This window comes from Pistacia vera, unplaced genomic scaffold (genome assembly GCF_008641045.1).
Source record: "Pistacia vera cultivar Batoury unplaced genomic scaffold, PisVer_v2 Contig534, whole genome shotgun sequence".
NCBI classification, from domain to species: domain Eukaryota; kingdom Viridiplantae; phylum Streptophyta; class Magnoliopsida; order Sapindales; family Anacardiaceae; genus Pistacia; species Pistacia vera.
In genome coordinates, this window is record NW_022196373.1 from 504,633 (window position 1) to 576,721 (window position 72,089).

The 72,089-nt window shown below is 38.1% G+C and overlaps 1 protein-coding gene and 3 pseudogenes across 1 annotated transcript; all 4 read right to left on the reverse strand.

Moving 5' to 3' along the window:
- Positions 1 to 2,429, reverse strand: part of LOC116107372 — a 2,704-nt pseudogene extending 275 nt beyond the window's left edge.
- A 13,018-nt stretch (positions 2,430 to 15,447) lies between these two features.
- Positions 15,448 to 37,681, reverse strand: LOC116107373 (annotated as a pseudogene).
- Positions 37,682 to 60,816: 23,135 nt separating this feature from the next.
- Positions 60,817 to 63,208, reverse strand: LOC116107374 (annotated as a pseudogene).
- Positions 63,209 to 67,627: 4,419 nt separating this feature from the next.
- On the reverse strand, positions 67,628 to 69,339 carry LOC116107375 (cytochrome b561 domain-containing protein At4g18260-like). The gene is made up of 4 exons (XM_031393652.1): positions 69,196 to 69,339; positions 68,933 to 69,097; positions 68,253 to 68,401; positions 67,628 to 68,137 (listed from the first exon to the last, which is right to left on the reverse strand). The coding sequence occupies exons 1-4, from the start codon at positions 69,337 to 69,339 to the stop codon at positions 67,789 to 67,791; spliced, it is 807 nt and encodes a 268-aa protein (XP_031249512.1). The 3' UTR covers positions 67,628 to 67,788.
- Positions 69,340 to 72,089: the final 2,750 nt, after the last annotated feature.

The window sequence follows — 72,089 nt, forward strand, 5'->3', positions numbered from 1 at the left end:
GGGGTAGTGCTAACCTGTAGGCAACCTTCCCCACTCGTTGTAGAATCTCAAATGGACCAATGAATCTCGGCGCCAACTTCCCTTTGTTCCCGAAGCGCATCACTCACTTATAGGGGGAAACTCTCAGAAATACTTTATCACCCACTTGGAATTCGACCTCTTTTCTCTTCAAGTCAGNATGTGCTTAGTGCTATTAGGAACTTGATCAATTTCTGATAGAATTGTTTTGTGTGATTGAGACCGAGAGAAGATATCACATGAGTACTCTAGTAATATAGGCCATGGATTAATTGGATATAGAGATATATGATTTGATACATGCAATAGTCATAGGCAGGATTAACTTTTGCTGAAAGCTAGAGGATTTCACAAAGCTTAATGCTCATCTATTTCATTAAATCTATATAGAGATATCTAGGTTGTGAAATAGAAGTAGAATTAATATTGCTTGAGAAAGAATATTGGATAAACTAGAAAATCCCGTTGTCATATTAGTTAAATAAATTCATTGACCATAGTAAATTGAGCGGTGCAGAGAAGTTATAGATGACTCTGAAGTCTTAGCCGATTTCTCTCATTGAATTCTTAATTTTAGTTTTACTGCAATTCGTTTCTAATATTTTCTATTTTAAAGATCACCATTCTAAGTTTTGATTATCTAGATAAAGTTAAGACTAATTAATTTTTCAGTACTTGTTTACACAATCCCTTGGGTACGATAACCTATATTTTATTATACTATATTACTTGAGACTAGTGCACTTGCTAGTAGTTGTTGCAAACGACACAACAAGTTTGATAGGCAAGACAACAAAGAGAAAACGTCACTTGGCAAAATGTGTTAAACAACAGATGTTTGCACAAAAGAACGATGTGTGAACGTATTTGCTCAACAATTCATTGTCCACCATAACATAGATTTGACAAAAATATCAATAATATATATATATATTTATATATATATAACCACCAGCCTTTCGATAGCATCAGTAAAGTGCTCAAGTTCATCTAAGCTTCCATACACGTCATCGATGGTCGTAATTAAGGCATTGACCTTTGTAGACATCCTCCTACAATATCTAAACTCAGGTTCGAATATTACCTCCACAGTCCATAAGAAATTCTCCATCAATCTGTCGCTTGCAAAACTTAATTTCTCTCCAAGACCCATGTTCTTCCACCACCTTCATATATATGATGACAAGAAATCTTTTAGTAAGATAAGAAGTTCCCTGTTACTTTTAGTATATTAGGTAAAGTTAGATTTGTGGTGTTCAAATTAACTAGCCTCTTAGGCTCTTACTTCGATGAATATTTTAGATCATCTTGGTGTGTTGCTTGTACTATGTTGTAATCCAGTTTAGCAAGCTCAAGCAAGATATCGTTCATGTCAGGTCTTGTCTCATATACATCAATGAACCACCTTGCCTCCAATCTTAGCATCCTCCAATTCAATGGTAGCTCCAATGCATGGCTTACTAGTGTAGTCCTTCACATATGCCTTAAGGTATGAGGTCGTGAAACTTCTTACATCTTTGAAGTTCACATTCTCTCCTTGTTTAAAAAGAAATGCAGCTTCATACAAAGATAAAATTCCTTTGCAAACATCTTTCTGGAAGTTTCCTTTCTTATCCCTGAAATTGTCGAAAATTCCTGGAGAAAGGATGAAAGAACGAAAATGAGATTAAATATTATATTTTATATTTTTCAGAAAAAAAAGTGTATAATTGAATACAAATTGCAACGTTTCATGTATATATATTAAATAAATAAATAATTATATAATTATATATGTATATAAATATACCTTCAGGTATATCATAGCCATGTTGTCTTAAAAGTCTAAATTCAAGAGCTACGGCATATAAACTTTCTTGTTTTTGCTTATAATTGCTAGAATGATTGTGTATATCTTATTTAGGGTTTCTTTTTATTTCCTCGTCAAAGTGATAAGATACTCCAAGTCTTTGCAGGTCATCAATGAGCTCTAGTTGATGTAGAGGATCCACTGAATTACGAAGCATCAATCTCACTTCTTCCTTAAGCTTTTCAACTCATTTGGCAAATGGTTCTCCCTGCATACATCGTAAAACCTATTTTGTATTAGCTAATTAATTTTAATAACTTATAATTACATAAGGGAACCATGTTTCTATAACTATAAGCAACAAAATTTTAGAACAGAATTATACCTCATAGTTACTGGTAAGTGATTGAATATAATCATGGGGCCAAATGGAAGGTTGGTAATTGGTTGATCGCCTAACAATGATTTCATCAGATGTTTTGGTTGCAGCCATACATTTGAGTACTGATCTACCAGCTGGAGCAACAATGTTCCTAGATAATCCAACTAAGGAGCTGCTTATAGATGGCAATCTTTTGAATGTGAATGAAGGCAGTGAAGTAAGCTGACAATAAAGAGCCATTTAGACTTAGGAAGGTTTTTCAAGTCAATTGTTGGGTGAAATGCCTTCTGATTGTAGTTGTACTGCCAATACCTCTCTCTGTTTATATACACCATGTGTTACAGTTTGATTTCTAAATTTGAAACACGAGTATTAGATAATCATAATTAACGAATTAAATGCAGAATATGATTTTAATGATTCTCGTTTTTTGATAGCAAAGCTAACTAAGTCCAGTTACTTTCCTCAACCACCACCACCACCGCACTTTTTTGCCAGTTTCTGGCTATTTTGAGCGGTGACAACCCCAACCACCCCTACCGTTTGACTCCTTGCATCCCCCTTACAAAACCCCTAACCTTCCCGACCATAGCAATTCACCGTTTGCTGGCCACAATAGCTCCAAAAAACACAATGAACACAAACCTCTCAATCAGCAAACGTAGACTAAACAGTTGTTGGGAACATAGGGGTTTTGTAGAGTTCGAGACACTAGTTGCAGTGGTGGTGTCCAACTAGATTGTTGCCGTCAGAATCGACCAAAATTCGGCAAAGAACAGTGAAACTCTAAACCTAACGGTACTGGTGATCAGGAGGGCCAATGAGTTAGGGACTAGAGGGGTTTTGGACGATGGGCTATGGGGAAGTTTATGGAGGTGACCAAAAGGTACAACGTCGTCAAAAATAGCCAAAATCAGGCAAAAACCCATAGGGTGCGTAGTTGCCGATGGTATTATTGAAGTAATTTGAAAATAAGATGGTTAATTTGATAATTCTACTAATTTAGGGGTTAATAAGTAATTTATTAATTTATTTGTTAAGGGTATTATGGTAATAACACCCTTTTTAACCTAAAAATTGTTAATAATGTTACTTTAAGGGTGAGAATCTAGAATAAATAGAATTAAGGGTACCAACTTGGGATTTCGCCAAACTTCGGGTGGGAATATGTTGTTTACTCATTTAAAAAATGAATGTATTACCTGCCAAGATGAAAATGCTACACCCACAACTTCTTCTCACAAACTTTCTCTCACAACTCTGACGTGGCAACCCATAATAGGTTAGCTCGTAATGGGTCTCACCTAAGTTTTATCTAATAAATTGTGGCTGACCAATTGTGAGCTGCCACATCGAGATTGTGAGAGAAAGTTTATGAGAAGAGGTTATACGTGTAGCAATACTCTTATTGGGTATCATATATAATTGATCCAATTATTTTAAACTTGCAATAAATACTTCGATATATATACATATATATGTATATATACATATATATATTAGAGTTGTGGTCATATACTGCTGCATTTTCTTTTCATTCACAAATTAACAGTAAAGATGAATAATATGGCATTCGATCTGTCATCTTGGAGGTCCGATCGCAACAATGAGAAATGCAAGATTCTCACGGTAATCATCACTTGTTTTGTTGTTGTATTGGGGGTGATCTAGAATCTCAAGAAATTAAAGAAATTAGTTCTTGTACAGGCAAAAAATCGTCTTGGACCTGACAATGCCAATAACGAAATAAACATGTCATAGCCCAATTCTGGTTGGGCATATGCTTAAAGTCACCTTGTGATCTGCCCACTCAATGAGTTGGGCTATCCTACAAGTTAAGTTGAACTAGGTTCTGGCCCATTAGCCTACAACAGTCCATAAATAGGAAATTAGAATCATATTCTATTTCCTCTTCTGTTGAGATCTTATATCTTACTCAAACTATTGAACTTAATTTGACAAAGGCAATAAATCTTATTTCTTTTTTGATAGGGATTATCTCTCAAAATAGGGCTCAGTGTCTCACTAGGATTCCAATCCCTTGGGTTCACTATAAAAACAGAGGCTTGCCCTCTCATTATTCATGCAATCTCCAATAATCAATCTCGCCTACTCAAAATCACCTCTTCTTACTCCAAAATTCTAGCTCCCAAGAATTCTACACCTTCGCCGTGGCCCTGGCCTCCGACAAGGCTCTTGGTAATCCTTCATTCCCTTAATTCTTATTAAATAATCTCTTTCAGCCTTGCTGACTTGAGTGTCGGAGTGCCTATGGCAAACACCACTCTAGTGTTTTTCATAAGCTTCACGCTTGTCTTTTCATGTGTGTAGGTCTAGTGGATTGTCAATGGCCTCAACCTCATAGGATCAGACTATATTTCTGTAACGGTAGATTTTTTGCATCTATAGTTTGACGCCCACTGTGGGGACCTGACAATCGTCAGCCAACAACAACTTGCAACACCTCAAACCACTAACCAAATCTCAAAAGCAAGGAACTCACCTCCTTAGTCCTTCAAGATCGAGAACCAACGAGAAATCCACTAAAACCCACCAGAAGAAAGGAAGAAATCATAAGAAAACCCACCAAGACTCTTTCACTAAGATTCTTCTTCGCCTTCTCCTCCAAAAATACGAAAAACTCAATAGACTGAAACACATTCAGCCTCCTTCAAAAAACAAAGCCACCAAGCGTTTGTAAAACTACTCCACTACCGAACTTTGTCTTTCTCCAGAAGCTCACCCAATTCCAGCCCTCAGCACACTGCCTTCGATGCCAACCTTCGGTACTATCACCAACTCCAACTCCGGCATCAACACCATCAAAACCACCAGCTCCAAGCCACAACCATCAAAGCCGCCAACACCAGCACGGCACCAACACCTGAACTAGTAAAACTCAATCAGCTCCACCAGTGGCCCTACTAACAATGTCTTTGTTTCCAATTGGCAAGCATTAGAATGGAGAATCTCAATTTCGAAACGTCTCATTGAAGGTTGGGAATGGCGGCTTTCAATGCTGCGACGTCTTCCTCCACATTCAGAGTGCCAATAGAGTTGGAAGAAGGGATCAACTGTGCTACGAGTGGCCCCATCCAAGCTACAAAATCTATAAGTTTTGGCAAATTCTTTTTGGGAAAATTTTATGCATGGCAACAATCAGTTCTCGCTCGTGGTACATATGCAATCTGCTGGTGAGTTATAATCAATTATGATTTGTCAAGTAGTAACTTATAACCTTTTGGTGTTTTCTCCACTCTATTATAGTTTTTTATAAGCATGTGCCTTAGCAAAAATCTGCGAGAGCTTCATTAATAATTTCTTGTTTCTTTTAAAGAAAAAGAAATTTACTGTACAAGTGTGTATTTTTGTATCTTTTAAGTGTACCTCAGATCCACCATTGTCCTTATTTTACACAGTGGGGTCCATTATATATTTTTAATTTTGCTAGAAGCAATTGTACAAGAGAAAAGATATCCCTCGTAGTGCTACTCTACGTCAAAACGTCAACCAAAAGAACCTCCCAAGTGCCTTCACATTAACCATCATCTACAGTCACCACGTGGGCTTCATAATCTGGTTACCACCATTCCATCTTCTAGTGATTGCTTTTTTATTATTTTTAATACAGAAAGAGCCATACCCTCATGCAGTTTCACTTTCTTTTACTGTGCCACTCAGCTTCCTCAAATATTGCCTAAGCTTCTTCAAGTTCACGCTCCTCTATTCCCCTTAGAAATCTTTGATTTTTCCTTTGCTCGTACTCAACAGCAAGCCTCCTCTGCTCAGCCTCTTTTGTTATTTTCTGTTGTTTTAGCCTCCTTGACTCCTCCTCATGCTCCTTTCCACTAAGTTGACGTTCATATTCTTCCACCCTGTTCTCGTCCGGATCTTCCCCTTCATTCGGGTCCACCGCTTTCTCTTATTTAAACCCCAGTACTTTGTCCCCTCTTTCATTCTTACTCAACACCTCTTCCTCCACCGCAAGCATTACTTCCGCTCCTTGAGGATTTGTTTAAACTTTATCTAATACCAGTTCAACTCCTCCTCGTGTAACGTTTGAACACGTTCCTTTTCCTCGTATGGCGTAATGGCTGCTTGAATAAAGCTGCTCTTCTCTACCACTCATAATGCCCCCAACTAATGCATTCAGTTCCTCCAACCTGCCTCGAATAAACTGAAGAGAAGCCTGCTTGGTTTTTGAATGCTAGATTTCTAGCTTTGCTCCCACCGAATCTGACTATGTTTCTATGTGTTCAAAATTTAGAATTCTTCTACTCTAGCTCTTTTTTAAGTGAGGACAACTCCTGGATTGATTGTTGCAAAGAAGATTCTCTCCCTCTTTGACTCATCCTATAACTCTTTTACCGCTCTTTCTCCGTGAGAACCATCAAAGTCTGAGCTGAACCGGTCTCTCCTTTAAAACTCCACCAAATCCCACCCACATTCTCATCCACACGTTCTCTCTCTCAATCACCAAATCAACAACATCACGACATGACGTCCAGACTCACCTTCTTGTTGATTCTCTCCATTTACGCCATTAATCATGGTAATGCTACACATCACGCGACGGCCCCAGCACCAGCCATCGACTGCACGAGTTTGGTATAGGATACGACATATTCTCACTTGTTTCATCAGGAAGTACGGTGTCAAAACCGGCTGCGACATGCTGTTCTGGATATAAGACAACGTTGAGGACTAATGCAAAATGCCTTTAAGGACAGCGCCTCTTTTGGCTTCAACACCAAAGTTTCTTCTCCCGCCACAATCTCCAGCATAACCGCCAGGAAGCTCTGATTCATTATCTTTTAGTGCAACAGCTTCAATGCCATTGTTCCCTACAACTACCTCAAAACAACCCAGCAACTGAAAACCTAGTAGTATCGCATGGACGGGAGAGGGAAACAAGCCAACGAGTTACAGCCAGCGGCCAGGAGACACAGTACTCACCACAGCAGGAAAGCAGCAGTTCTTGGACTTTTGCAACACCACTTCCTTTAAGAATCAGTATCTTTGGTCTTCACAAAGACGGAACATGGAAAGCAGCAGATTCAAAAGGCAGTGGTAAACAATAAAGTCACAATATCCTCACTCTTGGCGACCGTAAAAATGTTTTCAGTTTCACCGACAGTCTCCAAATAGCTCATTCACTCCATACAGCTCGGACCTTCGAGATGTACTCAGAGATATTCGGCTTCATGCGCAAGTGGAGTACCTCACTCAGCTCAACTGACACTGTACCTTGGTTATAAGTAGACTATCAAAATACACCCGAGACTTCATCTATGGTATTTATGAATCCTCAGTTATCTGGCCTGGCTTAGAATGGACAGTTGGGTATGATGCAGAGCTCTTTGTCGCAGCAACAATGATCGAAAGCCGACAATGCCTAAAACTGCCTTACCTTCACTTCGTCTCCAACAACATGAGGCAGCTACAAGTCCTCTTACAATAACTATAACTCCAATCGGCACGGCTCAGCAAAAACTCTCAGAATCTAGGAGTAAGCCCCAACCAATGTAGCTTAAATAATACTCACAAGATTCAGATCGAGTACCCCAAAAAGAGGAGCCACTCGGCTTTGACCAGCCTCACACCTATCCACGCAAAGCATTGTTTCACCACTTAATCCCACTCGGAAATCACTATCCTCAAGCTCCAACTCGGCTTGCTGAAAGTCTCACAAGATCAAGTCACCCAGCACAATAAAACCTTGACTCGACAAGCAGACCAGGAGACTCAAAGAAGAGGCTAACACTTAGAGAACAGGTCCCAAGTCTTCAATCCCCATTCGGCTCAGTCTCCTAGCAAGAATACCACCTGGTGCCGTTGGCTAAACAAAGTTGAAGCAAGCCTTTGTTGCCACTCAGCTCACTCTGTCCCAAACTGTTTGAGACCACTTGGCCCGACGCGTAGCAGCTCCCCTCAAAGGACAATTCTCACTTCCCATTGGGCTCTGCTGACGAGACCAATTAGAGTCTGATGGAGTGCAAAACTCCATCCTCCGAGGCGTAAACTACATCCTACCCCTCCTAAACACCAACCCTTCCCCAAATGTCGACAAAAAGAAAACCACCAGCCATCAATATATTCTGGTTGCCTGCGCTGAGGCCCAATTACAAGCAACCACTCAGCCAAGTGACCCACCAAAGGAAGAAGGATGTGGCGCCAGTAGATCAAGATCGAGAAGACCCTTATCTGCTTTCCCTTTGCCACGTCGCGGAAGCGAGCTGGACCTACTTCCAACAAGGACGATGGCCTTGGCCGCCATAACAAACTTCTTCTTGGCCGTGCTCTTGACCACGATGTCCTTCAAGCCACCAGCATGTCTGACAATCTTTTTTCCCAAGCCTCCCTGATGCTTGGTAACTTTCTACTTTCCCGAGCCTCCTTGCTGCTTGGTCGGTTTTTTCTTGCCCGAGCCCTCCTACTGCTCAAACACTTTCTTCTTCATCGAGCCTACAGTTTGCTCAAATTTTTCTTCGGCATGCCCTTGGTAGGCTCCGACTGCCTTGGAGGAAGTCGAGGGCTTCTTTGCACTTGGACCTCCCCAAGTTCACCATCACTACGTTTGAGGACCAGCCGCGAGGTACCATGCCCGGCCGCGACGTACCTTACCCGACCACGACGTACCTTCTCGGCCACCCCGGTTGTATCCGCGGACTGCTATTTCGCCGAGATGATTGGCGGCTTCTTGGTAGCCCCACAGGCTGATACTTTCTTCTTCAAGCCTTTTGGCTTATTGGTCCACATATCTGCAAAGAAAGATAAGTTGTTAGCGACTTATCAAGATAAAGACATAAATAGCGAGCTACCAAGCACTTACTATTATAGTAGGTGCCCCCTAGAGCCAATCAATTATTGCAGAATTAACTCTTTGTAATAATGTTTAAAAAGGGCAATTTCTACTATATCATGTAAATTATAATTATATGTATTGAAATATTTCCTTAGGATGGTAGAACCGTGACGAGAGTATCAAGTGTTTCAAATCTTAATCGTAAGAGTCCTATGATCACATATGGTGGCCATTCTAGAAATGTATGTGGCCCCAGTATTAATCTGACAAAGGACACAGATAATACGGTAAGATTATCATAGTGTTGAACGACCTTGTCGAAAGATAGTGATTGATCTCACTTGTCAAGGTTGTTTGTCGATAACCTGGTGTGACACATGGGTGTTTGATGTAGGCAAGTTCACTCACAGACCCACCAGAGGATTCCATATGGATGGTAACCCTAATGTCTATGGAATAAATCCTCTAACGAATGGTGATGCATCTGATCCTTAGACTTGAGATCACCGGAGCACATTATGCATTGATTGGTGTAGTTTGACACTAGTCTAACGTAGTTCTATTCAAAGCTATCAATACGGTAGTGATTAGCTACATCGAGGAGTGTATCAAGACTATAGTGGATTGACAAAGGATTTATCACTCCCGGGTATGGGAAAAGTTATGTTACTACGCAATTCAGTAAATGGCAATGACACTAAATTTGTGACCACAATGGGATTGAGTTGTTGCTCAATCCAATTTATTATTCCGATCAATTGTTCAGTAACTGAATACAAAGATATCGAGGATAACTGAGGTTAAAACTATTTATGTACCTTAGCCTCGATAAGATAATGTATGATGAAAGGATTTGATTGCATGATAACCATATCATTGATAGGTAGCTATTTTGCTAAATCCAAATCTTCAGGTGGTCGTGATGCCTTATTAGGGGGTCAATCTTGGTCCGTGAGTACTGAGATGATTCATTAGTGTTAATCGCAATACTACTCACTGTCGATATGATAAGAAGCCTACTGGTTATACACTTAGAAGATAATTTAAGAATTAATCTTTTGAAATGGGTATTTTCGTCTTTTAAGACGAAAGGGGTATTTCGGTAATCAACAGTACAATTAAATTTACTGAGGTTGTTGCCTGTATTCAATTTTAATATTAAAATTAAAATTATTGAGATTATATTTAAATATATGTGCGCATATATTTAATGGATTATTATTGTTAATATATTTTTATATATTAATTGATTTTAATTATAATAATAATTAATTAAATTTAAAATACCATTAAAGGGGTGTTTGGTTGCAAGGGTGGATTAGGGTTGGAGCTCATGGCTATTCCTAAGTGGAATAGGGCTTTTAATTGTTGCACTAACTAAATGCAACTTAAAATTAAAAATACATAGCTTTTATTCATTAAAACAAAACCCTAGCCACCTACATCTCTCCCTATCACGTTCTTCTTCATTGAGTGGAGAAGAAAAAATCTTTTTTCAAAGACATTTGAATGAACCTCCAAATGTACGTAAGTATTCTATTCCTTGAATGGATTTTATTTTTATATAGATTTGTTCGTTTACATTGGTTTCGTTTTAACATGTAAAAACTTTATAATCCTTCCTGGATTTTTAGGTTTAGAGTAATGACAGATTTGGTTTTTAAAATTATTTTATTATGTTTTTCCACTACACTAATCTGATCATTTACTTACACTTTCCTTTTTCAAAAATGGTATAAAACTTTGCTAAGTCGTTACAGAAGCGGTACGCTATCAAATGAGAGAGCATGATGAGCTCAGTAACGTTACGCTCACTGCTAGGAAGACTGCTAAAACATTGAAGCTGTTTTAAGCTCACTTCAGAGACAAAGTTCTACTCGAAGTTTACTGCAAAACAAAGAAAATGTAAGGTTAGTATGTTTGGTCTTGACTCTTTTTCAGCCTATACAGGTGGACGAGCTCTTCCATTGATCGCTCGCCTAACTCAGCCATCATATACGCTATGTACATACTTACAATAATTATGTACGAATTCCTCATCAATTGGTGGGGAGCAATGTCAAACCTATTCAATACGTTGGAGATAAAATAATGACAGGGAATGGACATCCCACACCGCAAGAGGGTATTGAAATCACCACCTAACCTATGGGTGAATTTTTTCGGGAGATATCCCCGGACCCCTCAATGGAATTTGAGTCACATAAAAGTCTTTTATGCGCTCAAGATCATCGGCCCCAATAGAGGAACTTGGTTCCTTCCAAGGCCTAGGAACTAGAGATCTCCTTAGCGGGGGGGAGTCTCCAAAGAAGCATTGTTCGAGGAGCCTACAGCATCACTGTCCAAGCTCCTTACAACAAAGTCCTTAGAAGCTTCTGGGACTACTTCCCTGTGAATAGCGAAAGCATCAAGGAATTAAAAATCCGATCTATACTATGGCTGCTAGACAAAGACACGGTAGAAGTGCGCCTATGGATACCTAAAACAAAAGTGACCAAGTGTTAGAGCTCAAAATCTTCACAACCTATCCACTCTTTGCTTTCAGTTCAAGCATCTAGGATAGCTCGCATCGATCAAGAGATACAAGCAAGCTACCACGATTCCAACGGCCACCTTCTTAAACCCTCCTAAAACCCAAACCAATGGGTCTATTAAAAAAACCCTTAAAAAGCTAATGTGGCCACGGCAATGGCCACCCTCAACGGCAAAGAAAGCTTGAAATAAATAAGGGAGAAGACAAGAGCCTTATCGGAGTGTAAAACATGGTGGGAGTTCATCGAAAAGTTGTCGTAAATTCAAAAGAGCAACGATGGAATAAAAAGAAAGTGGCTATGAAGTATTGCAAGTGTGAATGTCTAACGAAGGATGCTCGTTTTTATAATGGTGAGCATGGGGGATGAAAAGGGATTCAACCGTACCTGTCGATCTACAGCAAATCTCACCCCTCCACTCGTCGAGCAATCCTGACTACTTGATGTGTCCAAGTGTTAACCATCCACAAAAAGCGATCAACTGTCAGAATTTTGCAATCATAACCATCGTTGCACGTTGCCTCAACTTCAGGTGTGGACAGCTATAGTCACCCACGCACAGTGAAAAGTAATTGCAAAAAGTTGGCTGCATTTAATGTGACACGACTGCATGGAAATTACTCACATGCCCCTCATATCAAATTCCAAGTTTGTCATGAATGTCACAGCAGAAAAAAGGCTAAGTCTTGTTTATGTCGATTGAGATTAAGTCCAACTCATGAAGCTTGGTCAAATCTACATTTAACATATAACTTGTAAAGTGCAAGCTTAATATCAAATCAAACAAATAGTCTTCGAAACTCGAAACGAGCACCGAACACTAAGGGGCAGATATTGTGTGTTATTTTTTCATTAAGCTCGGAGAAGTTAGAGTTCTGCAAGGTTATAGTTCGACTTAGAATCAGTTCGGCTCAACACCTGTCCCACCCAATATAAGCTCATCGAGATATATCTCAACCCAGCATAAGCTAGTCGCTACCAATCCTGACAATTATTCAAGCAGATCACAGATAAGCTCAAATCCCGAATATTTTAGAAGAGATCAGATTAACAGCAATGATAGTGTGATCTTAGCGCTCAATCATGAGAATATCGGAGTTGTACTTCCACCTTGTTTGTAATTCCTTTAATTTCGCTCTTTTCTTTGTAAGAAACTTATATATAAACCCCCTCTAACGATGGAAAAAGGGTTAGCAAATCATTCTAGGCATATTACTATTTTCTTGTAAGCTCGCTAAGCAAAAAGAAATATAGTGGACGTAGGCTCAAGATTACAACGTGTCGAACCACTGTAAAAATTGATTGTGCTCTTTACATTACTGTTCTGACTTTCATATTACTTTGTTGATTATCTTTAATCACTCACAGTTCGTTTTCGATTCCACCAAAGTTAATCGGATCACTCTAGTTGATATAATTCTTGCATCAACAATCTACACTCGTATTATTTTATCAAAATTGAGAAGCGATCCAACTAATACAATTCCACCCGTTTCTTGAATAAAGTGTGGCCAATTAAGTAATCAAGAAAACTGCTTTTAAAAAATATGGAAGTGTAGAGAAAAAGAAGAATGTATCTTTGTATGGTAACATTAAAGTAATTACAGATTCATTTAACAATTAAATATAATCAATCTACAAGAGAACTGCATAGCTTTTAAATTGAATGAATGAGAAGTATCCAAGTTCACATTGAAGAAATGATTCTTAAGAAATGAAGATTTATCACTACTCACTAATGATTAAACAGTTTGAAGGAAATCGCTATTCTTGATCTTGAAGTGGCCACTTTGGACTTTCAATTTCCTCGCTGGTAAACTAATATCAACACCTTTGTTTATCTCGTAGAACTCCTAAGTCAATTTGGTTTTCTTAAACCACTACCGCTTTCCTCTTCTTTCGCACTTTGTCTTCACTGTGGTCTCTGCGTCTTTTTTAGCTTTTTAATGAGTTCTGAGCTGTTTTAAAAAATTGGGCTTATTGATTTTGGTAGTGGGTTGGATTATTTGGCCCACAGCAGATATATATATATATATATATATATATATATATAGAGAGAGAGAGAGAGAGAGAGAGAGAGAGAGAGAGAGAGTAGAACTTTTTAATAATCATAATAGTAGGACTAACTAATTTTATTATTATAATGAGGTTATATAATTACAAAATTATTATTTTGTTTTCTTATTTTATAATTCGTGTTTTAGTAGTATATTAGGATTTCAATTTAGCACTTTAATTGCTTATTTTTGAAAATGATAGAAGTTTATTTCTTAGAACCAATAAACATTAGTGTCATTAATAGAATTGTAAATGCAAGTGTTGCATGGTCAATTGATGTGAAACCATAGACAATTGTAAATTGTTTTAAGCATTGCAAAATTAGGACCCTTGATATTGATAAATTACAAGTTACAAATGAAGTGGGTGAGAAGAATCAAAGAGTCATTGCAGAATTAAGTGATCAAACTTGACAACTTCACTATACTAATCGAATGGATGTTAATGTCTTCCTTAATCATCTAAATGAGCAACAAGTCATGTATGTTTTAATTAAAGAAGAAATCATTGCTACAATTAGACAATAAGAGAAAGGAAGTAATCTTGAGGATGATAGTATAGAAATACAAAATGTTTCATGCCAAGAAGCTTTAAACATACTTGAGAAGCTATAAATATTTTGGCTTCAACAAAAAAGTGTCCATGCTTGCGAGTTATTATGTACCTGCAAGTTTAAAGATGCGATAATAACTTTAAAGTATAAATCATTGTCTCAAACAACTTTAGATAAACATTTTATTTTATCTTAAACTTTTAATGTAACATAACATATATGTTTTTATAATATACAAATAATTATTACTATGTATAGGTAACTTTCTTAAGACGGGAATTAGAAAAATTATAATTTATTACAATCTTTTATGACTATATAAAAGTTATTCTTATATAGAATATTACTATAAAAAGTTATTCTTATATAGAATATTACTATAAAAAGTTTTATATATATAAAGAAAAAAAAAGTGGAGTTATTGACATTTCACTAATAGATTAAAGAAACCTTAAGATACCTCATTTCAAAATTTTAAAATTAATTTTTTGATACATGTTTTAACTCCAAAGTACATAGTCATGTTCTTCAATATTCTACATCATCAGCTAACAAGTAACAACTCGTAGAAACCATGCAGTAGCCAATGGCGACCCCATTTGGAGGCCTGCCGCAATTGGCATAACGGCCTCACTTTGGGCCAGATCTTAGCACCGTAAAAACTCGTGAAAATAAGCGTGGTGTTATTTTAGCCCCACCAATGTCTTTGTAAACATCGTTACTAATTAAATGTCTTTGTAAACTCCATAGAATCCCAATTCCCACAACAACAATTAAGTCAAAAGAAAAATAGACAAACAACAACGGAATCTAAAATCATTTGAAGCAAAAAATCTCAAAAAGCTAAAACCATGAAATTTCTTCACTTAAAAAGATATATTCTACAATTTAAAATTACCAAATTATCTTAAAACATGTAAATTTATATGAGAAAGTTTGTATATGAAGTATTATCCATATATATTATATCTAAACTATTAAAGCATGCTTAAACCCCACAAATACGCAACAAATCTAAGTTATTATTATTTCGATGTTCGTTCAAAACTCAACCAACAACACTGCCTTGCAAATTGCTAAAAACGAAACGACACACATAGAATATTTTAGAAATTTTAATTGTGTGTGATACGAATTTGTTTATTTGAATCAGACTGATATTTCAGAAATTTTTAGGAGGGGGGATTGAAGTACTTACTTTATTTCATAAACTTTTATTTATTACAATGAGATAAAAAAAAAAAAAAAAAGTGGGTGGTTTGTGCAACAAGCATATATATACTAATATACAATGATCTTTAATTCTTTATATCACTTGTGATATTCATATGTTAATGGAATGGGATTAACAAATAGTGATAAGATATGATCTTTAGTTTCATGATCTGGAATACCATGCCCATCTCCGTATTGGTACATGCATTGAGCCATCCTGGCGAGATTCATTGCATTTTCAATAAAAACAGTGTTCGACAAGTGAGGATTTTCTAGTCGATCTTTGTTCATCTTCATCCATGTTATAGTAATCATTTCTCGTATGTGTTCACGAGCATCCTTTTCAGATGCTCCAATTTCGTGCATGTAACATTGAATAGATTTAGCGACATCCCCTCTTTTTAACTCGTACTAAATAAGAGAAAACAGAAAAAATAAAAAGTTTATTAATTAAATCAAGAATAATTGAAAACTATAACTAAAATCAATTAGAGATTGTGGTCTTGCTTACAGATGATGTTCCCAAGTCATCTGCAAGTCGAAAAATCATTGATGACCAACGAATTATGTTGTTATATTCTTCCAAGCATTGCAACTCCTCCTTTATGATTGGATTTGTAATGAAAAAATAAGCATGTACTAAAATCACAGGAGCTGATATAGAAACCCATGCATTCTCAATGTATTCTGCAAGTGTTGGGATGTATCCGCTGTGGTACCATTTTGCCTCCAACAAATAGGATTTACATAAATCTGCCCACTGGTGTAATTTAATGTTAATATATTTAATTATAATGAATATCAAAACATGAAAATTTATGTAAATATTCTGTAAAAATTAATTAAATTACCGTTTTCTTTAGGTAAGGAATAATATCAACTCCGTGTGCTTTGAGAGCATATAAATTCATTTCGTTTATGGTAGTGTGGAGAACTAAAAAACAAATCTTCATATACTCCGGAAGTTGCTTCATGGCATTGACGTCCCATCTAAATTACAGTGCAAAATTTGAAATTAATTTCATGTTAGAAATAGCAGACTGCAGGGAGTTAAATATGTATTAAAACTATCCATCACCATCACGACCAACCTGTCAACAACATCTGTAAAGAGCTCAAGTTCATTCAAGGTACCTGTTATGCCTGGAAAGTATAGGACTGACGTAAGGAGTCACGTGAAGGAGAGGACAACCTGCTCCTGTCAGAACGATAGACGTGCACCAGACCAGCCAGAAACTGTGATGATCCCACACGTCAATTCCCTGCTCCAAATCGCGCAAATCACTCTGGAAGGTAGCCAATGTGACATAAAGAAGGATTTGTCTGACACTCCCACCAACTCACAGATTTAATGATCATTACTTTAATCCATCCCACTATAAAATGAGGGCTACTCTCTCATTTGGGGGATTCGACCATTTTTACTCTTGATTAGCTATTCTCTCTCTTGTACTTTCACTCAAGTCTTTTGTAAATCATTTGCAAGTCAGTCCGCTGTTGCGACCTAACCCCCAATATTAATACAAACATCAGTGGACGTAAGACTTGCTACCTTAGCATCCGAACCACTTTAAAAAGCTCTCTCTCCTTCTAATGCATTTACTACGACTTTTACCTATACCCACGTGTGTCTCCTAGGCCAATCAGCATTTCACATGTGCTTTTTGGTTGGTGCCAAAATCTCGCATCAACAGTTTGGCGCTAGAAGGAATGCCTGATTTAGTGTTCATCCTTCATCAGGAGAATCTCTAACTTATTGGTCCCACAGTAGCAAATGGCCTGCCAACCTGAACCTGAGCAAGCTAGCCGGGGTGCTGAGGGAATCCCCTTGGCCCAGGGGGATACCTCTTCCAAAGTACCTTCGATTCCATAAAATGCTGCAGTGGATATCCCATCAACTTCGCAGCTTGACCCCGCCATCAGAAGCTACCTGGAGAGGTTCGATAATACTCTCCAGACGATCAACCAGAGGAAGGACTGTTTGGACCAAGGCGTGCTATCCAAATCAGCTGGGGCGGTGCAACTACCAAAAACGCCTACAGGTCGCGCAAAAGCACGGCAAAGGGAAATAGCCCATGCCGCGAGCACTGCAGTGCGTAGACGAAAGGGTAAGCAAGTGACATAAGGCAAGCCTACGGGCTCCAAAGGGCCAGCAAACACAAACCGTGTCCCGAGCAGGATACCGGCAAAGTTGAGACTCGGTGAAAAATTGCATCCCGAGCTATCCCATGCCACGTCGCAGGTACACCCAAGCAAAAGTACTGGGCGAGGCGATTCTTATCACCACCAGCAGAACAATCCTGATCATTATCGTGCGGGTGGTTCCCATGCCTCGCGGGGTGGTTCGTACCACCGTGAGGGTCGTGAAAATACCTCGCATCATCCATCGCCATCACACGCCTCTAGCCAGCGTGTGTCGAGAGCGGTCGGAACCGCCGGCCAAGGCGAAGAGGAATCTAACCTCCGGACTTTCTTGAACCGTAATCGCGAAGGTCGAACTTGCATGGGTGAAAGCAATCCCCAACTGGCTCAATTACCACAAATTGAGGAGCTGCAGCGCTCTAGACCGACTACGAGCCCAGCAAAACGAGCAGGGGCAGGTCGCATCTGCGTCCCCCTTCTCTCCCGAAGTGTTAGCTGCTCCACTCCCGCCAGGGTTCAGGATGCCCGACATGCGGCCGTTTGATAGGAACTCTGACCCACAGGATCATTTGTATGAATTTAATGACCTGATGGAGCTTCACTAGGTCTCAGATCTTGCAAAATGCCGTTGTTTGGCCGTGACTTTAACCTCTCATGCCAAACGGTGGTTCAGGTCGCTCCCAGAGGGATCGATCAGTTTGTGGCCTCAGATGAGCACGACGTTCCTGAGGCATTTTCAAGCAAATCAAAAATTCTCTATGCCTTTGAGCTATCTCAGCAATATAAGGCAAGAAATGGATGAATCCCTACAGTCCTACATCGGCCGTTTCCATAGGGAACTCAACAAGGTGGCTCATGCTCCCGAAGAGTCCATTCGGACCCTCATAATAGCAGGAGTTCGTCTACAAACCAACCTGTGGAAGGAATTACAGGCTGAGGACGATGTTTCCCTCACCCGATTCTATAACCTTGCAGAGAAATACCTCCGAATAGAAAATTTGTTGGCAGCACTCCGCCGTAGCGACCACGGCACTCCAGGCAGTGTGTCTGGTCAGGGGCAAAGCAGAAGAGCTGACGCAGAGGGGCCGCTGACGATCAGCGAAAAGGAAAGAAACCTCGCTACGAGCCCAGAAAGTCTTATGCTCTTGTTCCTCGTCGCGATCGCGACAAGAACCAATATACTCCACTCAATACATCTGTATCGGCTATTCTTGATAAGTCCGAAGAGGCCACCCTGCTTGGAGAGCCCAAGCCCATCAAAACTCCCGCGATAGCTTGAAATAATAAAAGTACTGTCGCTATCACCGGGACAATGGGCACCATACCGATGAGTGCCAGGCTCTAAAGCAATCAATTGAGGAGCTCATAGAGAAGGGGCATTTCAAGGAATATATCGATGACTCTGTTCCCTCGCAAGAGAAAAATCAGGGGGAGCCAAGTAAGAAGCGTTGTGATCAGAAAGGGGTATGCAGTCTCAATTTGATTTTTGGGGGACCGCACTTCGCTAGAAACTCGCGAGGTGTCCAAGAAAGGTATGCTCGCGAAGCACATTACGACCCCATCAGAGTGATGAGTGCCTAACAGCGACCACAAAATGTCCGCAGGGAGGAGGAAATTTCCTTCTCCAAAAAGGATGCGGCCAGATTACATCATCCCCACGATGACGCTCTCATAATCACGCCCTTGATAGGACGTTATAATATCCACAGAATGTTAGTGGATAGCGGAAGTGCCGTGAACATCCTGTTCGCTTCCACTTTCGAAAGGATGAATTTGGACGAGGCCGACCTAAAGCCTGCCTCGTTCCCATTGTACGGTTTCACAGGAGACCACCTACTCCCTAGGGGGACGATCTCGCTCCTAGTTACACTAGGCGACTCTGACGAAGTGACCAAGGTAACTGAGTTCTTCGTAGTAGATTGCCCATTGGCCTTCAATGGAATCCTGGGGCGACCTCTACTAAGACACTTCAAGGCGGTCACTTCGATTTACCACCTAAAGATGAAGTTCCCCACCCCAACGGGGATCAGGGAAGTCAACGGGTCTCAACGCGTATCGCGCGACTGCTATGTGAAAGCGGTCCAGATGGCATGCAAGGGAAAGGGCACCTTGCGCAGCAACCACGGACAGGCAATGGCGATCAGTCGGATCGAACCTCGACCTGGCCCGACCGAGGACAGTATAGACCCCCGCATCCAAGACTGCCCTTCTAGTGGGCCAATTGAGGACCTGACTGAAGTACTGGTAGACCAGAACAAATCGAGCAGGGTGCTAAGGATCAGTAAAAATCTCAACCCCCAGCTCGCTACCGAACTGACCAGCTTCCTCAGGGAGAACATCGAGGTGTTCGCATGGTCGCACGTGGACATGGTCAAGATCAGCCCGGATGTTATATGCCATGCGTTAAACATCGACGGCGAAGCCAAGCTGGTTCGCCAGAAAAGAAGAGCAATAGATTCGGAGCGATATGCCGCCTTAAAGCTAGAGGTGGATAACCTCCTCCGAAACGAGTCCATCCAAGAGGCACTGTACCCGACCTGGGTTGCCAACCCGGTTCTGGTAAAGAAGCCTAATGGCAAGTGGCGAACCTATGTCGACTTCAGGGACCTCAACAAAGCTTGCCCTAAAGATAGCTTCTCCCTGCCAAGAATTGACTAGCTCGTGGATGCCACCTCGGGGCACAAACTGCTAAGTGTCATGGACGCATACTCGGGATATAATCAAATTTCAATGTATGCATCTGACAAAAAGCATACGTCTTTCATTACAGATCGGGGACTGTACTGCCAAAAAATCATGCCCTTTGGCCTCAAGAACGCTGGCACGACCTACCAGCGATTGGTTAACTGAATGTTCGCCGACCAGATCAGTAAGTCAATGGAGGTCTATGTAGATGACATGCTGGTCAAGTCCCATGTCGCTTCAGATCACGTGGCGCATCTCGCAGAGATGTTTGATATCCTCCAACTTTACAGAATGAAACTGAACCCTCTCAAATGTTCGTTCGGGGTATCCTCGGATAAATTCCTAGGGTACATGGTTAATCAGCAAGGAATAGAAATCAACCCCGAGAAAATCCAAGCTCTCTTCGATATGGAAAGCCCTACCAGCAAGAAACAGGTCATGAGTCTTAATGGGCGAATAGCGGCACTAAGTCGCTTCATATCGAGACTAACAGATCACTGCCTGCCGTTCTTCAAGGTCCTGAAGGCCAATAAGAAGTTCGAGTGGACTCCCGAGTGCGAACAGGCGTTCCAAAGTATAAAAGAACACCTCAGGAAGCCACCTCTCCTGTCCAAGCCTCTTCCACAAGAGATCCTGCCCCTGTATCTGTCCGTCTCCGAGTTCGCGGTCAGTGCAGCCCTTGTTCGTGAAGAGGAAAAAGTCCAATGGCCAGTGTACTATGCAAGCAAGCGCCTATCGGATGTCGAGATGCAGTATCCGAAAATGGAACGATTATCCTACGCCATGCTGATCGCTTCCAGAAAGCTGCGACCTTACTTCCACACCCATACGATCCATGTAATGACTAACTACCCCCTCTAGCAGGTCCTCCAGAAGCCAAAGGCCTCGGGTAAATTGCTCAAATGGGCCATGAAATTGAGTCAGTTCGATCTAAAGTACAAGCCAAGGTTGACTATTAAAGGGCAGGCTGTTGCTGACTTCATTTCAGAATTCTCCTATCTCCTGAACAAGTCGGACCAACAACCCAGCGAAGCCATCCAGGAAACAGCTCAGAATCTGTCGACCTGGAGCCTCTATGTGGATGGATCGTCGACCAGGAAGAGAGCGGGTGCAAGTCTCCTCCTTTTGGGCTCGCATTCACGGCATCCTCAGGTTCGGATTCAAGGCAACCAACAATGAGGCCGAGTATAAAGCTCTGCTTGCTAGATTACAGTTGGCCAGGGAAATGGGTTCAACCGCGATCAGCATCCACAGCAACTCCATGCTGGTCGTTAACCAAATTCTAGGAGAATACCAAGCCAAAGAAGAGAACATGATCTGTTATCTAAAAGAAGCTAAGGCCGCACTCGAGCCGTTCAAGCACTTCGCGATCAGCAACTCTATGGCAGACGCCCTGGCAATGATAGCCTCATCGTTGGAATCAGAGGCACCGGACAGCATTCCTGTTCGATTCGTCGAGGCCCCGAGCATAAACCTGACTGAATAGGCCGTGAATGTAATAAAATCAGATTCATGGATGACTCCCATTTCCCGGTACCTCAAGGACAGGATCTTGCCTGACGACAAGGTCGAGGCACGGATTCTACGAACAAGATCTGCTCGTTACTCTCTTATCGGAAACCAGCTGTACAGGCAAGGGTTCAGCGCCCTTCTCCTCCGATGCGTGACAAGCGAAGAAGCAGATTATATCATGAGGGAAATTCATGAAGGGATCTACGGTAATCACACCGCCGCACGATCTCTCAGGAACAAGGTTGTTCGTCAAGGGTATTATTGGCCCCGAATCCAAGAAGATACCTACAACTTTGTCAAACGGTGTGACAAGTGTCAGTGGTTCGTGAACATTCCACGAGCCCCCTCTCACGAACTGACAACGATGACTAGCCCCTGGCCATTTTCCATGTGGGGAATCGATCTTATCGATCCCATGCCAGTCGGTAAAGGGGGAGTCAAACATGTCATGGTCGCGGTAGATTACTTCACGAAATGGGTGGAAGCTGAACCACTAGCCGCAATCACGACTAGAAAGCTGAAAGACTTTGTTTTCAAGAATATAGTGTGCCACTACGGAATTCCTCACACCCTCATCTTGGATAACGGAAAGCAATTTGACAATGAGGAGTTCAAGCAGTTCTGCGACGAGCTGGGCATTCATAAAAAATTTGCCTCAGTCACAAGACCACAAGCGAATGGCCAAGTTGAAGCTATCAACAAAACCATCAAGCACACCCTAAAAGCCAAACTCGGGGCTGCCAAAGGGAATTGGGCCAATGACCTCCCCGAAGTCCATACAGGACAACTCCGAGAACCTCTACCTCGAAAACACCTTTTTCGCTAGCATACGGTTACGAAGCGATAATCCCTATGGAGGTAGGAACTGGTTCACTTCGGAGGGACTTGTACGATGAGGCCGACAACGAAGCACTTATGAGAGCGAGTCTAGATCTTGTTGAAGAACATCGCAGTAAGGCTTTGCTAAGGATAGCAGCCTACCAGCAACGCGCGAAGAAGTTCTTTGATTCGAAGGTCAAGCGAAGAGACTTCCAGGTCAGTGACCTTGTGCTAAAGGAAGTTCTCCTCAGTACCTGAGAACCGAGTGCGGGAGTACTAGGACCAAACTGGGAAGGTCCATACCGCATCGACAAAGTGATAAGACTGGGGACTTATCATCTCAAACGGTTGAATGGATCCAAAGTACATTGAGCTTAGAATGCTGAGCACCTTCAGCCATACTATCAGTAATCTCGAACTCAGTTTTCATTGTAAATTAGTTTTTTATTTTTGTTAAGTTTCCTTGTAAAGTGTTATTCTGTTCGCTTGTAACAGTCTTCGCATGTAATATTGTTCGTTTATGTAATCATAGACTTGAATTGTAGACTGCAAACTCATGTATAATAAAGCAAACAGCAAATGTAAAAGCAAAATGTATTTCATTCAAGTACAAATGGCGAATTGACAGGACTATTAACCCTATTCTCCTAGAAGGCCGACCTCATCACCCTAGGGCTGGTCAGCTAGGGGCTTCTCCGAGGCAAGACCTGAACCCCCTACTTGATCGGGTCCGCGGGCGGTCGCTGCTTTGTCATCTTGTCGCGCCATGGACAGCAGAGTTTCCTGCCAGTCCTCCGGGAGGTCAGACATATCAAGGTGTGGGTTCTTTGGTCGCAAAGCATAGATAGACCCGATCGCCCAGTCGGCAGCCTTCTCCTCGACCTCATCTGCCTGACCCCGCATCTCTTTGGTGAGGGAAGCAACTCTCTCCTGACTTGCCTGAAGTTCAGCCTCGAGAGCTTGCCTTTGCTTCTCAGAGGCATCATTTTCTTCTTCTGCTCGCAAGGCCCACATTGAGGTCCCTTGGAGCTCTTGGTCCTTCTCTCCGACCTCCTTGAAGAGTCTGGCTATAGTCCTTTGGAGCTCTTTTATTTGCTCTATGTGGCGCTCGAGCTCCGCTCTTTGGAACTCCACCGTGCGAACAACCTCATTCTTCTGGTTCAGGTACCTGTTCGCTGCATCAGAGGACAGGTCCTTTTCTACTTTGACGGCTTCCAGGGTTTGCTTGAGCACCACGTTCTCTTCTTGCAGATCGTCTCCCCCTTTTGCGGTTCCCAGCCGAACCTTCTCAAGGGACATTCGCATTGCGAGCAGAGCCTGCGAACAAGAAAGGAGTTAGATTATAAAAAATAATAATAAAAATAAATAAATAATAGCTAACTCCTCGCCGAGTACCGTTCGCTTACCTTGCTCAAATGTTGAACCGATGTGGTCATCAGGTCATCGCTGCTAGAATCTGTGAACTGCTCGAATGATTTCGAGAGTCTGCATTCCAATAGAGAGTAGACTACCGGCTGCAGGTAATCAAGCAAGTTCCCCAGCGAGTCCAGCACTGGGGTTTCCTTCTTAGCATCTTCTGCAGCGGCTGTCTCGTCCATTGGCTCCTTCCCCGACCTCCTCCCGGCACTTTGCTGCGACCTTGTTGGCTGGTCACCTTCGGATTCAGTTTCTGACTCTTCGACCTGAATCTGCCTTTTCTTCCTTGGTCGCTGAGCTGTTGTCTTTCACCTCGGGTGAACAGCCGCTGGCCCAGGTACCGTTGCTATTCGGATCAGGGCATCCTCTGAAGGTAGGGGCCGAGAGGCCTCCTCAGGTCGCACCGGTTGGCCCGATGTCGCGCCTCGAGCCTCCTTAGCGGGGTGAGCAGCTTCGGCCACCTTAGCCTTCCTCGATCGAGGAAAGTTGAATGGCCCTCGTCGCGGCTGTTCGGACTCCTTTGGAGGCATGGTCGCTGCATACAAGTATCATTAGCAGCAGAATTTTATTCTATGACCAAAAAAGATCCAATTAGCACGACTTACTCAGTGGGGGCTCTAAAGACGCGTCTACGTTGAAAAAGCCGTATTTTCGCAGATTCACGGTCGTCACAAGCTTCCTCGCGTCACGACTAGCCTCGGGCAGGACTTCAAAAGATACGATTTTGTCTAGGTCGTTGAGCAGCTCTAGGTTGGTCGATTTGTTAACTAAAAAGGGGAACAGGTCGTTAGAGGAAAGAAATGCACAGTTAATGAATTTAACGAAGAAGAACCTACTTGGGTCCTAAAAGCGGCAATGGTCGTCATAACAAAAGAAGAAGAACTTCATTTCGTAGGCCCCGGCATTGCTAGGGTAGTTGTGTATCCCCTCGACTATGGTAGGTCGCCTGGACAAGTAGTAAGAATCCTTGTCCTTACTCTTTTTCAAGTAATACGAGCAGCCGAGCTCCAGCGTAGTTAGCTCACCCAGGCCACTCTCGTGACACACGATGTACATCACAACAGCGATAACATACGCGTTCGGCTTGAGTTGCATTGGTGCGATCCCAAAGTGATCTAGGACCGACCTGATAAAAGGGTGGAAAGGAATTAACATTAACCCCCCACCCTCGAAGATCTCTTCAGAGATCGCGGCCATCCCACTGGGAGGATACCGCGACAAACAAGTGATGTCGTGGTAAACTTCCACGCCGACACCAAACTGTTTAACCACCCTTTCGAGCTCTTCCCCGATAAGTACCGAGCAAACCTCGCAAGGGACATTCGCGGGAACACCCCGCGAAGACGAGCTGTTTCCTTCCTCGGACCTGGTCGTTGAGGGTTCCATTCTGCAGTCTACAAAAGCGACAAGCAAAAGGTCATTTAGCCATCATACGTTGTTCCATACGACAACGTGGAACAAGCTCCCTAAACCCCAAAGAAAACCCTAACAGAATGTCTCGAGCTGCCATTCATGGCTCGAACTCGACATGAGCGTCACGTTTCCGATGAACTATTGGAAGACTGACGCCATTGCACCAGGGAAACTAAGAAAACGAAAACGGAGAAAGATCCTTACCTCTTGGAGCACGAGAGTGGTTTCTGCTTCGAATATCGAAAAAACCTCATACTAGAAGGCAAGGGTTCAAGCTTGTGAAAATCTTTAGTTCTCTCTGATAACTCTGGTGGCATCGTCTGAGAAGGATTTAGGCTTTTATAGCCTATGAACCAACGTTTGCTCTCCTCGGAATCAAAACGACATTTGGACGATAATAATCTCTCACCGTTGATCGTGGCCACGTGTCACAAAACAGTGGGCAAGAGAGAGAGTCGCAATCAAAGAAAATCAAATCCTCATCTCTTCCGTTGAGAAACTCAAATGACGGTTCTCTCTTTCAGAGCATTAATTGTGCCCCAATTCACATTTAATGTTGTGATGAGAATTATCATTAAAGCGTGCCATTCATTTAATGCCCTGATAAAGTGGCATTATGTTAGCACACAGCACATTTAATGCGCTTGGCAGGCACTTAACGCATGCAGGACATGCTAGTCAACACCAGAGACTGACATTAAATGCACTCGCCCTTAAGGCATAACGGGCAATGCCCGATGAGGTCAGGTCGCGCATCCCCTGCAAACAATGGCCATGCGAGGTCGTGCGCACAAAACGCCCTATCCCGACCTACTTTCAAACAGATCGAGGTTGACCGAACTTTCAATAAACCTCCAATCGCGGCATGACTTATAGTTTCCAAGGTTCGTTCCTCAAACCTTAAAAACTAGGGGACTTCTGTTATGCCTGAAAAGTATAGGGCTGAGTAGGGAGTCACATGAAGGAGAGGGCAACCTACTCTTGTTAGAACAGCAGGCGCGCGCCAGACCAGGCAGAAGCTGTGATGATCCCACGTGTCAATTCCCTGCTCCAAATCACGCAAATCACTCTGGAAGGTGGCCAATGTGACATAAAGAAGGATTTGCCTGACACTCCCACCAACTCACAGATTTAATGATCATTACTTTAATCCATCCCACTATAAAATGAGGGCTACTCTCTCATTTGGGGGATTCGGCCATTTTTACTCTTGAGTAGCTATTCTCTCTCTTGTACTTTCACTCAAGTCTTTTGTAAATCATTTGTAAGTCAGTCCGCTGTTGCGACTTGACCCCCAATATTAATACAAACATCAGTGGACATAGGACTTGCTACCTTAGCATCCGAACCACTTTAAAAAGCTCTCTCTTTCTCTACTGCATTTACTACGACTTTTACCTATACACACATGTGTCTCCTGGACCAATCAGCGTTTCACACGTGCTTTTTGGTTGGTGCCAAAATCTCGCATCAATAGTACCATAAACGTCATAGACATCATCAATGGTCGTAATTAAAGCATAGACCTTTGTGGACATTCTCCTACAATATCCAAACTCAAGTTCGAATATGACTCCTACAGTCCCTAAGAAATTCTCCATCAGTCTGTCCCTTGCAAAACTTAACTTCTCCGCAAGACCTGTATTTCTCCACCACCTTCATCAAACAAGGAGCATTCTTAATTATATCTGTCTAAATACATCAACTCATGTAAGATCAGACAAATTAGATCTATTTAGTCTCAAATCAACTAATATACACGCTCTTAATTAGCTTGCCTTGTGGCTCCTAACGTACCTTGATGAATATTTTAGATCGTCTTGGTGCGTTGCTTGTACCATGTAGAAATCTAGTTTAGCAAGCTCAAGCACGATATTGTTCATGTCAGGTCTTCTCTCATATACATCTATGACCCACCTTGCTCCAATCTTAGCATCCTCCAATTCAGTGGAAGCTCCAATGCATGGCTCACTAGAGTGGAGAGATATTGATCTTTGTTATCTTTCACATATGCCTTAAGGTATGAGGTCGTGAAACTTCTAATTATCATGGACGATCGCATTATCTCCTTCTTTTAAAAGAAATGCAGCTTCATACAAAGATAAAATTCCTTTGCAATCATCATTGAGGCATGACTTGAAGTTTCGCTTCTCATCCCTAAAATTTTTGAAAATTTTTGAAAGGAAAAAAAAAATAATGGCATTATTATTTCCATCACATGATGTTTCCGAGTAGAGCTGGGCAAGGGACCGATCCATTGCGGGCCTAAGCCTGGGCCTGGGACCGGTCCCAAGCCCATGAGAAAAACCAAGACCCGGACCAGGCCTTAGGCCTGGTCGGGACTGGTCCCATGGGCCCAGGACAGGTCCTAGGACCGGTCCCATGGGGTTTGGATAATTTTATTTTCCCCCCTCAATTTTTTTTATATTTTGGGGGCAAAACAAAATTTTATAGGTGGTTTTTAGTATTTTTTAGGGGTTGATTAGTAAGTTTCTAAAAATTTAATTAATTTTAAAAAATAATAAATTAATAGTTAATTTTAATTTTAATTTTTAACATAAATGTAATATTCACATTTCACACATTCACGCTTCACAAATAAACAATTAAATAATTTTTTTATTAAATTATTCATCTTCAATTTCATCGTCAACACTAGTTATATTATTCAAATCTGTATTCCTAAAGAGTTCGAGTAGTTCGGGATCTTCAGGGTGCTGTTGTAGTCTTCTTTCTGCATGAGTCCAATCCCGTAAACACGTTATCACTTCAATCATCTCATCGGTTAAAGAATATCTTCTGTCTTCAACAATCTGACCACTCGTTGAAAATGTTGACTCGGATGCAATTGTAGAAACCAGCACAGATAAAATGTCACGTGCCATTTGGGATATAATGGGGAATTGACTTTCTTGTTGGTTCCACCATTGAAGAATATCCATGTCAAGTTGCTCCTTCATCGTCATAAAGGTCATGTCCACCTGTAGGTAGCGAGTCATCTCATTTGGTCTTGTATGTACGAGTTGAGCTAAGCTGGAGCTTCCGCCATGTCCCACATACGCCCACTTGCTCGACCATTGAGAGGGGCTACATCAAGTCCTGATCGCCTCTCCTAGACGTTCCACTTCCACTTCCACTTCTACTTCCATTGTATCTATTCTCATATAAAGAAAAAAGCCTATCCAATTTGTGTTTAAAGTCATCAAATAAGACGTATAATCATGTCCTAAGTAATGGCCTAACTCAATATTACACACCGTTAACTACGGAATTTAAACCTAGGATCTAGAAAAAGGCCTAATCCATATAGAATGGAATATCAACCAATCTCTTATATTTTTCTTCCATACTTGAAACAATTTCACTTAAAATGTTATCATATCTATATTGATCAAAAGTTTTAACAATTTGAACTAAAATATCTAACACTAAATTAGTGTTGGATAATAAATACCACTTAATGTATTAGTAGCATCATAAAAATTTTAAGAAATGTATTAGTAGCATCATAAAAAATTTTAAGAAATGAATAAAAAAGTTCACAAACCGCCCAATCATCATAGTTGACAACTTCCTCTGGATAGTTTTTCCGGTTGACGAAATCTGTATTTGTTTCGCGATTGGCAAAGCTTTTCCCAACATCAAGTAGGTAGAGTTCCAACGGATAGGCATGTCTGTACATAACTTCAAGGTCGAACCGGTGCTCCTCTTGCTTACAATATTTGGCGTACTCCTGCCATCTTTTATTGCTACCGCTGACGATATATCCTAGCTCTACGCACCCTCTCCATCTTTGAATGTATAGCATCTAAACCTGCTTAACTATCAAATTGATGATGTGACAGCACATCTCTGGTGATAAAATGTGCCTTCACCAAGCAGATCCAATTTCTTTTCAAATAAAGAGATTGCCGCGGTGTTAGCAGCTGCATTATCAAGCGTTAGCGCTACAACTCTATCAGTTATAAAATATTCTTGCAAAACTTCAAGATTGTAAAATAAATAGTTTCAGCACTATGTTTTTCATATATGGTTTAAAACCTATCAATTTTTGTTGTAAACCCCAATTATGATCTAGAAATGTACTGTGCCAATAAAAAATCGGTTTTTGATCTACAAGCCCATATGTCTGATGTAAGTGCAATAGTATATTCCTAAAATTTTGAAATTCGTTTTTAAGTTTATTATTTATTTTGTTATAAAGTTTTAGTATATCTTTTCTACTTGTACTTCTACTAACGGGTATATGCTAGACAAAATGCAGTTTTACAATATTAACAAAAAAGATTTTCAGATAACAAAATGGAGAGTCCGTAGCAACTATATATCTTGCTATTTCCTCTCGTGCATAAAGGTGGAAAAGTAACCCGCCCGGCCCTGCCCGCGGCGGTTACATGCTTTGGCGGGCTGGGCTCAACCCCCCGCCAACAAAGGTGGGCCGGGTTAGGCCCGCCAATTTAGGGAGAGTGGCTGGCCCAGCCCGGCCCGCCAGCCCTAACCCGATGGGTTAGGCACGGTCCGGGCCGGTTACCCGATTTTTTTTTTTTTTGTGTTTTTTGTGTTTTTTTTGTTTTTTTAATTTAACTTTTCAAATAAATAATTATAAATATAATTGTTTTTAGTTAACTTTTCAAATATCAATAATTCAATTCAATTCAATTTTTTTTTTTTGTTAACATTTCAAATATTAATTCAATTTTAATACAATAAAATTGTAATATAAGAAAAATTAGACTTATTCATTTATCAAAAAATAATAAGAAATTACAAACATTATTGCCTCGTTAAAAACCCCACCAAGAAAAACCCAATGAGAAAACTTGGTAAAGAAAAAAGAGTGCAATAATTGACAATTAATTACAAATTACATTTTACAAAACAACTAAATTGGGGGTGGTTCACTAGGACCTCCCTCATCTGTATCATCTATATTACAAAATTGAAATGATTCTACTAAAGCATTGTCGATAACCTCGTATTGACTTTATGGCGCACGTTCCCAATCTCGAAACATGTGAGGACTTCAATCATTTTTGGAGCAAGTTTAGTCCTCCTTTCATTTAAAATCCTTCCACTTGCACTAAATTTTTGTTCGATGAGACGGTTGAGACAGGAACAGCGAAAACATCCAAGGCAAGTCTTGATAATACCGGAAAAATACATTTTCTGGCTCTCCAATACTCTAAGAGATCAAAGTGACCTGTTGAAAACATTTCGGGGGTTGCCAAATATTGTTGAAGTTCATTACTCTGCGACTCCATGGAGGACAGCATATTAGTTGTTGTTGTTGTTGGTGGTGGTGCTTCTGAAGAGGAGACTGTGCTTCAGACTTGGGTCCTCTTCGCCTATTCAGTGCATTCCAAGAGAATAAGTCTTCATTTGTTTCTCTGCTATAGCTTCTCTGGATATCTCGCCTCTTTGCGACTGCGGTTCCCATACCTGTTTTCATATTGGAAATATCTTCGAAAAGACTATTTTTACCTCTCCTATTGATTGACATATGATTCGTTTTGTAAATTTTCACTTAAATTGTCAAGACCATTTTCTAAACGTGCTAATTTATTCTAAGATCAAATATAGCACCTAAACAATAAAGAAAAGGAACGGGTTTCCAATATTTCAAAAAAAAAATTTCCATTGCCTTTATGGTGCATGTAAAATTTCATCATCTTTGTTTTTTGTAAATAACTCGAAATGAATTTTTTAAATTGCATGTTTACCAATGACTAGTAGGATAATACACACCAGAAAGTTGTAAAGTGGCTTGGTAAAAACATTTGAGAAAGAATGAAATACTTTAGCTATCTTCCAATCATTTTCTACCAAATGATGAGGACCTCTATATTTGCTACAAATAACTAATTATATTAGCATAAGGTAAACATGAATCAAGCATTAAATAAGTACTTTCCATCTAACAGGCATATCTAATGCAAAAGTTCTAGGAGACATATTTGATTTTATACAAGCTTCTTGAAATTCAGCATTTCTTTTATTACTACTATATCCAAGCTAAAGATTCCCTAATTCTATCAATATTTTTTTTATTGTTTTCATACCACTTTTCACAATTAAATTATAACAGGACATGCACAACTTTGGTGAAAAAACTTCAAATTATTATATAAAAGATAATTATTTTGAAAAAATTCTATAGCTTTACTATTAGAACTTGCATTATCTAAAGTTCTTATAACTTTATCATAATCATAATCTTCTAAAATCATAATTTTATTATAGTTTCTAACCCTATGATCCACATCCATTAATCTAAATCCTAATAAGATTTATTTAATTTAAATTCATTATCAAAATAATGACTAGTCACACAAATTAATCTTGTTTAAATGACTTACACTAATTAGGTTAAAGCCACTAATATGACAAGTATGAAATTATTTTTAATTCTAATTTCATTTTTAAACAATTTTTAATCTTTCAGTTGCAGTTTTAGAATAACTTTTAAATCCTGGAAAAAATAATTTTGAACAAATCTTTCGAATATTTATCTTCTGCCATATTAATAGGTTGATCATGCAGCAATAAATAGCTAACTGTTCCCTATATACATCAGAATTATAACGCCAATTAGTATCCATATAGTTATTTGAGTTTGATTGCTTTCTCTATTTCCTGTTGATTAATATGTTTATTACATGCCTTTTTAAAGTACTAGTACCATTACCTGAATCAGCTTTATAAACATTTGCACAATATTTGCATCTTGCTTTCTTGACTTGAACGCCTTTTCTGTCTCGTAAAACTTGTCGAATGCGCCCAAACTTCTGATGTGTGTCTGTTTTCGCTTTCGCCGCAGTTGATGATCCCGCCTCACTTGAGAGATGAGTTGGACGAGGACGACGATTGAGGACGACTTCTAGAACCACCGGGCGCTGTTGGAATCGACGGCATATTTTGAGTGTATCGGATTCTAGACTGGGATTGGGACAGCGGGACTATTTGAATCTCCTGCATTCATAGTAAAATCAGCGGGACTAGGATAGGATAATAGTTTTCTTCCTCATTGAAATTGATAGGAGAGAAATATCTATCCTTGTAGACTTGTAGTTGAAAAAAAATGATGTAGAAGAAATAATTAAAGAAAGAGATTTGGAATATGGAAATTGGAAATATGAATTGAAAATTGCAAAACCTAATAAAAATTAAAATAAGAGCAAATTGATACAAAAATATTAAGAGAATATGAATAATTGAGACTTGAGAGTTGAGAGAATAGAGATTAGAATTTTAGAATAGAGAATATAAGAATGAGAATTTGAGTTGTGAGAAAAATATGAGAGTTTAGGGCCAATTTATAGAAAAAAATAGGGAAAGAAAATGACGAAAAAGACCCCTCTAACGGCTATAAAACGGCTATATTTCAAGGGTAAAGTGAATTGAAAAAAATAAAAAAGATTTACAATTATTATTTTTTTTTTTTTTGGCCAACCCGCGGGTTGGCCGTTGGCAATAGCTAACCCGCGGGTTGGCTATGCCAACCCGTCACAACCCCCCGGGTTGCGGGCCTCTTGCAAGAGGACAAATTAGCAACCCGCGGGCCGCCGGGTTACCATTGTGTAACCCGGCCCGCCCGAGGGTTGCTACAACATGTGTATTGTATTGCCATGTTGAGAGAGTTAAGGATTTTGGATTAAAATTAAGTTAAATTTGAATTGTCTACCTGATCTGCTGCTGAAGATGCATTTATTTGGGGATGCTTCTTCTCTACGTGTCGTCGCATCGTCAAAGTCCCCTTCTCAACCCCAATAGGTTCCACATAAATTACATATCCCACAAGATTCTTCGCCCAACCCATTTGTCTTTGGCCGTTTTGATTTGGTGAAGTATCGCCAGACATCGGACACACTCTCTTTGACGGTCGGGGGGTTGGGCTATGTCCGTGCCGTTGACTCGCAGCTCACATGTGTTTGGCTACACCTCGTCCCAACCGAATGTGTTGTGTGGAATTACAGCTGCATCCTCTGGAGGAAATGGTGAAAATGGATTGAAGCTTCATTTCTTCGGTGGATGGAACGTAAAATTCATTTGGGGAAGACATTATAACTTTATGATAAAATAATAAATAATTAAAATGAAAAGAAATTAAATAATAATATGAAATTATGATGATATTGAAAAATAGAAAAAAATTTGAATAATATAAATTGAATGAGAAATTGATTGGAGATTTGGAGTAGAGAGATTGAGAGAATGAAAGAATGAGAGATTGATTGGTGTGAAAAAAATTTAATGTTTTTTTGTTTTTTATAGTGTAGTTGTGTGGGGGAAAATGAAAAAAAAAACTTATAATTATAAGTTTATAACCGTTGGTGTGAGTTGACCGTTGGCACCCAACGGTTAAATTTTTTTTTTTTTTAATAAATTTTGTAAAATTTTATTTTAGTCCTTATAATTTATACTTATTTTAAGGTGTTTAATGTAATTTTACAAAGGACTAAAATGCTAAAAGGCAAAAAAAATTTGGGCCCAGGCCCGGGCCTTGGAGGAGGGCCCAATGGAGGGCCGGGGCCCTCCTCCTTAGGCCTGGTCCTGTTTTGGGACCAGGCCTCCTAGGACCGGGTTTTGGAGCTGGGCTTTTGGGCCCGGTCCCAAATGCCCAGCTCTATTTCCGAGATTTAAAAGAATCAATGTCTGGCATGATGTTTCCAAGATTTAATATTTGACTATTATTGATTTTTGTTTCTAATGTTTCTTATTTATGCATTTTAAATACCTATGGATATGTCGTAGCCATGTTGTCTTAAGAGTCTGAATTCAAGAGCTACGGCATATAAAGTTCTACACAAATTTCTTATTTCTCCTCCTTTTTTTTCTTTTAATATTTTTTTTTTCCTTTGAAAGATTATAATATAAATTTTCATGACTTTGATCAGGCCTAACCTAAGCTAAAGTCAACCAAAACTTAAATTAAGTCAATGTTGCCTTGATTTTTAATATGAATTAATTAAAAAAAAAAAAAGGAAATTTTCTTAGTATAAACATAGATAATAACTAAAACTTATTTAATAATTTTGAGTAGCTAAACGGTAACGTTTGAAATGTAGAGAAGTGGTGGGTGGGTGAAGAATAACATTCAGTAAAATATAGTTAATGTTTAATTTGGGAAAACGGGAACATTCTTAAACACAAAACAAACTCACAAGATCCATGCCTTTTTTCCATCAAATTAGAATAAATTAAAAACCTCCAAAAAATAAGTATGATTCAACCCAAAATAAATTAAAATGAAATGAGCAATACACATATCTAAAACTGAGAAAACGGAAAACGAAGCTAATTGATGAGTGAAAGCTTCAACAATTTCAGTCTTCAGAAGTTTTAAGAACGAATAACATAAAGAAAGTGAAAGAGAGAATGAGAGAATAAAGAATTTTATAGATAAACTCATAAAAAACAGATACACAGACAAAAGAGTGGAGAGAGTTTTAAACTTTTAATATGATGTAGACGTGAAATATAATATTAATAGTAAATTTTTTATGAGTCTGGATATATATATAGTGTTTCTGATTTTTTTTTAAATCTGTAGATAGGCTTATATATATGTATAGAATTTTTTTATAAGCCTATATAAACAATTTTTAAAAAAAAAAAAATGTGGGAGTAGGCCTGGGCTGGGTCCGCCCCCGGCTTATGCACTAATAGTCTAATATTACAACGACTATATATCAAACTATATACTTTTGTTAAATTCATGCGTGTTTGGTAAGGAACGTAAATATGTAGAGGGTGCAATGTCACTAGATCTTTCTTCGACTACACCTGATCGTAAAATCTGGGCTTCAAAATTTTGTGTGCTTCTAATTCACTGTAATTTCAACTCAACGGATAAAATATCAAAGTTTATGGTCGAGGTTATGTGTTGAAAATCTGATTAATAATGTTAGTACGAGAGATTGATAGCCACATAAGTTAAAGTCAACAGTAAGTTCCTGAAGTAAAGAGCAATAAGACATTCTCACTTAACAATAATATCAAAGGTAAAAACAAATCTTACAAAGATTTGTCTACAAACTGACGTGACAACAAATAAATGAAAAAGTGAATATAAAAAGTCAAACTCATCATATTCACTCTTCCATTTATTTTGTGTCACATCAATTTGTACACAAATCTTTGTAAGACTTGTTTGTACATATAGAATTACTCCTCACTTGGTCACACAAGATGTGAGTCATGTGATTGATGCGTCACCATATTTTATGGTCGATTGAGTGGTTTATTTTTTTTAAATAATATCATATTTATAACAAAATCACACTTAAGTAATCAATTTTTTTCTTTGATTGCGTTGGATTTATTGGTTTACAATAAAATATTTTAAATTAGGGGCCTTTTTGGTACATTATTTGAAATATGGGTTCTGCTTGATAAGTTTTTCATAATAGCATTTTTGGAAAATAGAGTAGGATTCTAAGAAGTTTTTGGTACATTTCTTAATAGCCTTTTCTGAAAATACTTAAATTATTTTAACCCCCTAAGTTTGTTAATTTAACTAAACACCCCCCACAATAAAAGTTTATAAATTGATAAAAATACCCCCACATATTGCCAGCGGTCAGCCACCACTGTCAAAAGGTGGTTGGAATCTACTAGAATGACGCATGACTGGCTTGATCTGGCCAATCCTGCGTCGATCTGGCTAGAAACTTCCAATTCTACAGCCACAGATTTGGTCATTGACAGCCAAATCTACCCAGATCTAATCATCATTAATAGTCATATCTTGGCTATCGTTGACAGTTATATCTCTAGCCGTCGTTTTGTCATCATCAACAGCCAGATGTGGCAAAAAAAGGACAGATTGACGCACAACCAGCTAGATTCAACTGATCGTGCGTCATTATGATGCTAGCGCACGATAGTGGCACGACAATGACGGTGGCTACTAGCGAGTGACAATGGCTTGGGTGGGTGGAAGTGTTTTCGTTAATTTTAAAACTTTTATTGAGAAAAGTAATTGTTAATTAGACATCCCACATCGCTTGGTAAGGAAAGCTTGAGCTAGTTAAATAACAGGGGAACCCCCTAATAGTCAAGGCGCGTTTTAGGCTTGAGCAAGGGTCCTTGGCTTGGAAACGAAACCATGAGGGGCTGGGCTTCGGAATTGGACCACCCAGGTTACCAAAGCAGACAATATCTTGACTGTGTTGGGCCGGCAGTGGGCCGAGGTGTTACAATTAGTGTCAGAGCCAATCCTAACAGGAAGTGTATGGATAGTCAAGAGATCTCGCTTGGCCCAAGAAGGATCGCAGCAAGGATGTTGGATCTTGAGGGGGGAGATTAAGACATCCCAAATCGGTTGGGAAGGAGGGGTATGAGATAATTAAATACCAGGGGAATCCCTCAATAGTCAAGACGTGTTTTGGGCTTGAGCAAGGGTTATTGGGCCTGAAAACAAAACCGTGACGAGTTGGGCTTCAGAGTCAGACCACCTAGGTTGCCAAAACGGACAATATCTTGACTGTGTTGGGCCAACAGTGGGCCCAGGTGTTACAATTGAATTGAGACATCCCACATCGCTTGGGAAGGAGGGGCATGAGCTAGTTAAATACTAAGGGAACCCCTCAATGGTCAAGACACATTTTGGGCTTGAGCAAGGGTTCTTGGGCCTGAAAACAAAACCGTGAGGGGCTGGGCTTCGAAGTCGGGCCACCCACATTGCCAAAGCAAACAATATCTTGACTGTGTTGGATTGGCAGTGGGCCCATGTGTAAAAGTTAATGTTTTGAGTTGAGTTGAATAAAATAAGAGAGAACTGAGAATATTAAAACAAATGTGTATTAGGATATGATTGAATAGGATAATAGGATAGTGAAAAAATAGGGAAACAAATGGAGGGATGATATTCTGATAAACAATTCTAAATAGGATAGAATATGATTAAATCAAACAGGATAGGATTCTAATATTGTGTTTGGTACATTTTCTAAAAATATTTAGATTGTTTTTTAAACTCCTACATTTGTTAATTTAGCTAAACACCCCCTTTCCCCAGCAATAAAAGTATATAAATTAACAAACCCCCACCCACCCAACCGACTACCGTTAGCTTGCCACCACCACCAAACAGTGGCCAATAGTCGTCAAAATAGTGCATGACCGACTGGATTTGGCTGGTTGTGCACCGATCTGGCTTTTTTCGGCTAGATCTACGGCCAAAATCTAACCAAATTTACATTATTTTTTAACCTCCTACATTTGTTAATTTAGATCAACACCCACCCTCTAATAAAAGTTTAACAATTAACAAATATACCCCTACCCACCCAAGCCATTGCCGATCTCCGACCACCACAGTTGGACAGTAGTCGATAGTCATTGGAACAATACACGACCAGTTAGATCTGGCCAATCGTGCGCCAATATGGCATTTTTCGAGCAGATCTACTACCATAATCAAGCCTCTTTTCAATAGAAAACAAGTCTCCTCCCACCACCTTTCCATTTTTCAATAGAAAAAAATCTGATTTGATTAGGATTAATTTTCAAAATAATGGTTCCAATAAGTAAACAAATACATGTTTCGTTTTTTAATCCAAATATTATAATAGAAAAATGATTTAAAAGAGTGAAACCAATCGGGGCTATTATTCCCTAAATGATAATAGACCTAATTAACTTAATAAATGTACTATTAATAACATAATTAATCCAGTTAAAGCATTATATATAATAATTTTCAAAACAAAACTCATATTCCCATATAACAATTTTCAAAGTTATTCGGGATGTCTCATAAAAAATGTATATATTTACCAATAAGCCAAAATCCTATGAAGTGGAACCTGTTTTGAAGATAAAGACTACCACCAATAAGTCTTTTAAATAGCCTAAAGGGAACTTACCCCCATCTTCCTTAATCGATCAAACTAGGACTAACACTTGGCAGTCCAAGCTTTTTGTTGTCATGCAAGACTTGGAAACTTCAACGGAGTCTGTCCTTCAATATGTGAAGGAAAATCACATTTCTCTCTACTCACGGATAGACAAATTGGAGGCTAATCTGAAAAAGAAGCAAAAGAAGAAAAAGAAGATTGTTCTGACAGAACCAACTGATCAGGATGTGGTATCTCATGTTCCTCTAGTTACTCCTACTGTCACTCTTGCTTTTGCCATGCCTGCTGCAGATGTCGCTCCTGAGATTCAAGTTGAAGAAGAACAAGCAACTGATGAAGATGAGGAAGACACTGTTGATAAGGAATGAGAAAAACCTGGAGATGAAGATGTATGTGCTAAAAAAGATTCCAATGTGCGCACTAACGATGTTCCTCCAATTCAAGATGAAACTATTGACACCTCCCCTGTTGCGATTCTAGAAGTTCAAGTGGAGGACTCTCATGTCACCATCACTACCCCTTCAACAAGCAGAACGAAAAGGAAAGTCGGTTGCTCTTCTCTACCCTCTTGAAAGTCTTCAAGACTTATGAACAAAGAAGAGGAGTAAGAAGCATAGGGGAGAGTTTATCTTGAGTTTTATTTTTTTGCTAACTTTTTTGTTATGTCTCTATGGGGGAGTTTGTTACTTTGGTTGCTACTGTTTTTAGTTTTTGTTCTCTCTGAACTCCTTAGTTATCTTACCTTGTTGTTTTATTTGTTTTATCTTTAAACCATGTTACATTTGTGTTGTTTTGGTTATTTTGTTTGTGTGTTTGTGTTTGTGCAAATCTGCAGGTCTTAATTGGTTGATTGAAATAGGTTTGCTCTCCTCTGTTATGTTCTTTGTTCATAAGTTTGACAAAGGGGGAGAATGTAGAATATTCATATTTGTCAAACTTATGAATTGTGTGAGTGCACATCAATTCTGCGTGCACACAGGTTACCAGACTTGTGTCTTGGCTTGATTCATTTTGAGTGTGTGTGCACAACGGTTTGTACTTACACTCTTGCTTCAAATATTTGCAACCCAGCAAGAGTTGCATGTTTGATAAAAGGAAAAAAATATTGGTTATCTTTGTCTCTTGCTTTTTAGGACCTTTTTACATATGTCAAAGCATGCTTAGGTGGTCCTAAGGAATAAAGTTATCTTTCCTAATTTATTTTGTGGTCCAAACTAAAAGAAGGAATACTTTCCTTATTTGGAGACACATGGGTCAGCCTCTTATTGGCTGACGTGGCACTATATTGTTGAGTAAGAAACCTTTCATTATATAATACTCTTTCTTGCATGAATGAATCTAACTTTTGATCTTTTATTTCATTCTTACTCTAAATTTCTTAGAGTATTCCTTCTCTTAAGGTTCAATGTTAATTTTCCATTTTGTGCCAAAACCTCACCATATCAAACATAGACTTGATGGCTCTTGGAACATGGTTCCTTTGATGATTCTATTGTGTGGTGTCATTACTTTAAGCTTGGTGTTTCACAAGCTATTCTCAAGTGTGTTCTCGGTGTGAAAAAGTTCCGAAGAAGTTGCTACACGTTAAGGATCTAGAGCGTGGTGCTAAGTGTAAAGTTGAACAAGGAGTTCTTTTTACTGTAACTTAGATCAACTTTGAACGTTATATTGTAATGTGTTTTTAACTTAATGGATTGCTTCGATCTGGATAAGGTCCCGTGGATGTAGACTAAAAGTGGATTTAGCCGAACCATATATATGGTTGTGTTCTTTACTTTCTGCACTTGTGTTTGATGTGGTTAAAAAACCGAAAATGTCTTAATCTACTTGGTAAATATTCCGCTGCACTTTAAAATGGGTAATCCAAAACCAAAGTGGTTCAACCAATCCCCAACAACACAAATAACACATATGTCAAAAAGTGGATTATTAAAGAACAATTAATTGCACATTAACAACAAGAAATATTTCCAAGACAAAGATGAAGATAACTAATTTAATAGTCCAAAGGCTAGTCTCAAATTTCAAAGGATTGTGTTTTCCATGTGATTCATGCAAATTAGGTTTAACTATCCAAAATTCCAATCAAGGCATCATTATATGCCACACCTAACCGTTAATATTTATTAAATTTCTGATAATAATCCAAAAATGCAAATATCCAGTAATAATCCAACAGGTAAAATCTTGATCAACCCTGACACAATCAAAATATGAAAAACAATAAACATTGTTATGTCCTTTTAATTACAATTCTGGAAAGTGTCAATTTTTTTTCTTTAATCGGCTAAATAAGGAATGGTCTATGTTGTGTGTGATTTTTCCATTAAGCTCGGATAAGTCAGAGTTCTGTGAGGTTATAGTTCAACCAAGAATCAGTTCGGCTAAACACTTGTCTGACCCAGCATAAGCTCGCCAAGATATAGCTCGACCCAACATAAGCTAGTCACGACCAATCCGACCAGTTGTTCAAGCAAATCACAAATAAGCTCAGATCCCATATATTTTAGAAGAGATCAAATCAACAACAATGATAGCGTGATCCTAGTGCTCAATCATGGGAATATCAGAGTTGCACCTCTACCTTGATTCTACTTCCTTTAATTTTGCTCTTTCCTCTGTAAGAAACTTGTATATAAACTCCCTCCAACGATGGAAAGGGGGTTAGCAAATCATTCTAGGCATATTACTCTTTCTCGTAAGCTCTTTAAGCAAGATTACAATTTGTCGAACCACTTTAAAAATTGATTGTGTTCTTTACATTACTATTTTGACTTTCATATTACTTTGTTGATATCTTTAATCACGCACACATCGGTTTCGCTTCTACCAAGGTCAATAGGATCACTCTAGTTGGTGTAATTCTTGCATCAACATTTTGGTGCTAGAATGAGAGCCTCTGTCTACTTTCAAAATTATTGACAAACGATTTCAAAGAACCGATCACCTGAAACTTCAAATGGCCCACACCATATCAAAAACCACCACTGAAAACCACAACAATGTGGAAACCACCAATCAGGAGATGCAGTAGACTGCTCCTCTAGGTCGACCACCAATGTCACCGGTGCAGTAGGTCACAAATCAGCAGCTACTAGGGACTTCGAATTCCAAGAATGGTCAGTTGATGGAGATGATAAAAATGATGGTTGCATAGGTGGTGCAATAGAACGTGGCTGAAATAAGGAACCAGCAACTGGCTTAACAGGATCTTGATCAGCCACACTTTATAGAGGTTAATCCAATAGGTCAAAACTTGGTCAGCGACCAATCTGGTTCATCGACACAAAGGAGCAACTGTCACCCGCGAACCATAAGGCCATTTTTGCTCACGAGTGTGAATCCTATAGGCAATTTAACCTTGGGAGATGACCAGGCAAACAGCCTATGGCAGAAAATAAAGGCAATGGTCAACAAATGGATGCTTGCCATAATGGGCAAAATGATCAATGCTAGCGTGCCGATTTTAACCCATGCCAAAGGCAGGATCAAACCTTAAAAGCTCGAGAGATGAGCCGCGTGCGCCAATCTAGCAGTAACCGACGTTTCGATTTTAACCAATGTCGTGAGCAGTGCACTGATGAGCATGATAGCACCTACCAACCCAATCATCATGACTTTACCTCATGCACTAATGCGCACGACAAAGGAGACTCACCAGCAATTGATCTCCAAACTCACATACTCGAGCTAAGGCTAAACAAAGCTCATAGCCAGAATACTCCCCATTATGAGGTCTTAGATTAGGTGTAAAAAATTCTCGACGATCTAAGAGTCCACAAGAATAATATGACAGAAGAGACAATGAGTTCTTCGTTCATGAAGGAAGTTCATTAGGCCCTGCTCCCTTGGGGATTCAGGGCACCAGAGAGCAAGTTCGATGGGAAAGGGAATCCCAAAGATCACCTTGACTCTTTAACAACTTGATGGAGCTGCATCAAGTCTCTAACTTGGCAAAATGTCACTATTTCACTGTCACTTTAGTAGGGGATGCCAAGAGGTGATGCAAGAGGCTTAAGCCAAACTCAATACAATCTTGGCAATAGTTCTCCTCACTGTACTTACAACTATTCCAAGCTTAGAAGACAGTTCGCAATGCCACTCAGTTATTTGAGTAATATTCATCAAGAAAGAGACTAAACTTTGACCTCATATTTAATGAAGTTCCAAAACGAACAAGCAAAGTCATGGATGCATCTGAGTAATCAATTCGGACTTTGCTTATAACAAAAATAAGGCCACAGACGAAGCTGTGGAAAGAGCTTCAAAGCGAAGACCATGTGAGCTTGGCCAAGTTCTATCAAATAGCCACCAAACATCAACGAGTGGAAAGCTCGCTGGCAGCCTTAGCCAGAAGCTCACCCAAAAGAACCCTTAATAGGAGACAAGATCGCCTACAGACAAAAGAAAGGGCCAAGATTGCAATGATAGGGACAGAAACAGGTTCCAAAAAAGGCCGAAAACAGAATCATGTAGGGAAAAGCAATATTTTCCGCAGTATGTAGAGTACACCCTCCTAACACAAGATGTAGCTCACATCTACGACATCTCTCATGAGCCAAGAAAACTACCTACGCCAGAGAAAATGTAGGGGGCACCAGGCAAAAGAGATCGGCAAAGGAACTATAGGTACCACCGAGACCATAGCCACAACACTAATAACTGTCAGGGTTTGAAAGAAGCCATTGAGGACTTGATTAGAATAGGCCACTTGAAAGAATTTGTCAAGGAGGAGCCAACTCACAAAAATCCAAACAAGCAAAACAATTAGATCCAAAAAACCCAGCTGAAAGACGATGTATTTGTGGGTAGGATCTATGGGGTACCTGACATTGTAGCTCTAGGCACTCTTGCGAGCAATATGCATGGAAGGCCAGGACAAACCCGGTCTCTCGAGTAATGAATTATGATGGTAGAATTTTTAATGGTTGATTGCCCGATGATGCGTGTTTACTACAACATGCAAAACTAGCAAGTGCACTAGTCGCTCAAGTAATAGAGTGATGGGTAGGATATCGTTCCCACGAGGACTGGTAGCGAAGCACTAAGTTTCCTAATGTTAACAAGTTGAAGCAACCGAAAATCTTGGATTTGTGGGAGCAAATTGTAATTTAAAGAAAACTAAAATAAAATTTAACAAAGAATTAATTCTTAAAAAAAGGAAAGCAAATGAAACACAGAAATTCAATTTAAGTAAGACGGGCAGGGTTTTGACTTCGTTTGGATTTTTATGGGTTAAACCTAAGAGTTACACTATGTTCACATTCACGTGCAATGGTTGTAAATCGGATTTACTACTATGTTAACATACCCTCTCGGGCTATGTTTTCCTATTCATCCTTATTAACATTCCGCACCCAACAATTTGAAGGTTAATAATTCTAAATCATGAAGCATAAGAATCCTAAATTGATTTCATTAATTCTTGAATCTATCTCTAGCATCCAATACTATAATGGTTATTACCCAAGAAGCTTAACATGAATTATTTCTCAATCTCATCATGTTCATCACATACAGCAATTAATTGCAGAGTAACACACAACCAGAACTTATTCACATGGAAAATAACACAATCTAATACTTAACCCATTTCAAATCCAAACTACAATCAAAACCCTAACCCATAGAAGATTAGTTCATAGCTAAATTAACAGTATAACAACGAAAAATAAAAGTAAACAGATTAAACATAATGAAACTGAAATGAAAGAATAGAAATCTCCCCAAAAGATGAATCTTCCAGTCAAAATCTGAATCTTCCCTTTAACAATCCGAAAAACTCCAGCTTTTTCTCTAAGAAAATGCAAAAGACGGCTCAACCTAACAGCTGAGAGAGTCCCCCTCTAAAAAGTTAATGTTTTTTTTTTTATACCTAGTCCTAAAAACCCAGTCAAAAACACGCACCCACGAAACTGTGCGTTTACAAAACTAAAAACTTTGACTGTCGCCGCGGCGAAGAACGGAAATTCCCAATTCGTCTCTGGCCTACTTCGCCGCGGCGAAGACAATTTCTTCGCTGGGGCGAAGCTCCTTCAATGGTTCTGAAATTTACAGAACTGCCACTCTGCTTGCTTCTTCGTTCGATTCTTCGATTTTCGGCTTTCTTCCTTGGAAACAAGCTTCATCGTGCGTTGACCTGCTCCGGAACTCTCCTATCTTCTGAAATCCGCTCAATTCTGAGTCAAAACTATCCAGTTTTGTCTTTATTCGCTCAAAAAGTCCATTTTAACCTGAAACACGAAAAGTAAAGAATTGAGTACCAATTCAGGTAAAAATGCACTGGAAAGTACCTGAAATCCGACAAAAAGATCAAATGAAAACTGTATAATTTATGGATTATCACCCGACAACTTATAACGTCATTTTGGGAAGGCCATTCCTAAACCACCTAAGTGTAGTCACCTCAATGTGTTGTCAGGTAATGAAATTCCCAACTCCAGATGGAATCACAACAATCAAAAGCTGCAAAAAAGACTCAAGGGAGTGCTACAATCAGGGCATTCATGTTGCACAAAAATGGCCACTCTCGAGGATCATGGTCATCACTAAGTCCTAGCCAAAGCTTAGACCATTGGAAGACACCATAGATCCTTGCATCCACAAAAAAAGCTCACAGTTGGGCCCAACTCATGTGCTAAAAATTGGGAGCAGTCTGAGTGACAAACTGGCGAACAATCTTGTGGGGTTCTTAAAGAAAAACCTCAACAGTACATGCAGACATGGTAGGGATCAACCACGAGAATGTGCCACAAATTGAACGTTGACTTAGGGGCTCGACCAATAAGACAGAAAAGAATGTCTATGGATGTTGACCAATCCAAAGCGCTCAAGGATGAAGTTGATAAGCTCTTAAACATCAACTTTATTTGGGAAGTAAAGTACCCAGACTGGCTCACCAACCTAGTCTTGGTGAAGAAGTTAGATGGAAAATGGCGAACTTGCATCAACTTCACTAATCTGAATAAGGTCTATTATAAAGATAGCTTTTAGCTACCTAGATTGATTAATTAGTAGATACAACAACAAAGAACACACTACTAAGCTTCATGGATGCATGCTCGGAATATAACCAAATCCTAATGTATCAGCTCGATGAAGAACACACTTCCTTTATTATTGACACGGTATCTATTATTATAGGGTTATGTCATTTTGCCTAAAGAATGCTAGAGCGACCTATCAGTGTTCGGTGAATCAAATGTTCGCTAAGCAAATTGGCAAAACCATGGAGGTATACATTGATGACATGCTTGTCAAGTCAAAGGTTGTCGAAAGCCATATCGAGCACCTAGGGGAAATGTTCGATATCCTCAGAAAATACCAAATGAGATTAAATCCTCTAAAGTGCACTTTCGAGGTAAGCTCGTGAAAGTTTTTAGGCTTCCTTGTAAATCAGCTTGGTGTTGAAGTCAACCCATACAAGATTCAAGCTCTCTTGCACATGCAAAGTCTGACTAATATGAAGCCGGTTTAGAGTTTGACAAGGCAAGTGGCCGTATTGAGCAGGTTTGTTTCCCAAGCTACATATAGGTGCTTGCTTTTCTTTGATACCCTGAAGGGCAACAAGGGCTTCAAGTGAATAGAGAAGTGCAAGAAAACATTGCAAAAGTTGAAGAGACATTTAGGGCAACCTATTTTGTTGTCAAAGCCCATCCTGGGCGAGCCTCTATTGTTATACTTATTGGTATCTAAGTTTACGATTAGCACGGCTTTGGTATGCGAAGAAGGGGGAGTGTAGTGGCTAATGTATTATGTGAGCAAGCGGATGCTCGATGCCGAGACAAGGTATTTAGAAATAGAGAAGCTCACCTATGCACTCATCATAGTTGCTTTGAAGTTGCGACCCTATTTTTCAGGCACAATCCATACATGTCCAAATTTTTCGCTGAAAAAGATAATGCAAAAGCCCAAGGCATTGGGTAAATTAATTCAATGGAATCTAGAGTTAAGCCAGCACGACATCAAGTACATACCAAGAACCGCAGTCAAGAGACAAGCTTTGGATGACTTTATCTCATAGTTCTCCTACCAACCTGAGGGGGATATAAGCCCGCCTGAAACGAGCACCTTGGAAGAAAACAAGCCAACAGAGCCAAAGCTTGATAGTCTATAGTAGTGGACCTTGTACGTGGATAGGTCCTCACCTGTTCAAAAGTCCTAAAGGGAATTCAATCACAGTTGTAGTCAAATTTGGATTTGCCACCTCAAACAATGAGGCATAGTATAAAACCATGCTCGCGGAGATCCACCTAGCCAAAGAAATAGGGGCAGGGTTAGTCAACATATACAATGACTGTTGAGTGTTGGACATACAGATTTATTTAGTGATTTGGGGGTGAATCTGTAAGGAATTTAAGGTTTAATGCATGATTTATGATGTGAATTCTTGCAAGTTTCGTTATCTTCTGGAATCATGAGTGTTGTGTGTGTTTTCAGGTATTTAGGTGCAAAAGAATGGATTATTCGTGCTTGTGCTTGTGTTTGGACATCCTACAACCATCGAGTGCAGATAAATCAAGGTGAGCAAAAAAAGAGTAAAATTTTGCATCTAACCCGCAACACACCTTTCTGAGCTGGGGCATGAAGTCAACGAAATCCAAATTGCGCCGCGGCACAATTAATCCGTGCCATGGCGTGATAGGGTTTTTGTCGAAGGAAAAATCACCTAGAAACGCATTGGGGCTCAATTCAACCACACGGCGCAAATAAACTAGGCCACAGCACAAATTGCACAAAATGTAAAAATGTCACATTTCCAAACTATATAAAGGCAACTTTAGTCCATTTTTAGAGAGTTTTGAGGTTTGATATACACATCTAGGAGATAATATATTTGGAGCTTCTTGGAAAGGTGGAGCTTAGAGAGGAAAAGAGTTTCTCTTCCTCTCTTCCTCCTTTGTTCTTCACGATTATGGTTCCAGGTGTTGTTGTTTCTTTTCCTTTATGTTGTATTTTGTTTTCTAGGGACTTGATATAATCTAATTGATGGCTTGTGTTTTATTGTTATTCTACTTTTTTGATCCATTCTATTATGTTCTAGATTCATTCATTGTGTTTAAATTCAATCTTTAGTTAATATTAGGGCTTGATCAACCTTGATGTTAGTTAATTGATTGTTTGAGACAAGATTGGGTGTGGAATGACTGATTTGTAGCCCTACTGGGTACAGATTGGTTTATGTCTTTAAGATCATCTTGCACTTAATGGGTTTTCATAATTAGGCTAGGTTATACGCCACTAGCTAATTTAGTTGATGGAAACACTAGATTATTTTGATGGTCGCGGTAATACCTTATAAACGAGAGATGTCATGCCTATCTTGATTAGCTCTATGAATGGATGATTTATGTCGATGCAAATTTGTTCCTTCGTTATTTAGACTAGGCTATACGCCACTAGATAGTTTAGATGATGAAAGTACTAGTTTAAAATTAGGATGTACAAACCCTAGAATGGAATGGAGAGAACAATAGTTTGATGATGAACATGTAGCCTAATAATTATGATGGCGTTAGAGCCCCGGGATTCTTTGTAGATGAATATATTTACATTTACTTTAATGTTGTTTATATGTTTTCTTTATTTGAATTCTTGTTACTTTCATCAAGGTACAGTTACTAGGATCACAAGAGCACTTTCAGTCTCTGTGAAATCAACCCTTACTCATGCACTATGTTGCGATTGCAACTCGTGCACTTGCAAAGGATTAAACTTTGTATGTCTATCAGTGACTTCTAGCTCGTGGTCCACCAAATTTTCGAAGAATATCAGGCCAAAAATGACAGAATGGCATTCTATCTCCAGAAGGGAAAATCCAAACTCGAGCAATTCAAGACTTTTGTAGTTCTACAAATTCCAAGGGAGAAGAATTCAGTGGCTGATGCTCTAGCTTACCTAGCTTCAGTGATGAGCGAAGAAGCAACTGATTTCATTCCTATCAAATTCCTTCCAAGTCCAAGGATCCTCGCATCGCAAGAAATAGTTTTAGTAACAGGGTAAGGGTATAGCTGGAGGGATTTAATAACTACGTACTTATGAGATGGGTCAGTGCCGAAGGGAAGAAATAAAGCCAAAACCTTTCGAGAAAAATCAGCTCGTTATACACTTATCAATGACAGGTTGTATAAACAAGGCTATAATTTCCCGCTCTTGTGATGCATTGAGCACGAAGATACATAGTACATCATAAAGGAAATCCATGAGGGTATCTATGGAAATCACACCGAGGGCAGATATTTGGCATATAAAGTACTTTGTTATGGATACTATTGGTCGAGAGTCTTCGATAATAGGGCCAACTTCATACGAAAGTGCGACAAATGCTAGAGGTTCGCAGATATTATGCGAGCTCCACCCCAAGAGTTGATCACCTTGACAAGTCCATGGTCGTTTGCAATCTGGGGGATCGATCTAATAGGCTCTTTGCCTTAAGGAAAATGAGGCATCAAGTTTGCAATGGTCGCAGTTGATTACTTCACCAAGCGGGCAGAAGTCGAGCTTTTAGCCATCATCACTTCAAACAAGCTAAAGGATTTCGTCTACAAAAACATCATTTGTAGATTTGGAATCCCCCACACAATCTTAACCAATAATGAGGAGTAGCTCGATTGCGAAAACTTCCAATCATTCTATGAAAGACTTGGCATCAAGAAAAGCTTCTCCGCTGTCTACCGGCCCCAAGCCTTCGGTCAAGTAAAAGTTGTCAATAAAGTGATCAAGCACACCATCAAGAAGAAGCTCAACTCTCTCAAATGAAGATGGGCAAATGAACTGCCTAAGGCCCTATGGTCATATAGAACAACTGCTAGAAGCTCAACAAGAGAAACCCCATTCTTACTTTCTTATGGATGCGAGACATGGGCCCTAGTAGAAGTGGGGATTAGCTCGTTTTGGAAAGAGGTCTTCAATGAAGAAACAAACAAAGATCTTCTTTGTCTAAGGTTAGATCCAATTGAAGAGCACCGAGCTAAGTCTCAGCTAAGGGTTGCTTCCTATCAACAGTGAGTTAAAAGATACTTCAACTCTAAAACTGAGACTTCGGGGTGGGCAACCTAGTTCTCAAAAAGTTTGTCCCAAGTACACAGAACCCAAACTTGGGGGCACTTAGGCCTAAATGGAAAAATCCTTTTACGAACTCCAAAAAGCTTGCACCAGGAACTTTCCACCTAGAACACCTCAATGGTGAAGCTGTACTGCGAGCATGGAATGACAAGCATTTGCAAAGGTACTACAATAAGCAACTCAAGTTTCAATTTCATTATACCTCATTTCTCTTAGAAAGCAATGTAAGTCTCTTACAGCCAACTTTCATTTATCAATAAAGAGGTATTATTCATAACTTTTATCTTTGTTCATTATTATTTATCTATTGTTTCAAAATCGTGACCTAAGCGATTACATCTAAAAAACTCGGAGTCAAGAGTTCAAAAAAATGTAGCATAGCTTTATAAGCCACACCAAAATTTAACTCATCAAGGGAGAAATTCCCCAACAAGACGAAGTTAGAACTCGGGAAACACTCGAGTAAAACATGTTGAAACAAAATCGATCATAAATCAGTGACAAAAATGCGAGACAGGCAACTAGTCCAAATTGGAAGTTGTCGCAAGAAAGATTTTTTTGTTTGTTCAAAAAGTTCTTAAAGAAGCGAGCTACATATAACTTGGAGCAAATTCGAACACTTTATGTTAAGTTCAATCAGATCGATTAAAACGGCTATGTAGAAATAAAAGTAATGCTCAGCAAAAGATGAGAAAAAACCGAATTTCCATTGACTAATGAAAGTTTAGTTACAAATTAAACAAAAAAAGCAAAAAAAAAAAAAAAAAGGGGCTTATACAGCAAGGGCTAGAACATCGTCAGCGACAGGAACTTAAGCAGCATCCTTGGGAGCAGGAGTCAGGGCCGAGGCATCTTTGGTGGCTTGACCAAGGGAAGATCACCAGCATCAGTTGGAAGTGAGGCTAACAGGGTCGGGTCTTCGACCTTTTGCTTGACCGCAACCTCTTCCTCTTTGTCACCTTTTACCTCATCCTTGCTCTTGTCAGACTCGAAGCTATCTAAGTAAACCAACTCCAAGCCCTCTGCTTCAATTTGCATCCTTTCAACCTCCTTCCGGTAGACCACAAGAAGGAAGGAGAAGTCAAGAGAAGGATAGGCCTTTCATAACTATTAGACCAAGTAAACCGATGTGTCCCAAGCATAGCTTTTGACTTCTGACTTCAGCTCTTTAACCTTTTTATTGAAGTCAACGACCATGAACTCGACTTCCTTGCGATCCTCCCTCTCTTAGAAGAGCTAGCATGAGGTGCTGACATACTTGGCTTCCCAGTCTGACACAACCTTTTAAGCCATGGCAAACTCATAATTCAGCTTGTTGTTAGCACCCCGCTGTTATGACAAATCCTTCTCGGCCTTGGTCAAGTCTGCCTTAGCCTTTGTCCAAGGAACCTCACTGATTGAGAGTTTGTCGAGAAACTCTCTCCTTGACCTTAAAGACCTCAACCTGCTCCTTCAGTCGTTCATGCTCGGCCCGCAACGACTCTTTGTCCTTCTACGCCACCTGAGCCCTTACCAAGGCATCTTCCTTCAACTTCCCTGCTTTTTGCCATCCCACATGATTACCATCCAAAGTGAGATAGCTCTCATCAAGAAGGAGCTTGATCGTTGTGCAAGCCTAAAAAAGAATAAGCAATTAGCAAAAAGGGAAAGAAGAAAGCCACTAAACAACGTGAAAAAAGGTGAACTACCTATACCTTAGTGACATAGCTGCAAAGGCAAGCAAGCTACTTGTGAGGAGGGGCGACCTTGAGCATCTCATAGGTCTACACTGAAATGGCCTCCTTGGCCGCTAAGGCTCTAATGCCTATATGCTCTTGGAGCCCATCGATCCGTTCATCAAGGTCGGCCTTAGCCACCTCGTCTGCTTTCCCTTTGCCATATTGCGGAAGCAAGCTGGACCTACTTCCAACAAGGATGATGGCCTTGGCCGCCATAACAAACTTCTTCTTGGTCGTGCTATTGACCACGATGTCCTTTAAGCCACCAGCATGTCTAATAGTCTTTTTTCTCAAGCCTCCATGATGCTTGGTAACTTTCTGCTTTCCCGAGCCGCCTTGCTGCTTGGTCAATTTTTTCTTGCCCGAGCCCTCTTACTATTCAAACACTTTCTTCTTCATCAAGCCTTCAGTTTGCTCGAAATTTTTCTTCGCCATACCCTTGGTAGGCTCAAAGGTACCCTTCTGTCCAATTGCCTTGGAGGCCAGCCGTAAGGTACCATGCCAGGCCACGACATACCTTACCCAGCCACCCCGGTTGTATCCGCAGACTGCTTGTTTGCCGAGATGATTGGCAGCTTCTTAGTAGCCTCGCGGGCTGATGCTTTCTTCTTCAAGCAAAATATCCGCAAAGAAAGATAAGCTATTAGCGACCAATCAAGATAAATACATAAATAGCGAGCTACCAAGCACTTACTATTATAGTAAGTGCCCTAGAGCCAATCAATTATTATAGAATTGACTCTTTGTAAGAATGTTTAAAAAGGGCAATTTCTACTAAATCATGTAAATCACAATTGTATGTATTGATATATGTCCTTAGGATGGTAGAACCATGACGAGGGTATCAAATGTTTCAAATCTTGATAGTGAGAGCCCTGTGATCACATATGGTGGCCATTCTAGAAATGTCTGTGGCCCCGGTATTAATCTGACCAAGGACATAGATAATACAGTAAGGTTATCATAATGTTGAACGACCCTGTCAAAAGTTAGTGATTGATCTCACTTGTCAAGATTGTTTGTCGATAACCTGGTGTGACACATGGGTGCTTGCTGTAGGCAAGTTCACTGACAGACCCACCAGAGGATTCCATATGGATGATAACCCCAATGTCTATGGAATAAATCCTCTAACGAATGGTGATGCATGTGATCCTTAGACTTAAGATCACCGGAGCACATTGTGCATTGATTGGTGTAGTTTGACACTAGCCTAACGCAGTTCTATTCAAAACTATCAATACGGTAATGATTGGCTACATCGAGGAGTGTATCAAGACTATAGTGGATTGACAAAGGATTTATCACTCCCGAGCATGGGAAAAGTTATGTTACTACGCAATTCAGTAAATGACAATGACACTAAATCTGTGGCCGCAATGGGATTGAGTTGTTGCTCAATCCAATTTATTATTCCAATCAATTGTTTAGTAACTTAATACAAAGATATCGAGGATGACTGAGGTTGAAACTATTTATGTACCTTAGCCTTGATGAGATAACGGATGATGAAAGGATTTGATTGCATGGTAACCATATCGTTGATAGGTAGCTATTTCGTTGAATCCAAATCTTCGGGTGGCTGTGATGCCTTGCTAGGGGTCAATCTTGGTCCGTGAGTAGTGAGATGATTCATTGGTGTTAATCGCGATACTACTCACTGCCGATATGATAAGAAGCCTCCTAGTCACACACTTAGAAGAAACTTTAAGAATTAGTCTTTTGAAATGGGTATTTTCGTCTTTTAAGACAAAAGGGGTATTTTGGTAATCTACGGTGCAATTAAATTTGCTGAGGTTGTTGCATGTATTCAATTTTAATATTAAAGTTAAAATTATTGAGATTATATTTAAATATATGTGCGCATATATTTAATGGATTATTATTGTTAATTAAATGTTAATATATTTTTATATATTAATTGATTTTAATTATAATAATAATTAATTAAATTTAAAATACCATTAAAGGGGTGTTTGGTTGCAACGGTGGATTAGGATTGGAGCCCATGGCTATTCCTAAGTGGATTGTTGCACTATATAAATGAAACTTAAAATTAAAAATACATAGCTTTTATTCATTAAAACAAAACCCTAGCCACCTACGTCTCCCCCTATCATGTTCTTCTTTATTGATTGGAGAGGAAAATTTCTTTTTTCAGAGACATTTGAATGAACCTCCAAATGTACGTAAGTATTCTATTCCTTGAATAAATTTGATTTTTATATAGATTTGTTCGTTTACATTGGTTTCGTTTTAACATGTAAAAACGTTATAATTGTTCCTGGATTTTTAGGTTTAGAGTAATGACAGATTTGGTTTTTAAAATTACTTTATTTTTGTTTTTCCACTACACTAATCTGATCATCTACTTACACTTTCCTTTTTCAAAAATGGTATAAAACTTTGCTAAGTCATTACAGAAGTAGTACACTATCAAACGAGAGAGCGTGATGAGCTCAGTAACGTCGCGCTCACTGCTAGGAAGATTGCCAAAACATTGAAGCCATTTTAAGCTCACTTCAGAGACAAAGTTATGCTCGACGTTTACTGCAAAACAAAGAAAATGTAGGGTTAGTACGTTTGGTCTTGACTCTTTTTCAGCGTATACAGGTGGACGATCTCTTCCACTGATCGCTCGCCTAACTCTGCTATCATATATGCTATATACATACTTACAATAATTATGTACGAATTCCTCATCAATTAGAGGGGAGCAATGTCAAACCTATTCAATAGGTTGGCGATAAAATAATGACAGGGAATGGACATCCCACACCGCAAGAAGGTATCTGAAATCACCGCCTAATATGTGGGGGGATTTATTCGGGAGATATCCCCGGACCCTTCAATGGAAGTCGAGTCACATAAAAGTCTTTTATGCGCTCGAGATCATCAACCCCAATTGAGGAACTTGGTTCCTTCCGAAGCCTAGGAATTAGGATCTCCTTAGCGGGGCAGTCTCCAAAGAAGCATTATCCAAGGAGCCTACAGCATCGTTGTCCAAGCTCCTTACAACAAAGTCCTCAGAAGCTTCTGGGACTACTTCGCTGTGAACAACCAAAGCATCGAGGAATTAAAAATCCGATCTATGCTATGGCTGCTAGACGAAGACATGGTGGAACCGCGTTTCTGGATACCTAAAACAAAAGTGACCAAGTGTCAGAGCTCAAAATCTTGACAACTTATCCACTCTTTGCTTTCAGTTCAAGCATCTAGGATAGCTCACATCGATCAAGAGATACAAGCAAGCTACCACGATTCCGACAGCTACCTTTTTATACCCTCTAAAACCCAAACCAATGGGTCAACTCAAAAAACCCTAAAAAAGCTAATGTGGCCACGGCAATGGCCACCCTCAACGGCAAAGAAAGCTTGAAATAAATAAGGGAGAAGACAAGAGCCTTACCAGACTGTAAAACATGGTGGGAGTTCATTGGAAAGTTGCCGTAAATTCAAAAGAGCAACGATGGAATAAAAAGAAAGTGGCTATGAAGTATTGCAAGTGTGTATTTCTGACGAAGGATGCTCGCTTTTATAATGTTGAGCATGGGGGACGAATGGGGATTCGACCATACCTGTTGATCTACAATAAATCTCAGCCCTCCACTCGTCGAGCAATCCTAACTACTTGACATGTCCAAGTGTTAACCATCCACAAAGAGTGATCAACTGTCAGAATTTTGCAATCATAACCATCGTTGCACGTTGCCTCAACTTCACGCGTGGACAGCTATAGTTGCCCACGCGCAATGAAAAGTAATTGCAAAAAGTCGGCTGCATTTAATGTGACACAACTGTATGGAAATTACTCACATGCCCCTCATATCAAATTCCAAGTTTGTCGTGAATGTCACAGCAAAAAAAAGGCTAAGTCTTGTTTATGTCTACTAAGATTAAGTCCAACTCATGAAGCTTGGTCAAATCTGCATTCAACATATAACTTGTAAAGTGCAAGCTTAATATCAAATCAAACAAATATTCTTCGAAGCTCAAAACGAGCACCAAACACTAGGGGGCAGATGTTGTGTGCGATTTTTCCATTAAGCTCGGAGAAGTCAGATTTCTACAAGGTTATAGTTCGACCTAGAATCAGTCAGCTCAACACTTGTCCGACCCAACATAAGCTCATCGAGATATATCTCAACATAGCATAAGCTAGTTGCTACCAATCCTGATAGCTATTCAAGCAGATCACAGATAAGCTCAGATATCAAATATTTTAGAAGATATCAGATTAACAACAATGATAGCTTGATCTTAGCGCTCAATCATGAGAATATCGGAGTTGTACTTCTGCCTTGATTGTAATTCCTTTAATTTCGCTCTTTCCTTTGTAAGAAACTTATACATAAACCCCCTCCAACTATGGAAAAAGCGTTAGCAAATCATTCTAGGCATATTACTATTTTCTTGTAAGCTCGCTAAGCAAAAAGAAATATAGTGGACGTAAGTTCAAGATTACAACTTGCCGAACCATTTTAAAAGCTGATTGTGTTCTTTACATTGATGTTCTAACTTTCATATTACTTTGTTAATTATCTTTAATTACGCACACATCAGTTTCGGTTCCGCAAAGGTCAATCGGATCACTCTAGTTGATATAATTCTTGCATTAAATATCTACACTAGTATTATTTTATCAAAATTGAGAAGCGATCTAATTAATACAATTCCACCCGTTTCATGAATAAAGTGTGGCCAATTAAGTAATCAAGAAAACTGCTTTTAAAAAATATGGAATTGTAGAGAGAAAAAAGAATGTATCTTTGTATAGTAACATTACAGTAATTACAGATTCATTTAACAATTAAATATAATCAATCTACAAGAGAACTGCATAGCTTTTAAATTGAATGAATGAGAAGAATCCAAGTTCACATTGAAGAAATGATTCTTAAGAAATGAAGATCTATCACTACTCACTAGTGATTAAACAGTTTGAAGGAAATCGTTACTCTTGATCTTGAAGCGGCCACTCTGGACTTTCAATTTCCTCGCTGTTAAACTGATATCGACGCCTTTGTTTATCTCGTAGAACTCCCAAGTCAATTTGGTTTTCTTAATCTGCTGCCACTTTCCTCTTCTTCCGCACCTTGTCTTCATTGTGGTCTCTGCATCTTTTTTAGCTTTTTAACGAGTTCTGAGCTATTTTAAAAAATTGGGCTTATTGATTTTTGTAGTGGGCTGAATTATTTGGCCCACAGCAGATGAGTTACGATATATATCAATTTGGTTTTCTTAATCCATTGCCACTTTCCTCTTCTTTCGCACTTTGTCTTCATTGTGGTCTCTGTGTCTTTTTTAGCTTTTAATGAGTTCTGAGCTGTTTTAAAAAATTGGGCTTATTGATTTAGATAGTGGGCTGGATTATTTGGCCCACAGCAGATGAGTTATGAGATATATATATATATATTGGGCTTATTGATTTTGGTAGTGGGCTGGATTATTTGGCCCACAGCAGATGAGTTATGAGATATATATCTATATATATATATATATATATATATCTTAAAACTTTTTTATAGTCATAATAGTACAACTAACTAATTGTTTTACTATAACTTAATAGAAGTGTGATTATAAAAATTATTATTTTGATTTTTTATTTTATAATTCATGTTTTAGTAGTATATTACAATTTCAATTTAGCACTTTAATTGTCTATATAGAAGTTCGTTACTTGGAACCAGTAAAGATAAGTGTCTTTGATGGAATTGTAAATGCAGGTGTTGTATAGTCAATTGACGTGAAGCCACAGACAATTATCAATTGTTTTAAGCACTGCAAAATTAGGACCCCTGATATCGATGAATTACAAGTTATAAATGAAGTGGATGAAAATAATCAAAGAGTCATTGCAGAATTAAGTGATCAGATTTGACAACTTTATTATACTAATCGAATAGATATTAATGTCTTCCTTAATCACCTAAATGAGCAACAAATCATGTATATTTTAATTGAAGAAGAATTCATTACTACAATTAGACAAAAAGAGAAATGAAGTAATCATGAGAATGATACCATAGAAATACAAAAAGTTTCGTGCCAAGAAACTTTAAACATGTTTGAGAAGTTATAAATATTTTAGCTTCAACAAGAAGGTATCCATGTTCGCGAGTTATTATGTACTTACAAGTTAAATGATACGATAATAACTTTAAAACATAAATTATTATCCCAAACAACTTTAGACAAACATTTTATTTCATCTTAAATCTTTAATATATCATAACATATTTTTTTTGTAATATACAAATAATTATTACTACGTAGAAGCAATTTTCCTAATACGGGAATTAGGAAAATTATAATTTATTACAATCTTTTATAACTATATGGAGGTTATTCATATATAAAGTATCATTATAGAAAACTTTATATATATATATATATATATATATATAAAAAAAAGAAAGGTGGAGTTATTGAGATTTCACTAATAGATTAAAGAAACCTCATTATTTAAGATACCTCAGTTCAAAGTTCTAAAATTTATTTTTTATTCCTCATCTCAAAGTTCTAAAATTTATTTTTTGATACACGTTTTAACTCCGAAGTACATAGGCTCCGTTTGGTTCACAATTTTGTGTTTTTGGGAAAAGTTTTTTGAAAAAAGTTGAATTGGACGGGTATTACGATGTAGGATTTACAAATTGTAAAATACCCCCTATGTTTGTTTTTTTACAAAACACCCCTTATAATAAAACATTAAAAGTTAACAAAAACACCCCCAATCTACCCTCAAATACGGACAGCCGGCCACCACCGCCGGAGGGTGGCCGGAGTCGCCGTAACAAAAACATTAAAAATATTTAGGGGTATTTAATTGAATTAACAAATTTAGGAGGTTTAAAAAATGTTGAATAAAGTTGAATAATATTGTGAGTTTTTTGGTATTTTACTGTTTAACTTTTTTGGGAATACTACTTTTAGTATTCCCAAAATCCAACCAAACGAAGCTATAGTTATGTTTTTTCAATATTCTACGCCATCAGCTAACAGGTCGTAGAAACCATGCAGTAGCCAATGGCGACCCATTTGGAGGCCTGCCCCCAATTGGCGTAACGGCCTCACTTTGGGCCAGATCTTAGCACCGTAAAAGCTTGTGAAAATAAGCAGAGTGTTATTTTAGCCCCACCTAGGGCTGAGACAAGAGCCGAGCAACTCGCGAGCTTAAACGAGCTTTGGGGGTTAATTTGCAAGATTTCAAAGTTGTTTTATTTTTAAGTTGTCAAAATTACAAACAACACCCATGATTCATTCACAGTTCAAAGTTCAAACAAAAATGATAAACCCATTTGGGATTTTTCATTCAACCCTAACTCTAATTCCCATCGCTTTCCCATGCGTCGCCGACCACCATTTACCGTCACCACCATTTACCGTCACAGTCATCTCCACTCTGCAATAGTTTAATCGCGTTCTTAGCTCTAAAATATCGTTTTCCATTCGCTGTTATTTTGTAAATCAGTCACTCACGAGTTACGTCGCCGTCGTGGACAACTTCTCCGGTGCCATTCGCTGTCACCGACTCAAAGAAACCATCTATGAAACCAGGGTAATGAGAATGGTTAGTACTAATTACACAAATAAACAGAAGTAGTTGCACAAGATCCCAAGCTTTAACTACGTGTAAACACAAATCTTCTTACTTGTCACACGCAAGAAGCGAGTCTTGTCTTCAACCATACACTCGCAACTACCGAAATCATTATCAAATGAGTTTCAAAGCCAGTATACTCTTCGCTGTCTCTTGTGTGGTAATAAAACCTGTTTCGTCTCTCTCTCACTTTGCTCTTTCATGAAGAAAAATTGATCCTTTCGCGTTCATATTACTTGTGTCATAAGATTTCTTGAAGAAAAATAGTCAAACCTTGAAAGAAACTTAGCATGAAATCTTGTTTTTAACTTTTATCAGGTTTGTTCATCTGGGTTCTATTTGTTTTCTGTTTTCCTTGATGGGTTTGTTTCCAATTTTTTTTGTTGTATTGGAGAGTAAATACTTGTGCGGCAATGCAGTAAATGTGTTTTTATAGGTGAAAGTTTGTTTCTCTATCGTTGTTTGAGTATATGTGTTGTAAATTTGGTTATTGTGAAAGTGGGTTCTTTTCTCTTTTGGATTCGGTATTTTGATTGAATACTAGTTTTTCGTTTCTGGGTTCTTTGTGATTTTATGTTCTCCTTAAGAAATTTTGATAACAAAGAATTATTTGGTCATTGTTCTGTGGTTTATATTTGTGTTCATTTTGGGGCTTATTTTAGATTATTTTGTCTTTTTATATTTGTCAGATTTTGCATTGGACATTGATGTTAATGTAAGCTAAGCCACATAAAATGGTGATTAGACGGTGGGTTCTTGTTTTTTTCCTATCAGCATAGGATCTGAGCTCCCGCCCAACCGTACCTTAATACTCGAGCTTCTCGAACACCAATATTGAAGCTTGACTAAGCTCGACTCAAGCTCGAACTTATTACCAATGTTTTAAAATTCAATTCGGGTGAAACCTGGCAAAGCTTTCAGGTCCGGGTTGACCCGTTGACAAAAAATTTTAAAATTAAGTAAATATATCCCTAAAAATTATAAAGTCTTTATAAGTTTAAAATTTATCAAACACACCCCAATTATAAATCAACCGGTGATTGATAAGCGGCGGCGACACCCCAGATGCAACCTCAATCGTCCCTTGAGTTCATTTCCATCAAAATATACCTAAGATCTGAACGAAATAGGTTCGATTTCGGTCAGATCTCACCGACATCGACATCGACATTCCAGGCCAGATCCCATCGATTCCAGCAACAACAACCCTCCCCATCACCCCAGAATTACTTCCCTTTTCCTTCTGACCAAAACCCACCTCACCCCACTGCCGTTAGCCCTGTCAATCGTCGGAAAAATTTCATCGTTGCCGCTGCCAGTTTTGTTCAATTTCCGGTCGATTTACTCACCAGAAATCAACTCTTTCACCACCATTACATTCACCGGACATTGATCTTCAAAAGCCCCAATATGTCGACAGTTAATTGTTCGCCGATCATCACCGAAAATTCTAGGGTATTGGATGAATAAGAACAAATTAAACCCGGCCCGTTGAAGCTTTCGGGTCCCGGTTCAACCGGCCGGGCCAGGCCGGGTTTTAAAACATTGCTTATTACTATTTATCACGAGCCGAGCTTGAATATCGAAATACTCGGCTCAGCTCAACCCATATACATCCCTCACCCCACCAATGTCTTTATAAACATCGATAATAATTAAATGTCTATATAAACTCCATTGAAAATTCCCACAACAACAATTAAGTCAAAAGAAAAATAGATGAACAACAATGGAATCTAAAATCATTTAAAGCAAAAAATCTCAAAAAGCTAAAACCATGAAATTTCTTCATTTAAAAAGATATATTCTACAATTTAAAGTTACCCAATTATCTTAAAACAGTGAATTTATATGAGAAGGTTTGTATATGAAATATTATCCATATATATTATATCTAAACTATTAAAGCATGCTTAAACCCCACAAATACGCAACAAATCGAAGTAATTATTATTTCAATGTTCGTTCAAAACTCAATCAACAACAATGCCTTGCAAATTGCTAAAAAAGAAACGACACACATAGAATATTTCAGAAATTTTAATTGTGTGATACGAATTTGTTTATTTGAATCATACTGATATTTCAGAAATTTTTAGGATTGGGGATTGAAATACTGACTTTATTTCATAAACTTTTATTTATTACAATGAGATTTAAAAAAAAAAAAGCAGGTGGTTCGTGCAACAAGCATATAATACTAATATACAGTGATCTTTAATTCTTTATATCACTTATGATATTCATATGTCAATGGAATGGGATTAACAAGCAGTGATAAGACACGATCTTTAGTTTCATGGTCTGAATACCGAACCCATCTCCGTATTGGTACATGCATTGAGCCATCCTGGCGACGTTCAGTGCAATTTCAATAAAAACAGTGTCGGACAAGTGAGGATTTTCTAGTCTTTTCTTGTTCATCTTCATCCTTGTACTGTAATCATTTCTCGAGTTGTTTCACGAGCGTCCTTTTCAGATGCTCTTTTTCGTGCATGTAACATTGAATATTTAGTAACATCCCCTCTTTTTAACTCGTCCTAAATCGAGAAAACAGAAAAAAGAAAAAGTCATTGATTAAATCAAGAATAATTGAAAACTATAACTAAAATCAATTAGAGATTGGGTGTGTTGCTTACAGATGATGTTCCCAAGTCATCTGCAAGTCGTAAAATCTTGATGACCAACGAATTATGTTGTTATATTCTTCCAAGCATTCCAACGCCTCCTTTGTAATTGATTTGTAATGAAAAAATAGCGTGTACTAAATCACAGGACCTGATATAGAAACCCATCATCTCAATGTATTCTGCAAGTGTTGGATGTATCCGCTGTGGTACCACTTGCCTCCAACAAATAGATTTACATATTCTCCCACTGGTGTAATTTAATGTTAATATATTTAATTATAATGAAAATTTATGTAAATATTCTGCAAAAATTAATTAAATTACCGCTTTCTTTAGGTAAGGAATAATATCAACTCCGTGTGCTTTGAGAGCATCTAAAGCCATTTCGTTTATGGTAGTGTGGAGAACTAAAAAACAAATCTTCATATACTCCGGAAGTTGCTCCATTGCATTGACGTCCCATCTAAATTACAGTGCAAAATTGAAATTATTTCATGTAGAAATAGCAGACTGCAGGGAGTTAAATATGTATTAAAACTACCCATCACCACCAACCTCTCAACAACGTTGGTAAAGACTCAAGTTCATTCAAGGTACCATAAACGTCATAGACATCATCAATGGTCGTAACGAAAGCATTGACCTTTGGGCCATTCTCCTAAAATATCCAAACTCAGGTTTGAACATGAATCCCACAGTCCATAAGAATTCTCCACCAGTCTGTCCCTTGCAAAGCTTAACTTCTCCGCAAGACCTGTATTTCCCCACCACCTTCATAAGAAGAAGCATTCTTAATTATATCTGTCTAAATACATCAACTCATATAAGATCAGACAAATTATTCTATCTAGTCTCAAATCAACTAATATACACCTCTGAATTAGCTTGCCTCGTAGCTCTTAACGTACCTTGATGAATATTTTAGATCATCTTGGTGCGTTGCTTGTACCATGTCGAAATCCAGTTTAGCAAGCTCAAGCACGGCATTGTTCATGTCAGGTCTTCTCTCATATACATCTATGAACCACCTTGCCTCCAATCTTAGCATCCTCCAATTCAGTGGAAGCTCCAATGCATGGCTCACTAGAGTGGAGAGATATTGATCTTTGTTATCTTTCACATATGCCTTAAGGTATGAGGTCGTGAGACTTCTAATATCATGGAAGATCGCATTCTCTCCTTCTTTTAAAAGAAATGCAGCTTCATACAAAGATAAAATTCCTTTGCAATCATCTTTGAGGCATGACTTGAAGTTTCGCTTCTCATCCCTGAAATTATTGAAAATTTCTGAAAAGAAAAAAAAATCATGACATTATTATTTCCATCACATGATGTTTCCGAGATTTAAAAGAATCAGTGTCTGGCATGATGTTTCCAAGATTTAATATTTGACTATTATTGATTTTTGTTTGTAATGTTTCTTATTTATGCATTTTGAATACCTGCTGATATGTCGTAGCCATGTTGTCTTAAGAGTCTGAATTCAAGAGCTACGGCATATAAACTTTTCTGATTTTGGTTTTTGTTATATATGCTATTCAGAATGCTCTTAATTTCATCCTCAAAGTGATACGATATTCCAAGTCTTTGCAAATCATCAACGAGCTCCAGTTGATGTAAAGGATCGACCACAGTGTCTAGCATCAACCTCACATCGTTTTTTAGTTTTTTCACTCGCTTGGCACATGATTCTCCCTACATGATTAAACTTTGGTCAGGCAACCGCAGTGATTAATTTCATACTACTATAACATTAAAAATTATTAAGCAAATCATAGCAAAATTGCAAACTAATAAGATTTAACACTGTTTAAACCACAGTGCAGAAAATAAATAAAAAAATTAATAGAATTATAATCCTTAGAAAAGATTAAGGACATATACCACATATTCACTCTTCAACGATTGAACATAATCAAAGCTCCAAATGGAAGGTTGGTAATTGGCTGACCGCCTGACAATGGTTTCATCACACATTTTAATGGAAGCCATGCATTGAACTCCACTAGGAAGGACAACATATTTGCTAAACGATGCAATTGAGATGCGATAATTTGTAGGCGGCAATCTGCTGAAAGTAGTAGCAGGGAGTGAAGTGAGGTGGGGAAGAGCCATATTTTGATTTGAAAGGTTTCAAAATCAAATTAAATTTTAATGGTGAAAGTAGATGCAGGATTACTTGTGACTGTGTGGCGCATAAAATATTAAAATGTATAGGTTTGTGGAACAAAGAGCAAGGATGCTGCAAGCACGAAAGCTCAGAAACTATTGTTTATGCACTAATACTAATGCAACTATATCAAACTATGTAACTTTTGTTAAATTCACGAGTGTGTTTGCCAAGGAAAGCAAATATATATATAGAGGGTAAAATGTTACTAGATCTTTCTTAGACGACACGTGATCTCAAAATCTGGGCTTCAGAATTTTGTGTGGTTCTAATTCATTGTAATTTCAATACAAGGGATAAAATGTCAAAGTTTATGGCCGGTTATGTGTTGAAAATCTGATTAATAATGGTAGTACGAGAGATTGATAGCCACATAAGTTAAAGTCAACAGTAAGTTCCTGAAGTAAAAAGCAAACGAACACTCTCAGTATTTTTAGAATAGCATTTTTAGAAAATAAGATGGGATTCTAAGAAATTTTTGATATATTTCTGAATAGCTTTTCTGAAAATATTTAAATTATTTTTAACCTCTTAAGTTTGTTAATTTAATTAAATATCTCTCACAATAAAGTTTATAAATTGATAAAAACACCTCTATATATTGCCAATAGTCAACCACCACCATCCAAAGGTGGTCGAAATCTGCTAGAATGACACACGACTAGTTAGATCTACCCAGTCGTGCGTCGATCTAGCTAGAAACTTCCAAATCTACAGCCACAGATTTGGTCGTTGACAGCCAAATCTGGCCAGATCTAATCATCATTAACGGTCATATTTTGGCTGTCGTTTGGCCATCATCAACGGCCAGATGTGGCCAGAAACGAACGAATTAGCGCACGATCAGCCAAATCCAATCGGTCATGCGTCGTTATGACGCTGGAGGACGACAGTGGCACATCGACGATGGTGGCTACTAGCGGGTGACAATGGCTTGGTTGGGTGGGAGTGTTTTCGTAAATTTTAAAACTTTTATTGAGAGAGATAATTGTAATGTTTTGAGTTGAGTTGAATAAAATAAAAAAGAACTGAGAATATTAAAACAAATGTGTATTAGGATATGATTGAATAAGATAATAGGATAGGATGGTGAAAAAATAGGGAAACAAATGGAGGGATGATATTCTGATAAACAATTCTGAACATGATAGAATATGATTAAATAAAACAAGATAGGATTTTAACATTGTGTTTGGTACATTTATTGAAAACATTTTCTAAAAATATTTAGATTATTTTTTAAACTCCTACATTTGTTAATTTAGCTAAACACCCCCCTTCCCCAGCAATAAAATTATACAAATTAACAAACCCCCACTCACCCAACCGACTACCGGTAGCTAGCCACCACCACAGAACGGTGGCCAACAGTCGTTAGAATAGTGCACAATCAGCTGGATCTTGCTGGTTGTACACCGATCTGACCTTTTTCGGCCAGATCTACACCAGAATTTGACCAGATTTACATTATTTTTTAACCTCCTACATTTGTTAATTTAGCTAAACACCCTCCCCCCCAATAAAAGTTTAAAAATTAATAAAAACACCCCTTTCCACCCAAGTCACTGTCTATCGCCGACCACCACCACCGGACAGCAGCTAATAGTCGTTGGAACAATACATGAATAATTAGATTTGGTTAGTCGTGCGTCGACCTGGCCTTTTTCGACTAAATCTACTCTACGACCATAATCAAGCCGTTCTCCCCCACCCTGGCCGAAATTTTTCAATAGAAAAAAATCTTATTTGATTCGTATTAATTTTCAAACTAATGGTTCCAATAAATAAACAAATACATGTTTTGCTTTTTAATCCAAATATGATAATAAACAAATGATTTAAAAGAGGGAAGCCAAGCGGGGGCTATTATTCCCTAAATGATAATAGACCTAATTAACTTAATAAATGTACTATTAATAGCATAATTAATCAGGTTAAAGCATTACATATAATAATTTTCAAAACAAAACTCATATTCTCATATAACAATTTTCAAAGTTATTCAGGACGTCTCATAAAAAATGTATACATTTACCAATAAATTCCTTACTAATGACTCATTAAAATATATATATATTGTGACCGGTTTTAGGAAAAAGTTTTAATGAGTTTATACTTTATATATCTAACACATAAGTACAATTTTATATTGAACAAATATACTATCGAAACATAATAATTAAAAAAAAAAACCTGCTAGACTATAATTTTGAAAAAAAAAAAAGTAAATTCCCAAGAAATATACATTTCTTTTACCTATTCTGTTTGCTCTTGATATATATATATATATTGAGAATAAATAAATGAAAAAGTTATTGGGCGACAGTGATTGTGTCACAAAAATTAAATGATATATTTTTTAATAAAATAAAATATGTGTTTGTTTTATTATTTTGAGTAGTATTTTTAAAATATTATTGGTAGATAGAGTTGGATGATTATTACGAGGTAAAATTTAAAAATTAACAAAAAAAAAAAACCTTAGATTTACAAATATAACTAAACACTCCAATATATAAAAATTTTGTAAAATGATAAAAACACACCCACCCATTTACAGTGTCAGATTCTACCCACCACCATCAGAATCTGGTGTTACAGCGTAAGATCGATCAGATCTGATCGGTCGTACATTGATCTAGTTTTTTTTAGCCTAATCTATCATGGATCTAATCTTTTTTAGCTAGATTTATTGTGGATCTGACTGGAAAAGATCAGATCGACATATTACCAACCAATTCTGACTGATAATATGCTATTGTGATAGATTCTAGACACCATCAATAATAGTTATAATAGTTATGAGTAAAAAGAGATATTTTTATTAATTTATAAATTTTTTATTGATAATATTTTTATCCATTAATAAATTTATGATTTAAATAATGCGTCTTTGATAGAATAGTGATAAATAACGAAATAAACGTGCATTATTTTTTTTTACACATGTTACGAGACATATCGTAGACGCAACTGTCGTTAGTGCAACTCAATCCTAAAATATTTGGTTGTTTGTAGGGCCCCGGGACACGACAAAGAATTATCTCTCTCTAAGTCAAATCTTAAGAACAATGAAAAATAATACAAGGAATGAGGACGGCAACTGACAAGTCTGAAATTAGGCTAGCAAAGGTCGTGCCATGTGTCACAAAAATTAAATAATATATTTTTAAAAATAATAAAATATATAAGAGTAATCTGCAGTACTTCCCTTATCTTCCGCATCTGACAATTCTCCTCCCCTCACCAGTTTTTCATATAAGTCGGCCTTCCTCTCTAGTGCCATCCTTCACCGCTTTCAACTCACGTTTGTCCCTTCATTTATATACAGTGAAACAAACATTAGTATAAAAGTATACATACATCACTGGAATGAGAAATTAGCATAATCAAAATATCATTTATACAACCCTCGAGGGGTTGGCTGATGATAAAAAAGATTTACTCTCTTCTTTGAATTTTTAGGTTCAAATCTTAAAGTCATCTATCACAATATTATTATTCTAACTTATCTAGTCTTTTAAATTTATAGAGTCTTCAATGAATCTCAAAGATTAATTAGTATGTACACAAACTGGTCTGAACATCTTAAGTACCCAATATATATATATATATATATATATATATACTCTTTAAATAAATTAGGACCAATAAAAAGAACCATGTCTTCTAAAATGTAACTATGCCTCCATGAAGGCTGATCAAGCTGTGAAGAAGAGAGTTTCTAACTTTAGAATACTTTAAGAGGAATAGCAGGGGAGAGCTGTCATTAAATCATTTTTACCATCTTTCTCTATAAAATTTACATCTAACAATCCCCTTTTTAAATAATATATTTTCACTTAATTTATTTAGAAAAATAATTGTAGATAAAAGGCGAACTTGGACTAAAAACATGGGTCAGAGATAATAAATTGGGCTATTTTTAAGTAGGTCCATTGTGACCAGGAAACCCAATAAGAAATATATGGACCGAATCAAGCTTAATTCTCAACTCAACAAAGCATTCAGAAAAGGAATTGAAACAAATTAAACCCTTAAAAAAAACAGCATTATTTCATTCATATATTTAATCATTATATACAAGCTTCATTACAAACTTGATAAATACTCTCATACAAATCATTCCTCTAAACAATCACCTAATGGCCATTAATGCAAGGTACATTGGGCCTGATAAACGTCCAAGTCATAACAAGAGAACATCAATGTTTAAGACACAAAATATGCAAAATACCCATTCATACTTCACGTTTTGATGCATTTCCACCATAGCCGTTTAATAAATAAGCTAATGGGATGGGACATGCATCAAAACGTGGACTATGAAAAACCATGAATCCACATTAACAACGAGATAATAAATTAAGATGAAATGATTTAAGAACCCAACGTTAGCTAGCTAGTCAAACAAATTCCTCAATGCGTTGCGTTTTCCGCATGGTTCTGGCGGCAACACTTTTTCGTTTTCCCTTTGAGTAATAACTTGAATGGAGGAAGGGACTGCATCAACATTATCGCCTAAAATCAGTCCTTGCTTTTGCATATAATCCCATTTGTCTTGTAAGAGATAAAAGAAAGCCAAGAAACAGATCTCAGCCGTGAAAAGTATAGTAAAAATTGTAGTGCTTCTTGAAGTTTTATCATGGTAAGCTTTTAAACCAGTGTAGATGTTGATGATCCCCATAAGAGAAATCACTGTTCCAAATAGCCAATGAAGAAAGTACCATGTACTTCTTCTTATATTTCCTCTGCAAAAAAAGAAAGAGATTATCTGGTAAATTAATTAACATTAATCTAAGTTGGTGAAACATGCAGTACTTACAATATTAGTTTGAATCAAAATGGATATCTTTAATGAATTACCTAGGAGGCCTGAAGAATCCAATCAAGGCTTGCACCCACATGGCTCCATAAAGTGCTAGACCTAACTTTTGGTGATTGTTATCAAACGAATTCTCGAAGTTCTTGATGGACATGACAGCTCCAATTGTCACTAGAACCACTGAAAGTATCTGTAACAGCATTAAAGGAAAATAATAATATATATATATATATATGTGTGTGTGTGTGTGTGTGTGTTGTTGAATAGTTACGAATGACCAATTTCATATGGAACTCTGCTTAGTGCTGACAAAGATAGTTCATGTTGGCATAGATCATCAAACAAAATCTTGAAAATTGACAAACCAAGATTCTGCAGTACTAGATTGAATAAAAACAACATAATCACTCCCTTTTCTTGTTATTCAAGATTAAATGATAGATATGAAATTGGTTTATTTAATTAACTATACTTATAGCAATCAGTTGCAGGCTACTTGAGAAAAAGAAATAGAAAGTTATGGACACTATGATTAAAGTTAAAGTGGTTTCAATGATGCATTACACCACTATCAAGATTTCATATGATTACATCTCTTGTGACTCTAAAGAAGGGTTTAATTTTCTTTCAAGTAAAAATGAATTTCCTAATTTTGCATCATGGAAATAGATTATCCTAGCCAGTTTTGCAGAAGACTAGAAGAGTGAAGAAGTGAGAGTACCTGCAAAATAATATGGAGATAGAAGAACACTTTAGCTTCTCTGCTTCCAATTTCCTTTTTACTGGACATTCTGATAGTTAGTATCCCAACAGGCATTAAGAACCCTATTGAAGTCCACAAGAGAAGACCATGAACTGTAATATTTGATGCCATCTGAGGACTCAACTGCAAATAAATATTAATGTTAACAGACAAAAGTAGGAGAAAGGATGTTGAAACTAAACTGTTGTAAAAGGCAAAATACTTGAACAAAATTTGATTACCTTGTGTATATTTTCTTCTTTACTGATCTTGTGATTTCTGGAAGATTGACTAAACTCTTCATGGGATGAGCATCCAACAAATGGTAAAAGAATAACATAACATGAAGGAAGAATAAAAGATGCTAAAGAATGAAACTTTTGCATTCTTCAATCTCGAAAACAAAATAGGAAGAGCAACACAAACCCAGCAATATATCTATTTTTTTCTCCCGCACTGATCACAGAGAAACACTCAGCTTTTCATATTTTCATCATTCTTTATGTAGTGAGAAAGACCTGTTGGAATACAAATACACTTTATTGGATGGCAAGAAGAACATTCGAGCTTTATAAATTGAGAAAAGATTTATTTATTCTAACACTCCATAAAATGCACCTTCTTTTTGCATAAAGAAGCCAATGTGCTATGATTACCGAATAAAAAAGAAAAGCTACAAGTTACAATCAGTGTTTCCCTTATTCTCTTTGCTAAGATACAATTTTGTATGAGTTGTAGATTTGTGACCACGGAGGTCGTAGTCTTTTTGAAGAGAAATTAAGGACTGTAAAAGGAGTAAACAAAGTGGGAATGAATTATGAATTGCTGATAATCCACAGATTTTTCAACGATGTGGGCTTGACATTGCTAGGCTTTTTGGTTTCATAAAGAGGAATGTGGGATGGCAAAGCCCAAAGGAGTCAAATTTTGAATGAATTAGAAGTTGATGATCATCTTGAAGAAAGTTGATGGCTATATAGTGGGCACTAAGAATTAATAAACTTAAAAATTTATGTATTATACGTGCCCAATACATGTCATCTAGATGTAACCCTTATTTCATATCTAAAACTAAATTCTAATTAATTTCCTCAAACACAAACAGTTAATCAAGTTTGGCACGCTATAGTTTATAATGTGCTCAAAAGCAATTCATAGGAGTGAATTGAACCAAACAATAACTAAAAAAACCACCACTGGATAACCTGATGATAAAAAAGCAAAGGGGTCTAACTTGGATTCTTGAGTTCAAGTCTCTCCAGGTACTAATAGGGTGGTCACTAAAATGATTTACCTGATTATTCACTTCAGGGTCTCGGGGGATTAGTTGACGTGTACAATATGGAATCATACGAGCCTCACCATATTTATATAACACCAAATTACCAATTAATAATAAGTCCAAGATCTGAGAAACTAGTTAGTTAAGATGTAAGTATCTATTCATGTGCCATAGCTTGGAGTTTTATCAAAAATGAAGATACTCTACTAAGTCTAGAGAGAATGAAATTCTGGATTGCTTCAACACATATAATACAATGCCAGACACCATGATGAAAGTTGGTAATCTCATTAATACTCATAGGATTGGACAAAAACCGATCAGTCTTTTGTGCCCATGTGATCGCTGTTATGAGTTGGTTTACCTTATCAGTTTCACCATAGGAAAGTTAATGTAATGTAGACAGGGTAAACTAAAGGATTATTCTTCAATTCTTTCACAAAAATTTACCACCAAATTTAATTTCCTGCATATATATATGTGTGTATATAGAAACATCGATCAGTGACTGATCCAGTAGGCAATAATTCTTTTGTAATGAGTGGAGGAGAACACTGCCATGACCAATTAATTTTCTGGAGCCACATGTATTAACACAACTTTACAGGAGCTTCATGAATCTTAAAGCATATAATTTTTTATACTAGTTGTGGGCTTAGACAAAGACTTTGAGATCAGACAAATAGTGATCGAAATTGGTCCCATACGCAATTGATTAAAGCAATTAATTAGTATCCTCATATTCATGATAGTGACACAGATCAGATCTCAAAGGTAGATCTCCATAAGCCTCATTTTGTAAGCTTAATTACATGATTGCTTCACATATACTACTTAAAAGCACAAACTCACAATTACTTAACAATAGATAATCAAAATCTACACAACTTCCAGTTTTCACATTTGCATGCATGTTGAGAACTTTAAACTTGGCAAAATTATGAACAAAATGAGAATTGCAGAAGGTTGAAAAAGATGAAAGGTTCATATCTTGAAAACGAGATTCGGATTAAGACATGTACAAAGCTTTAATCCGGGAGGAAGACAATGGAGAGGATAATATATTTCAAACATTGAAAGTCGTAGTAATGATAGCCCTTGCATTATAATGAATGAGTAGTTTTTTGAAGGGACCAAAACTGATAATCACAGATTTGGTAGGCAGTCAATTTCTGTCTGATTGAATATAGTAATTTTAATTTCAATAAAAAATGGATTCAAGTGAAAACAAAATCTGAGAACATGGATTGCCATACTAAAAACATGCAAGTAATCATTTCTCTTCATATTGCTGAAAACAACTCCTGCTTTTCTTTTCGTTTAATATTCTAATTTATACTTTGAGTAGTTTGAAAGAAGTTATTGGAAAATTGGATTGCAGAAATACAATACATTAGAGCAATCACCGATCAAGCAAAGGTGATTCTGTATTGGGATTTTCAAAATGGAATTGAAACTTTGAACATTGGTTTATACATACCTCAAGACAAAATTTTATGAAAATAATTGATATTCTTGATGGTGATTAAATTACTTACTTCTCATTAACCAAAAGTAAAAAAAAATCATAACAATCCCAAAGGTTGGCTTGATGGTCAAGAAGGTTTGCTTGAATTATTGAGTTCAAACTTAGAGCTATCTACCATAATAATATTGTGGTTTACTTGATCCTTTAAGCTTATAGAGTGTTCAATAAACTTTATAAATTAATTGAAGTGCACATAAACTGGTTTGGACGCTCCAATTAACAAAAAAAAAAAAAAAAAAAAATCATAACCAGACCATAACCATAATCGGTTAAAACTGTAGCATCAAGTTCAAACACTTTGAAGCTAGAAGTTTATCAGGGCATGC

Excerpts from the sequence above, each read along its gene's own strand:
- LOC116107375 (XM_031393652.1), bottom strand. The coding sequence starts at position 69,339 with ATGCAAAAGTTTCATTCTTTAGCATCTTTTATTCTTCCTTCATGTTAT. Across the intron at positions 69,098-69,195 it reads AAGAAGAAAATATACACAAG|TTGAGTCCTCAGATGGCATC; the intron begins GTAATCAAATTT and ends ATTTATTTGCAG. Across the intron at positions 68,138-68,252 it reads GGATTCTTCAGGCCTCCTAG|AGGAAATATAAGAAGAAGTA; the intron begins GTAATTCATTAA and ends CTTTTTTTGCAG.